Below are 64,509 nucleotides of genomic sequence, written 5' to 3' on the forward strand. Positions count from 1 at the left end.
TAAGGGAATATCGAATGGCAGTTAATGATAAGATAAAAGAGAAGATCTCGAAATTCGTGTTGCCTGAATCCTTAAAGAAGCGGATGATGGACACAGTTAAGCCAATTAGTTGGAATTTACTGAGTTGGGAAATAATCCACAAAAATATTTTAAATTGGTCAAATGGAAGTTTACGTATGCCTGTTCTAGAACAATTATCCTGGACATCTGTAGGAACAGTAGATCACAGAAAGACGGCTGAAAAACTCATACATCTCTATATAATAGACGATTTTATACGCTACAAGTTAGCATGTTTGCATTGTTTAGTTGATCACATTCCACGACTTTTTGATGAACTCGCTGAGCATTATAAAACTTATTATGTATCCAAATTTCCTTTTTCGCAGATTAAAATGGAAATGGATTTTTATTGGGCGTTTATGCTTAATGGAAAAGAAGCTGACTTGAAGCGGATCGCTGCTGCAGATTTACCTCCGGATATTTCTTTTAATCAGCATGCTTTTGCCTTATCGGCAATCTATGGCAATAAAGGAGCAGCTGAGTATTTTTTTACTCAGCAAACCGCCGACGAACGATACACTTTTTTATATAAACTAGCTGAAACTATTATATTAAACAGATCGGGAAGATCACCCAAATGGCCTTGCGATATTCCAACGGAAAAAATTTCTGAAATTTTGTGTTATTTGTTATCTCTGATGAATCCTGAACAGCAAATGCAAGCTTTAAAGAACAAACCTTGCGACATGTTCGTATGCTTTCTAGATTGGCCGTGGCAAGACGTTGCTTTGAGGATTGCAGATCTCATCTGGACTTTTCTTCCTGAAAGCGAATACTGCTACCTGCTAGAGAGGATGAATGAAAACACTGCAAGAACAGGTTATTATTTGCCAGACTTTTATCAGAAGTTTTTCCTGGACAGTCCAAGTGAATTTAAAGTTCATTTTATAAATCATGAATGTCTCCATTGTTCTTTTTTTCCTAAATTTCTCGAGGCCGAAGATATCGAAACCATCCGCATTATTCTTCGAAATATAGATGTTAAAGACAAAATGAAACTTGGCTCTTGTTATAATTTTTTTCGGCTTCTTGATTCTCTTCTTATGACTGACAAGAGCCATTTGGTAAAAATGTGTCTTGGAGGGGTCGCACCATCCAAAGAAGACAAGGACATTCTAAAAAAAACTTATATGAAATTCGTCACAAGAACTGACAGACGCCGTTTGAAACAGAGGAAATGCACATGGAACCAGCTTTTTCGAGACATTGATAAAACCAATGAGAGCACTTCGGGCAAAGGAAGCTCTAATGGTAAGACGTTGACAAAGGCTAAAAGGCACCGTAGAAGAAGAAAATAACTTCCTGGCAATGAAAGAAATTGCTTGTTATTTCATACATTGAATGATTGAAAACAAATGGAAATGGAATTTTTACTGTTTGGTATGGAATGAAACAACCGATTTGAAGCTCATGGGACTACAATAAAATCTATGTTTACCTCATCATCTCTGTGTGTGTGTGTGTGTGTTTTATTGGATGAATCCAGGAAAATATAGTTGAAGAGCAGCTAAGGGAAATGAAAAATCTTTGAAAGTAAAATTGGTGGTAAAGATTTGTTTTTAACAATTTCAATAAATAATACTTTATTATTATCTAAATAATGAATAAATTAACAAAAATTGCAATTAAAAATATTTATTAATTTTTTAAACGATTTCAAGTGATCCAAAAATAATTTTAATAAAGTAACAGAAGTCAACTTTTAAAATTTAATAATGATACAAAATAAAGTTCAGAATCAATATTTCTCATGTTTAAAAGACAACATTCCTTCCATTTTTAAAAAATAATAATAATGAGAAATTTTATTGAATCTATTACTCATGAATAAAATCTTTTAGTGAATTACATTCCTTCAAAATATATTTACTTTACATTGTTAGAGCATAAGGATAGAATTGCAAAAAGTTTTTCATTTTAATAGGATATTTAATCAACTAAAAAATTCCAAATAATAGATACCATTTATATAATTAGAGTAATAGGAAGTTCAAGAATCCAGAAAAAAATTTATTATTTAAAAATGTTCGAAATAACCGTGTTTCAGTTTGTTTAAATTAATGTGTGCTTTTTTTTTTTTTTTTTTTTAACTTTTTCTCTTTCTTTTTTCTTTCTAATATCTATATCTGTATAAATAAATCTTAAGAATGGAAGTAAATAGTTAAAAAAAATGGTTTTCGCCTTAATTATGGAGTTAAAATTTCTTATTAGAAATTTTCATGGTTAAACTTTGCTAAATAAATTATTTGGATGATAAGCATTTACATTTTTGAGAATGAATTTTGAGTATAAAAGAACAATGTTACTGGTTCGAATATGTATGAGATCAAAGTATATTTTTAAGAAAATACCGAAACCAACTCCTTTATGTTATGTTTTTGTAGCTTAAAATTTCAGTTTTTAGTTAAAGAAATTGCCTTTTTTTTTTTTCCCCTTCCTAAAGCTGGGGAAAAAAGAAAAAAAAAAAAAAAAAACATAGATATACTTTCATACGCATCGAACCACAAAAATAAGAAAACAATCATAATCTAAAAATTTTCATTCAAACTGACACTATTCATTTCCATGTGATGGACAGTTTCTAAAACCAGTTTCTTTATGCATTGAAAATTATATTAGGGGAAGTGCAAAGCTATGGTGTTCCTATAAGAATTTTTTTTAAAAAAAATTATATCTAAATATTGTAACTTTTAGCAATACAAGCTTGTGTACAGCCTCTTAGACAATTCGTTACATTTTTTTTTTTTTAATACCATGGACTTAAATTTCGGATTTTAATTTAAATCAATTGCTTTAATTGCTCTTTTTCTTTCTAGTAAATAAAGTACTCTAATCGTTAAAAAATTGATTATTCTACATCACTTATACAATTTTTGATAATGAAGCATTGTTTAATGTTTAGATAGGAGTTCATGATGATATGATTATTTTTTTTAAAACGAAGTTTTTTAAAAGTATTTAATATTCACATAATGTACCATAAAAAAAATAGTTACTCTAAAATGTAGTTCTTTTAAAATAAAACATTATTTATCGGTTTTTTTAACACTGTTTAGTATTATTAACACCGTCAATTCATATATATACTATATTAAATGTAATAAACAACTTGATATGTCTGATTTTTAAAATATTTTATGATAGTACTTATATTAAATCCATCGTGATATTTTATCTTTTAGTCACCTCTGGGACGAAAGGATCAAAGGCTTTTAAGTAAAAAAGAAAAATGAGCATCCATAAAAAAGAAAAAATTCAAATTTAGTAAATTTCCAATTTTGTTGAAAAAACTGCATTACAATTTATAAAAATGATTATAAGAATATATCATTGATTTATTTAATTAAGTTTGCTGTTCTTAGAAGATGTACAGAAATGAGTTTATTTATTCGTGAAGTATAGTAAAATCATAATTAATCATGTTAACTGTATTTCTGAGTATTATGAATTCCATTTCTTTGTGTGTAACTTTTTAGAAGTAAAATTATAAATGGATAATAAGTTATCAGTCTTTATGGTACATAATGTTCAGGTTCTGCGAAGCTCTTTAATAATCATATTAAAGGAATTAAAAGTGCGATTTATTTCCACCAACACGTTGTGCTCTTCTGAATTGATTAGATATAATGCAAAATAATTCCTGATCATCTGGCTAAAAATTGTTCAAAACATTAGTGTGCATATTTATAAATAATGAACAGATAAGGACAAATTTTTGAAAGCAATCTAGTAATAAATTTCAAAAATGTTATTGAAATACTGATTATACTAACTATGCCAGCAATACCCCGACCTAGCCAGAGGCCATGCGGGAAACTTGATGAGGCCGCCGATGAGCAACCGCACCTAGCATGAAGTAACAAATGACATTGGACATTTGCAAACAACAAAGAACCCTCTAGAGAAAACGCTTATTAATACAGAAACAATACATTTTACATTACATATTAAATTGTGAAACATTAAAAATGGATAAAATACATTAAATGTAAGTTAAATTTTTACTTCAGAGAGAACTAGTCAAGAGTGTTGACAAAATGTCTCTATTAGAAGATTTAATGGCTGAAATTTTTTTTATGAGTTCTCTTCGACATCAAGAGACATGCAATTTCTTGGCAATCTCAGTCTGTATTCTCGCCATCGTGCACAGGCTTTGATCACCTGCTCTATAGATGCTTCTTCGGTGCCACACTGACAAGTCGAACTTATGTCAGAAAAACGACTTTGATGTACAGAAAATACACCCATGTCCAGTGTATACTTGATTAAGAAAAAAATCAACCTCAATTCGGTTAACAGAGACGTTTTTAAAATATTGATAGGTTGTTCTGCCCTTGATGGAAATATTCCATTTCTCTTGCCAATCCTTAATTATTAATTTTATTATTAATTTTTTTAGTCTCGTTTCCGAGTTGGATTTTGGACTCGTGGGAAAAATATTTCTTTGATTTTTATGTTTAAAGCTTCCATGGCTAGTGTATCTGTTTTTTGATTTCCAGTATACCCCTGATGAGCTCTGATCCAGGTCATTTTAATCCCATGTTCAGCAGCTTTTTCTTTTATATTTATTTATTTGTTACACCGGAATCAAGGTCCATTAAATCCGATCTGGAATCGGAAATTATCTTTGGCCCTTTTATATTGCTTTGAGCAACGTATTTCTGGTCGCCACCGCTTCTGCCATAAAGACAGTTGCAGTTGTCATTCAATCTAAATTTTCTAGAATCTTTTTCTTGTTCATTTTCGTACCATGCAAAATACTATATGTATAACTCTTTAACTATGCAGACGATCAAAGAATTGGTTGTACTGTAAAAACAGTCTTAACTATATTTGAAATCAATGTTTAAAACTTAGCAATACTTAAATATAATAGAAATCAATTCTTTGAAATTAAAAATTCAAAATTAATTGAAAAAAGAAAATAATAATCATACAAATCAATTCATTCTAATAAGAAAAAGCGTTATAACAAATAGCACATCAATTATGTCCATCAGATCGATTTTGCAATTTTAGCGAAGTAAAGAAAATATTTTCTTATCAATGAGCGCAATACATTTTATCGCTTTGTAATGTAGAGAATTCAGTTGCCGTACATCATTTGGTGATTATCAAATAAAGGGAGAGGGGGAACTCAAGCTGATATTATAAAATATATCAAAAATAAGATTTCTTAAGAGGAAATTCACACTTCAGGTTTATACTAAGAATTTTTTTAACGAATCTACAAATGAAAAGGTCAAATATTTTAATTTAACTTCTTTCCCCTTTTACCCTTCGCAATCTGAAAAATAATGCATAATTATTCACATTATACAAGAACTTGCTTAGTACTTCAAAAAATAAATATGCATACTTGTATTAAGATGAATCCCCCCCCCGCCCCCCCAAAAAATAACTAATCGCCACACTTGTAGGTCGTTTCTAAAAACAAAAAATAATGTCAAAATGATTCACCATCTTAACCCTTTAAAGGGCCATTATTTTTCTAGTCATATTATGTTAAAATATTTTTAGACTTGAAATTAGAATAAAAAAAGGGATTCATTTAGCTTATTAGATAAATTTAATTTGATTAATTAATTTGGTTAATTAATAATTAAGTACAAATCAAGACGCATCATTTTGTGTGAGATAAAGAACTGAAGTATCTTAGTTTCTGTTTTACTAAAAAAAATTTGTCAGAACTTATGCCAAACTACATAATTTCATACAAAGATTGATAAATTTGGTGGAAAGCATACTTCCCACGGCCCTAGAAAGGATTAAATGGTGTCTGAGAGAAGAATTAAAATGAAAACGCTTTATTGGTATCATTTGCAGTTTTTAAGGAGAAAAATGTGATAAAGCTATCGAAAATTTTTACTGACTCCCGATTTAAAAGCTACAGAAAATATTGTACTCGCGGGAAAAAATTGAATTCGAGTTTTTGACGAATCTAATCTCCGTGTATACAAATATATATATATATGGATTGAAGGAGATTTGTCTGTCCGAGCAAAATAACTCAAAAATGATTGCAGCTATATTGATGAAATTTGGTATATGGTTTTTATACCAAATTTGTTGATTTCAATTAAATTTGAACGAAATCCATTTAGAGAAACTTCTAATACAAGTGAACACAATAACCGCGAAATATATATATTATAGATTTGGCATTTACATCCGTATCAAATTTTGAACCAAATCTGTCAGTAGGTCTGTACTTTCTCATGCGCACGTAAACAAGATGACTAAAAAGCGCAAAGACTTAAATAAATGAAATTTGATATGTGACCTTTTGATTACAATTGTAGCTCTGTGTCTCATTTTGGTATCATTCGATATACAAAATACATACTTTCTGATACTTGTGCATTAACACAATGTCAGCGATTAATCGCCAAAGATCGCTCTCCATATTTCTACAAACAGCGATCTTCTTCAATTATTGTTCGCCATTGGCTTGCAGTGAATGCATTGGTACTAGTTTTCTTCACTCTATAACAAAGTACATATCTCTAGCGTGTGAAAATAAAAAATTGAGTTCTAATGGCTATCATGGCCTTTCTCAAGTTCATAATCAAGATCCGAGGGGAAGGAGATGACCTCCTTAGAGAAAATTTCGAAGAAACCATTCCCACCGATTTTTCTGTATTAATCTCATATTAATGATTAAATTATTCTCGAATAACTGACATGCATTTTCCTAAAATCTTAAGCATCTCATTTGAAATATCTTAGATCTGTTTCTGAGCATTGTCGACATATTGTGTAAAATGTTTTATAGATTCTTTAAAAGAAATTTTAAGCATGAAAAAAAAATGTAATACGAAAGCAAAATTTGCAATGCCAAATGAGAAAAAAGAATCTATATGTTGAATTTTGAAACGCATAGTTTAATATCATATTTTTTGTATTTTTCTTGTTAAGAAGTTTACAGTGGCGTAATTTTATTTTTTGTACTATTTCAATAAAACTAAAAATTTCGGAAGAAGACGATTTCATTCACAGTTTTTAAGATATGAACTCATACATCCGGGGTGGCTGTGTTTGAATTCAACTCTTATGTTGAATGAGTTTTGAAGAGAAGAACATGCATAGAATAGATATGCAGTTACTATTCGTTTCAGTATACTCAAAATTGTGTATTGATATATGGCTAGTTCAAGTGGCAAAAAAACTAACACAAACAATATTTGATATAATATCATTAAACATTATCGAGATTATCTATCGTTATTAATTTCATAATGTAATCAAAAATTTCAATAACAAATAAAAAAATGTTTTTGAACATTAAAAAATTATTATTATTTTGTAAAAAAAGCGAATTACCAAATTTTAAAAACAGAAATCATCCCTTTACGCAACGTAATTTAATGTTTAGGCCCCTTATAGTAAATAAAAATTGTTCTAAATTATCTTTTTCCCACACTATTACAAATTATCCCCAGTTTTTGCGCTCTCCAAGTTCGCGTATAATCTGAATTCACCTTATTGCTAAATGTAAACACCTTTTTTTTTTTTTTTTTTATCTTTTATTTCACCCTCATTTTATGACCTGGTAGTATGGCCTCTTCTTCGGAATCGAAGGGTTTCAGGTTCGATACTCGATTTCACCGAAGAACCATCGTATAAGTGGTTCTACTGCACGCTAACTCCATTGGAAGCAACCCAATTGGTGTGGTGTGGACGTTTGAAGAAAGTGTGCCAGATCAGGTGCCATCCTCGACATCTGACCGTGGTTCAAAATTGCGAGGTTCGTCCCAAAATAGCCCTAATGTTGCTTTAAAACGGGACGTTAATGTAGCTAAACCTCACTCCCATTTTAATTTAATTAAAGGCATTTGGCCACATTTACAAAACCGCAGAGGGTTTTTGAATCCGTGAGTGAACAGTAGTTTATTACAACATGTTGAAAGTACAACATTTATCCCATACAAGAAGCTTATTTTTCTTTAATATCAAATTTGTATTCATTGGACCGACGCACCAAACAGATCTCCATCTTTCGAATGATTCAGATTGCATCTTGTTAGGCTATTAAATACAAATAGAATTTGACTTATAAATCATAATTAAATATTTATATAAGTATGTATCGCTCTTATTACTTATTGTCGAATGGCAACAGTCAAATGTAAACAGAAACAACATACAAGCGTTTCAGATTGTTTCATTGAACAGGGTGCATACAGTTATGAAAAGTGTTTGAATTTGAAACCCTCTTTTAAGCACACTAAAAGTATTTAATTTTTTAAAAAATCCTGAAGAAAATGCTTGCTTTATTGTCTCGAGAAGTGCGAAAAAAAGCTTTTTGTTTTGTTTTCTCACAAGTTGTTTAGATAATTCGGAAGCATGGTCGTCATGGTTTGTTTACCGAATGTATCAAAAAAAGAAAGCCAACAAAAGGAAAGGATTTGGAAAAGGAATTCAGGGTGAAATAGATCCGGGGGTTCTAACTTACCTCTTTCTTCAACCATGGGCATTACCATTTATTAAAATACCGAATTGGTTATATTGAAAGGGACAGTCGAAATACGCCACATTTGTTACGTTAATGGTTTAGATGGTGAAGAATTTGAGTTCTACTTGGTAAGTTTATATTTAACCTTTTATGTTTTATTAAAGAAGAATACGCATATTGGTCCAATCACTGGAAAATAAGATTGTAATAATTAAGATAATAATTGCTAAATATAGTATTTACATTTTTAAAGAAAAATCTTTTATTCTTCAGGATTCAAATTCTAACTCTAAGGTCTTTAGCTTTTTTGTAATTTTAACTGAATTTTTTCCCAAGGAAATCTCTCTCTACGTATGCCGATTGACCGAGCAACGCACAGAAATTTCGGAAGTTGCTTGGATATTAAAAGTCCATTAAGAACGGATTTTTAAAAATTTTTATTGGAAGTTCATCAAAGCATATTATCACACAAAAATGATTTTTACCTCGTTTTAAAGGTTTAAAGAAATAGCTTTTTGATAATACCAGTTATCGATTTTTTTTTGTTGTTGTTGTTTCCAATTTTAGTGAATGAATAAATGCTTTTTTTTTTCTTTAGTTTTAAAAAATTTTGAAAAATTAGTTTTGCACAATATTTGTAATCATAATTTTTGTTATAATGAAATTCAAAACAATGTCATTGTTCGTTTGAATCTTTGAGTAATTTTATGACTGTTAAAGTCATGTTAAAGAAAAAAAAAAAAAATTCTTTCTTTGCTTTCATTCAAATTTTAAAAAAATTATTGAATAAGATTCTCTATTTGATTAGTTTTGTTATATTTTGTAGCAATGCGATGCATTGTCACACAATGACTTCAAAAAAAATACTTTTAATACTAATGCTTCAAATGGCGATTTTGCATCTCATTACAGAGCTGGATTTTCTTAACTTCATGAATTAGTTTCCGTTATTCATGAAAATTAGGACTTGTTACAGTATTTTGTCTTCGTGAAGTATGTAATCACGGTTTTCTCTAATTTTTTTTTCTTAAAATATAAGCAAGATTTTTTTGCTTATAGGTTAAAAGCAGGTTTTTATTAAATTTCAGGAACGGTAAGCGTTCAAAAAAGGCCTTTCTAAACTTCAGTAGTAAAAAGCGACAAGACAATTTTTTTTAATAGTCCGGCCATTTCTGAACTCTGCTATTAGTTACATTAATGGATTAAATTCGTTATATTAATGGATTATCTGACAATTAAGTGTTGACAGTATTTATTAAAATAGTCTACTGTCATCAAGACATCACAAACACATAAAATTTGCAAAATTTGGAAACTTTTATATATTAGGATATAAATGAAAATCTGCCTGCAAAATTTCTCCTTTACAAACATAAGGCAAGTGAGATAAAGATATTTAAAAATAATATAAATGAATTATTACTAAGAACAATGAATTACTTGATGGAAGATAATATTTTTCTAATTATTTATTAAATTTTTATTAATGCATTTGTTAATATTATATACATGATAACTAGAATTAAAGGATTTTTATTCAATGTAGCGTGGAGAAATATTAGTATTTATCAGTAAAACAAGTCTCTATTTTTTTGATTAGCTTAGCTCAAGCTCTTATTTTTTGATATGCGTATCTTAGAAAGAATGTAGCAGTTGCATTACTCTTATCTTCTCTTTTGGATACTAGATGGCGATGCCTGATTAGGCCATCCCATATGTCATCCCATAGTGCATTGCGATTGTAATTAGAATGAGATGTGATGCTGAACTGTTAAGCTGCGCGCATGAATGTCTTGTCATTGTGTTTGTGCTTGTTTAGTATGTGAATGTGATTATTAAAAGAAATGTTCCTAAAAACATTCGTCCTGTTGCTTCCTGCATGGATCATAATCTACATTCCACCACATTGGAGCCCGACGGAAAAGAATTTGTGAGGAAACGAAAGTGACGTCGTCCCGACCATCACAAGAAAAGTTTCCCGCCACTACAAGAATGCATAATGATTTCTTTATTTAAAAATATATTATTAGCGAATCATTATATTATGAAATTATATAAAGGAATGATAAATTTCAAGCAAAGCTAACATAATTATTATCAAGTAAAATATATCATAACAAATTAATGAATAGTTAATATTCCATTATAAAAAATAATTAATATTTTAATGAATAATTTAAATCCTTTTTACACACATTGTAGCCTAATATTATATTTTTCAAAATTTTTTATTTCTTAAAAATTTATCTATTATAAATTTATTTACAATATATAAATTTTATTAATTTGACTTAGACTAATAGCCTATTATCAGTTTGACTAGACTAATTATCAGTTTTAATAATATTTCGACTAGACTCAGAGCCGATTTTAATCAAGCTTCTTGCGGCTCCCCTCTTTTCAGTCCAGTAGCATTAGGCAGTAGCCTACTCGGCCAAGTCAGAAATCCGCCTTTGGAATCCTTTACTCACCTTTATCTCTTAATTTCTGTTCTATTCCTTAATTATCCTTTATACAATTAAATCCAATGAAACACAGTACAATCAAATTTCCATTTTAATAAGACAATATCGTAAAATAAATCTTTATCATTGAATTATTAATTAATTATTATTAATCTTTATCATTGAATAATTAAAAATTAAATTAATTAATTAAAATGGATTAAAGTACCACAAGAAATAAACAAAATATATATATTAATATAATTTATAGTTTTAATACAGTGGAATTTGATTAGTTATAAGTTAATTAGACTGCAAAAAAACAAAACAAAAAATATTCACTAATCCAGCAATTCAAGTTAAAGCAAACTGTGCTTAAACGTGAGTATAATAATTTTTTAAAAAATCGTACGTAATTTGTAAGTGAAGATTATTTTAAATATTGAAAGTTCACTATTATAACATTTTCACTATTATTTTCGAATTTTGAAATTAATAATTGTAATAAATTACTCTTTCTTACAATAATAGTAGTAGCGATTGACGACTTTAATTTGTTCCATAACAAAAGTAGTAAAAGAAAACACAGAATATTACTTTTATTGTCAAAAAATTAGATTAAATTAAACAGTAAATTAAAAATACTACTCTTAATTTTTATTTTGAGTGTTCAAACAGTGTCTGGATTTTTTCAACAATTTCGTCATTGCATTTTAATCTTGTAACTAGGATCAGCTGCTATGTTCTCCATTGCAGTAGAAAAATCTTTTTTTTTTTTATTATTATTTTTTTGGAAAAAGACAATATGATATAGGTTTTTAAATGTCTCATCGAATTTCCACAGTCCATGGTTTTTTAATAATCTGAAATCGTTAAGTGGAAAATCGGAAAACCATCTTTTGAATAAAAATCATTTTTTTCTTTCGCATTATAACTCCGAAAAACAAACGATATTTTAGTTTTCACTTCAAAAATATTCTGCGGAGTTTAAACACAGCATGTATCGAGAAGATAGAGGACAAAGGCATATATCGTCTGATTTTATACAATTTTCGATTGAGTAGAAGATATATATAGTAAGATTTATCACGTGGTTTTGGCAACACTCCTTAACTATAATATTACAAATCCTATTTTTAGAGAGATTTGAAAAAATAGCAACGCAAAAAAAGAGAATTCTCTTCTCTTTCCATAAATAGTATTAAGCTCCCAATCGTAAAAATTTATATTATTTGACGTACATTGAAAGAGAAATTTATATTCTTAACTGATATTTTCTTTACTTCTTTTAATACTTGTGCTTCATGAAATGGAACAAATATTTCAAAACTTTGCCAATATTTTCATTTTATGGTTTCCTTTATTTGATAAATGACACTTAGAATTTATTTATAGCAGTTTCTTATTGGCTTTTCCAGTTAAAATTGGTTAAAAGATATATAAAAAGTAGCTCCAATTTTATACAAGGACAGTATTATATTATTTTCATTTAAAAATACATTTTGTTTCCTAAAATATTAAAAATAAAAAGCATTTCTGATAAAAAAAAATGCCCTATTTCGAAACTTCAATAAAAAGGAAGAATATATTTTTACTAATAATAAAGTGTATGTATGCGTTTTGGAGCTCCACTGGCTCGACCATTTGATTTAGAGCAGAATGAAATGAAAGGAATCTGAATTGAAAAATAAGCTTAATGCATTTATACATTATGTGAATTTCTGTCTTATTCATGAAAGAGAAAGTGAACCTAAAAGAAATTCAAGCATTAATAAATTGAAAGCTCATATTACACCTTTAAACGTACTATTTTCAAAGCAATTTTAAATACAAGCTGTTTTATAAATAGAAACCGAAAGACAAACGACGTTTATCCTATATATAATGTGCTGCATCTTTCCAAGATTAAAAAAAAAAAAAAAAAAAAAAACGCGTAACGTTTTTTTTGCATAAAGAATTCATAGCTGGATAGTATAAATTGTTTTGTAAAACCTTTTACAGATTATTTTGTTCAAATCAATGAAAATTTTATTTAAAGAACTTTTTTCTTACATTGCAGATACTAAAAATTAAATAAAACATTGAAAACATTATTATTAAAAACTACAAGTATGCATTGCAGTAAAAAATAGAATTACGTGCAAGTAAATTGTTTTTCGATTTTAGGAAAAATTGTGCATTGTGTAATAAAATAGCTTTGTAGGATTTCTAGATTTTTTTTCTAAAGTTTTCAATATAGCGAAAGCTTATTTATCACACCTGATTACATTCCCACAGAGGAGCATTTCAAATAAGAGTAGGAAAAATTTACATCATGTTGTTCAATTTTTGTTTCGTTGCTAGATGCAATAAAATCATGAGGGCCGAGTTACCTTCATTTCTATAACGGGATTTACACCCAATGGGAAAGAGTGGCGCTGTGTAATGATGGCCATCAGAACTCAACAGTGGTTTCAACATTCGTGCTATCATGGTGAAAAATTAATCGGTAATTTCTAGATGCCTCTGGGCAGGGAAGACAAAGAATGTTTGGTTACCAAAAATTAAGAGTTAATTTTTTCCACAACTTTTTCAAATTTATTAAAGATTGCCACATAATTTAATTAAATACTGCGAGTGGCAACTCTATAGTAATAAATCAAAAAGATTAAAAATATAAATAATTTCCATTCAATAAAAATAGCAGCATTAGATTAAAAATTAATGAAAAATAAAAATTCAGTTTACTATCAGGGATTATTGTTATGTTTCCCATTATTTATAGGTAAAATTTGAAGAAGTCAGCATGGTTTTCAGTAATGTATAAATTATTTATAAATTTTTGCTTTTCTTTATTTAGATTAGGAAGTGGCAGACCACATGAAAACGCAGAGATATTTTTAAAATCATTCTTTATTTATTATTCGTTTACTTATTATTAGTTATTTATTTTTTAATTTCATTTATTATTTTTATGATTTCGCTTTCTAACTCGGATATCAGATAAAATATTATATAAATAAAATTGCTGTTTCGAGCATCAGTACCCATTCAATACTATGAAAAGCTTTGAATATGCGGGAAAAGGTAAATGTCTTGGTGGAATCTGAGTAAATACGGAGTTGGACAGTTTTCAATTCTAACTCTAAGCACAAACGAAATGGAAAAATAAAATAAAAATGGAAGAATAAATGCAAATGATTTTCATGTCGCACCTCTAAATGTTTTAATTTTCGAAAGGATAAAGTGTGAATATATTTTAGATTCCCAGGTTTATGACTGGCGTGTTCCAGGAGACTGGTCATACTCCAGATTTAAACATTTCAAGGAAATTTTTATTTAAACTGAAGTTGTTCACAAAGCACAGAAATTGTTCTATGTATGCATAATGGTTACTGTACAGAATACTAAAACTAAATTTACAAGATTTTCAAACCTCCAGTCAGAAATTTTGTGGCATACTAATGATTTAGGCGTGATTCGATTGTCTTTAGATTTTTATATAATTAAGAGTAAATTTTTAGAAACAAAGATTAAGCTCCCCCCCAAATATATATATATGTGTGTGTGTAATGATATTTTACTCTTAATTTAATCCAAATTAATTTCCAAGATTTTATCTTAATTTAGCCCATTGTAACTTCATTCTAAAATATTCTCTTATTTCGTGATCCAATTCCACTTTCGGTTTAATTAATCCCTTTGTAAAAATAATGCGCCATCATTACTACGTATCAAATGAAAATGATATCTTCTGTACCCTTCAAAAGGTGTCAAAGGTCACACGTGTATTGAATTGGCGCCTGGCCAGAAATCCTATTGATTGAAAATTGATGGCGCATTATTTTTACAAAGGGATTAATTAGACCGAAAGTGGAATTGGATAAAAAAATAAGAGAATATTTTAGAATGAAGTTACGATGGGCTATAAACTAAGATCAAGTTTTGGAAATTAATTTGGATTAAATTAGAAGTTTAAAATATTACATTTTCCCCCCACCGCAAGCCATTAAGTACATCGGGGCCCTCGACACACCGCCATACCCTCCAGTGGCTTTCAAGTAGGAAAAAATTAAAAGTATATTGCTGAGTAAGTTTAATTTTAAAGGTATACTGAAAGTGACACCTCAGTTTTCCTTACCTCTACATTATACAAACATTAATACAGACAAGATTATTTAGAACGTAAAAAAATATAAAGTGATATCTGTGAAAATATTAGATAAATTCAAATATTCAACAACGTCAAAATAAATATATTAAAATGTATAATATAAAAAATGGTTTTCTGCAGAAATTCAGTCAATTGTCTCTCAGTCTGCAAGATAGATTGTCACTATTTGGTGAGGAATGTTTCTAAAGAATGTTTGCACACAGTATCCTTTAAACAGTAGAAAGCTCACCAAAATCATCAAATGAGATATAAAATAATGGAATAACAAATTGAACTTATAAAATAATGATTTTTATAATATATAATAATATCAACTTATATAATAACAATATATCAACGCAGTTCTGATTTTTGTATGTAACATTTGAATCTGAAAATAATATGAGATTCAAAATACTCTTATTATAAACATTAATACTCAAAATAAATGACATAAAAATGTTGTAATTTTAAAAGAAAAAAAAATTTTAACCCACTAGTTAGCTAATTAGTGGTGCATAGTTAAACCTTGTCCACTAAGTTCTAGCAGTGGGTAAAACTTACATGACCAAAAATTAGAAGGGGGAACGTAATTCTTATTCTCCCTCTACTCTCATCCAGGAATATTTGTTTCCTACGTGGAGAACAACATATCTGGGATAAAAACAGAAAGAGATAGAAATTAATTGTGAGGTTGACCCTTGACTCGCATCTCAATAAGACTGCTGTATTTGAATTTATGTTGTGATGGCGCCTATCACATCATCATAATGAAGAAACGAAAAACTAACTCTTACAAGTGGAGACAAAGGGCCAACCTAAGTTGGGGATTAGTTGGAAGAAACGTGGGAAATAGAAGGATTTTTTTTTAAATTTTAAATTATTATTCATGACTTAATTTTAATTTTTCTGGAGGATAATATGTTCTTAATTTTGATACATGGACAATATCAGTAGCTTTATTTGTTAATGCATTTGGTTTAGTTATTTCATAATTTACATCTGAAATTTTAGTTACTTTTTCATATGGACCTGAAAATACTGGAGATAATTTTCTACGATTTGGATAATTAAATTCCTCATACATTACAATGTCACTCATTACAATTGCTCATACATTACAGATTTGAATGGAGAATCTATAAATTTAGCATTTTATTTTTATCATGATATTTTATTGTATTATCTTTAAAAAACTTTCTGGCTTCTTCTACTGGCGGATAGAATTGATTTTGAGTTAAGGGAGGAGGATAAGGTAGTGCCAAATAACAAATATGCAGGAGGAAATTTTGTAACTGAATTCGGTGTTAAATTATATTCATTGATTACTTTTTCTAAAAGTTTAGACCAAGGAATTTTGGTAGAAGAATTGACCTTACACTTTAATTTAGTTACTATTGACTGGTTAACTCTTTCACATTTCCCATTAGTTTGTGGATGATGTGAAGATGTTAACAGATGCTTGACACTGTAATTTCTGAAGAAATGTTCGAATTTAAATGAGGTAAAAGCACCGTTTCTATCAGTTAATAATTTGGAAGGGACTTGAATTTGAAAAACTTGTTTTAATATATTAATATAAGTTTCAGAATTTTCATTTTTGAAAGGAAAAGCCCAAACATATCTAGTTGCATGATCAATTACTATATGAAGAAATTTTTTTTTTTGTTGAATTGTAATAATTAAATCCATCAATAGTATCGACAGAAAGACATTCATAAGGACGATCTGTGGGGGGCACAGCCTGTAAAAGGCCAAACCTTTTCGGCCTTTTCTTTTTATTTAATTGACAGATATCACAATATTTAACAAAAAGTGCAATAGCTTGAGTAATATGGGGCTAATAATATTGAGGAGTAATTAAATGTATAATTTTTTGAGTGCCTGGATGCCCAAATTGTTCATGAGCTGTTTGCAAAACTTTTCTCCTAAGAGAAAAAGGTACAACTATTTTAAACAAATTTTTCTTTTTAACTACAAGTACATCATTAATATTTTTATATTTAGTATTATCTAAATTTTGATAGCGTTTTATCTCATCCAATTCCAATAAATGCACAGAATGTTGGACATACTGAGCAGTAGGATGCCTCGATAACATATCAGCTTCAACATTAGCTGTTCCCTTTAAATATTTAACTTCATAATCAAACATGCTTAATTTTAAAGACCAACAAAATAATCTTTCCCCTTAAATTTTTTACATTTTTAAGCCAAACAAGAGCAGCATGATCAGTATGAATTATGAATTTTTTCCCATATAAATAGTAATAAAATTTATCATCTACTATTGCTAAACATTCCAACTCAATTATACAATAATTTTTTTCATAAGGGCGCAAAGTTCTTGAATGATAAGATACAGGATGTAATTTACCAGAACAGTCGGGCTGTTTTAGAACAGCTCCAACGGCTATCTGAGATGCATCACAAAAAACATGAAGAGGTAAATTAGGGTTATAAAGTTGTAACACTGGTTTAGTTATCAATTTATTTTTTAAAATTTCAGAAGCTTTTTGACAGTTTTCTGTCCATTGCCATGATGTATCTTTTTTAAGAAGTTTATTTAAGGGTTCTCTAATTTTAGCATAAGAATCAATAAACTTATTATAAACATTTACAGAGCCAAGAAAACCTTGAAGTTGTTTAACATTTTTTGGAGGTTGTAATTTTTTAATACTTTCGATATTATGATTATCAGGAGAAATGCATCCTTCTTTGACTTCATACCCCAAGAAATTAATTTTATCTTGAGCAAACACACATTTAGAAAATTTTAATTTAATGTTTTCTTTTTCACACATTTGAAAAATCTGTTTTAAATGATCATAGAGTTCCTCTAATGAGTTAGAGAAAACTACTATGTCATCAAAGTAGTGGCATGCAAAATTTGAAAATTTGTTTATTTAAAATTCTACGAATAGTTAAACTGAATATTGCAGGTGCATTTTTAAATCTAAAAGGTAAGACTTGAAATTCATATAAACCTTCAGTAGTTACAAATGCTAATTTATGTTTATCTTGTTCATGCAAGGGTATGTGCCAATATCCAGATGCAAGATCTAAAGTTGAGAAAACTTTAGCTGTACTTAATTTATCTAATAAAGTATCTATTCTAGGTATCTCTGCTTCAGATTTGCAAAGAGAATTAATTTTACGATAATCAATACAAAGACGACTTTTTCTATTTTCATCTCTTTCATATGCTAAAGTTACAGGGGAGGAATAATTACTAGTAGATTCTTTTATTAAACCTGCATCTAACAATTTTTTAATTTGCTTATTCATTTCAATTTCATCAGTAGTAGAGGTTCTATAAGCCCTTTGTGAAACTGGTAAATCAGATGTTAAACTTATTCTAGGAGGTTCCATTCTTATTCTACCATCATCATATTTATTTTTTGCAAACACATGATAATATTCTGACACCAGAGACAACACAAGTCCAGATAGTTTGTTTACAGTCAGAGGTGGAAACATTTCCTCTGAGGTATTCACTACCTTGACCTTATTGTCACCGGTTGTATGACAGATGCGTACAACCATTTGCGTACAGCTCATAAAAAAGGCAATAAATCACGCGTAGCTCTTTGAAAAAAGGGGGTAGGGAGTAATTAGTCTAGGTTTGCTAAAACATATGTTATCTGTTGTCAAGAGTATTTGGCGAGAAAATGTATTGGTATTTTAACTAAATTTTGATGCTTAAACACAGGGGAAAAAACTTTTGTCTCTATGTGTATATGCTGGCTCTGTACACACCTTGCCGTCTGCCTATCATATTTGGCAAATATATATTTTGGAGGGTAGGAAAGTGATTTTTTTGAATTTTTAATTAGAATTTTAATTTATCAAAAAATAAGAGAATTATTTGATAACTTTCTAAAAATTTACAGTAAAAAATAGTTTTTACTTCTAAATCATATAAATTCTCTGCATTATTCATTCAAAATCAAAGTATGCTAAATATAGTTCTCATGAAATGAAAATCAATAAACTTAAAAAAAATCCGAAATAGAAATTCCATTCTAAAAAAAAATACACCTGAACTTAACTATTACCATCACAAACTATTCCCATTGTTTTAAAATAAGTGGATCATTTAAATGTGCATTTCAGCTAATTAATAGCACATAAATCAATAAGAGAATTTAACAGTGATAAATTTACTACTATTTGAAATTAAATCTGTTCAAAGCTTTTGAATTTCTGGAACTCAAATAAATAATTCAAATACACATGAAATAAATAATTTAAGAAGCCTGATATAATAAAAATACATCTTATCTTATATTTAAAAATCTAGTATTCTCTTTTATGTGAAAACTTTATCTTTTCGTACGTAAATATAAACGGAAGATCTTGACTTTAAAACATACATGCTATCTAAGATCTGTATTCTTTTTACAGAATAAAATTAAGCAAAGACTGATAAACCAATAAAATTAATGACTTTTTTTAAAAATTTTAAGATAATTTACGTAAGACATAATATTTTTTGTATTAATATTTTTAAATGCACTGAATTGCATATTTTTTTCTTCCAAATATACGTGTGTTAAATTTAGTATCTCTACGTCCAATGGTCGATATTTTAAATAGAATGAAAGACATTCACTTTCATTCTTGGAAGAAAATCTTATTTTGTTAATTAAAACTTTTAGATTAAAGTCTGAATATTCCACACTTTAATTTTTGAATAATTTTAAACGAAAAATTTGGAGATATCTGTGAAATTTAAAATATATGCTTCCGTGTTAAAAGCCAATTTTTTCCACACACACCCCCCATCCTTTGTGTGTGTGTGCGTATGTTATTAGGTAATTTTTTATTTAAGTTCCTAAAACAGTCCTTATTTTATTTTATGAATTAAAAATAAAACTCAGGATATTTTAATGGAACATTACAAATGGAAATGGAATAATAATACGTAAGAAAGCATTTTTCACAATTTTTAAACTTCCGCATTTACTATTTATTTGATTTTTATAATATTGCAGTGTATTGAATACTATGATCTAAGAAATCATTTAAATTATTTTTTTGTACATAGTAGCATTAAAGAATTAATGCTCTGTGAAATATTCCTTTAAATCCAATACAAACTCACCAAACTTTTAGCCTATATTGAGAAAAAAAATTATAACTGTTACATAAGTATTATAATGCAGTTTTTTTTATTTAGCAATATACTAATAGGAAATTATTCATTTTATTTTAATTACAAGATTGCAAATTTCTATAATGGAAATACTATAATGGAATACTGAAGATTTAATCAAAGTTTCATGTATTATGAATGAAAGTAAATTACAGAAATAGAAGTGAATGTTCACTTATATAGTTATGAAGAAATAAAACATCTCTTTAAAAACTTCTTTAATGTTACAGCAAGAGTTTCTTCTGCAATGCAGTAAAAGAAGTCTGACTTTATTTTTTTAAATAAAAAAACTAATGTTCTATATTCATTTGCTCTTAAAATCTTATATGGATCTCGACTGGACTTCTGAAAACTATGGACTGATTGTGAGATAACCAGACTTTTTCCATAGCAAAATATCTGCAAATTGTGCATTGTTTTCACGAAAAAAATCGCTTAAGAACGTCCGAACAATGGTAAAATCGAAAGATGCCCTTGAAGCCATTTCTATTAAATATAATTAAATTCCCAAGAGATTTGAATCTACTATACAGGAGCTGTTATGTCAACAGTCCAAAAAATTATTTAAATAATTCTAATCTGGGGGGGGAGGGGACAAGATTTTTAAATAGGTAAAGTTGGCAATTGTCAAAGAACCCCTCAGTTCTTGATAATTTTTAATAGTTGTAGAAAGGTAAATAGTTTTATACTTTCATTTAATGACAGTGGGCCGTGCAGTCAAATTTATTCAAGTTATAATCAAAATTATAAATTAATTTTGAGACTTTACTCTAGTAATATTTCTAATTACCATTTACTCGTTATGCTATTTAAAAATTCTAAAAAATTTGAAGCTTTACAGTTTAAAGAAATATATTCCCTCCTTTTACAATGTTGTTTAGAGTGTTATAGAAAGTTTTCTTTTGTTTTCGATATTTTGCTTAAAATTAATTTTACGTCTTGACAGTGCACTTTTTTTATTTGTACAATATTGAAATGGACTTTTTAGAAAGGGACTTGCGACTCCAGTTTTCAAAATTTACTACTTAAAATTGGTGAATAAAAATTAAATTAAAATCAATAAAAAATTTGGAGGGAAAAAGGGGCTTTGAGATTTGCATTATCTCAGGGCCCCTGGTAGGTTTAAAACGGCCATGAATTCTTTTGAAATTAGAAATAATTACATTGTTTGAAATATGGAAAAAAACGCATAGCTAATAAGTAAACATTTCAATAAAGGGGTAGATGTATATTGTTGAAGAGTATTTTACCAGAACTTCATTCAACACTATTTTTAATGACTTTTTGTACATATAAGAACGATCTTTAATGAAATTAAAGTTTCTGAAGAACATATACTACATATATTAATGTAAAACTCCTTTTTCTTAATTTTGTTTTATATTTAACAATAGATTTCGATTATAGTTTAATGAATAGTGCAACTAGAAGAAAATTAAATTTGAATTCAGCTAATATTTCCTACAAATTTTCGCAGGTACAAATGATCAGTTAGCAAAATATTAATATACTTCTGATTTAGTAAGCTGCTTATTTTACGCACATTATACTTAAAATATTTCATACATAAAGTGCAAAGTCGTATAATGAACAAATAATTTATCTTTATCAGAGTACAGATTTTTGAAAAAAAATGTAACAACATTTAAATTAAATCTACGATGATAAACAGAAAAGTTTAAATTTGAATGGCGTTCTACTCTGGAAACTGATTTTTTTAAAACAAATACAAATCCCTCCTTACAAATCCTTCCAATTCCACTAACCTCATTTAATTGTACTTTAAATCTAAGAAATAATTTTTAATTGCCTATATTTAAATAACGAACTTATTGAATTAAATAAACGAATCAAGAAGAAATAAATCAAAAATTAATGAAACGCAAACTCTTTCGTTTAATGCAAAACGTTATATTTATGTAAAGTATGCATTTATATCTGAAATCTAGCAAAAATGATTATTATTTCGAAGTGGGTACACTATTTATATGAGCAGAACTATCTTTCCCCAATGTTTTTATCTTACATTTTTAAATATATACATTGAAAAGCAATCCATCTTTCATAAAAAGCAAGTAGAAATTACTCCTATAGTATTAAAACGCATGAAATTATATTAAATGAACGTATCGTTAAGTATTCGAAATTGTGTCAAACACCAGGCTAACTCTCGCCAAATATGACACTTTTAGATAACGTTTAAGATGTTGTAACCTCTTCTAGAACTGAACCTTCTCAGTAACACAACCGCATTGTAAACGAGACAACTGATTGACAGTTTTATGATTCGTACGCAAATGGTTGTACGCATCTGTCCCACTACCATTGTCACCAGTGTTATTATTTTCAACAATATGTAAAGACATATAATTATTATTATTATGCTAGTTGGTAATAATTTTTCCATTTTGAAATATTTTGTTTTTATCACAATCTATAATTAATTTATATGAACTACAATCTGGAAGTCCTAAAATAATATATGGTAAAGGATTGTCCATAATATATATGATTTTCTTATTTATTTGGCCAATTTTTAATTATACATCACAAATTTGTGTTAATTGGAATGTTCCATAAGCTTGTTTGACTCTAATAGGGTTTACATTTTTTCTGGTCAAGTTGAGTTTTTTACAATATCTGCAGATATAATTGAAAGAGTGGATCCTGTATCAATAACAATATTTACATTACTATGATGCTTATAAACATTGTCCAAGTTAGCTAGATTTGGTAAAGTTGAGATGTGTCCGGAGACTAATAATTGTCATTGTGATGGGCCAGGGACCTCATTAGGAGAATTTTGTCTTGTTCCAGGATTTTGAGAACAGCCAAGGGGGACTTCTGTGCACGAGGAAGTCAAATTATCTGTTATTGGAACATTAGTCATAAATTGGGGTTGATGAAAAGGACATACTTGAGACCAATGATAAGCATTTGGAATACCTTTTTAAGTACAAATTATACATGGCGAAGAGGGTAATCTTTGTTGAAAATGCAAATTATGACTATAATTATTGGGACGTGGCCTTATTGAATTCTGATAATTTTGCCCAAAATTAGTGGGAGCTCGAGGAGTAAAAGAATTTTGAAATCTATAATTAAAATTATGCCTAAGTGTAAAAGGTGCTGGTTGCCTTACTCCGATTCTAGTTTCATTATACCTGCCTGGATTTGGTTCTGAAGATTCTTCCATTTTTAATAGTTTGGTTGTTATTGTAAGCCATTCTGTAGGGGTACAAGGAGCTTTTATGTTTACCAATTGTTTTAGTTGAGTTGGCAGTCCATCAGTAAGACCTTCTAAAATCAGTTGTGGAGTAAGGCCCAACTGTGTGCCACAATTTAATTTTTGATGAAAATAATTAACTAATTCAACTACTTAATTTTATAATCAAATTTCAGTTGTGAAAAGTCAGAAAAGTTAACAATATTGGGTTGAGTAAACTGTTCAGTTAATACACAACATAAATCATCAAAATTTAAACAACTATTTATATGAGTTAAAGCTGACCCTTTTAGAAATTTAGCTATATTTTTAATTTTCCACAAATCAGTTTTGTTATTTTCTAGACAAATTTTATTGAAATATCCAACCATAAATCCATTTTCAGGATCAAAAGGAATTATGGAGGGTTCTATTTGATCATTTTCTTCTTTATTAATTTTATTTTCTGAATTTTGAGGGTCAGGCACATTTGTTTGATCTTGGTCAGTCATTTTTCCAGATCTTAACAACATTAAAGTATTTTCACATAAAAAAACATTATTAATTTATGCATAAAATTTTAAAAATAGACTCGATAAAAGACTAAAAATTCAATATTTTAAATAACACTATAAAATAATTTGAAATAATAATAAAATCAAAATATGAAAATTAAAAGAAAATCAGACAATAAAAATCTTCATCTTCACCCGTTGACCCATGAAGCACGAATCGCCTTTTTAAGAAATCCCAAAAGGTAATTTTGAACACTGATTAACTGGAACTTCCCCATGATGACAAGGAGCATTGGTATTGAGCCGAAGTGTCGGATGATGTCACAGGTTAATGCGGCAGGAGTAACGTTGATGCGGTAACAAAAACGGCAGTAGAATTTCACTGCGTGGTCGGATCTGAAGACACTATGCCACGGGAGGTAACCCAGCAAGAGCCAGCACGGAACCATCTTCAGATTACCGGCGAATCAAGGAGCCGTACCGTAACATCAAATTGCCTCTCATTCCGGGGATTTAATTCTTTTCATTCATTTGAACATTTTTTTCACAGGAAACTATCCTTGTCGACTAAATAATATGTAACATATTTTTGGTTTAAGTAGAATGCAGATTCGAAGCAGTGAAGAGACTTGGTATTTTTAATTCCGTTTTATTCTCTCTCAGGAGGCAAACATGATTATTTACAAAATGGCACGGTGCAGCACAAAAAAAAGAAGGCAAAAAGGGACGAACAAATGATCACTAGTCTTATATAACATAGGATTTCTGGTCAGGCGCCAATTCAATACACGTATGACCTTTGATACCTTTTGAAGGGTACAGAAGATGTCGCTTTCATTTGATACGTAGCATTATTATTTATTACGGCGCATTATTTTTACAGAGGGATTAATTAGACCTGAAAGTGGAATTGGATCAAGAAATAAGAGAATATTTTAGAATGAAGTTACGATGGGCTATAAATTAAGATCAAGTTTTGGAAATTAATTTGGATTAAATTAAGAGTTTAAAATATTATTACATATACATATATATTTAACATCATCACAATGCACAGTGGTATAAATCTAGTAACTAAATCATTGAAAAGTATCATTGCAGAAGATATTAAAAAATATTTTTAAAAATCGCTAAAAAAAATCATGAAAATATAACTGGCTATTTATTTTATTAATTTTTTTAATGATAATATGTTATGATATGATAATATGTTCCGAAAAATTAATTGATTGAAAAATCTTAACATTTCAATTATTTATCAGAAACTCGAACTGAAAATATGAAAAATTCTTTTTTAGTGAATACCTACTACTACTACTATACAAAAAGTAATTAGGTGTTAAATCAGGTTACATAATAACTATATAACTGCTTCTACTGAGTGATTTCAACGCATAGAAGTGTACGTGTTCAAAAGCGACAGAACTTTTCCTTATACATAACATATTCTCAGTTGTACATACTGTTAACAAAAGTGTATTATGAAAATATACTTTATTTTGAAATTTATTCATCATGGTCATAAATGCTATTGTCGTAATACATACATGTTTTAATTCGAGAAGAATAAATTTGCGTTGTTTAAAATGTTTTCAACAAGTGTTTAATTTTTTGAATATATTGGTTTTTTGAAATATGAATGGTTTTTGATTAAAACATTTGAAAAGTGAAAATTTTTTCTTTAACAATTTTTTTTCCTTTTAATTGCAAAATCTTTTATCGCATATCTAACTGCACATTAACATTTATTTCCAAAAAGTAGTCGTTTTTGGCGACCATCTTATTTGCTAGATTATTGATTTTTTTAAAGTTTTAAAAGCTTAAAAAGGAACGTATTTTTAAAAATTTAAATAATTTTGTGATACGATTAAAAAGATCTGAATTTAATTGCATCAATCTGTAATAAATAACTGTGGGTGTAAATTGAAAACTGTATATACTACAAAATAAAGGAGAAAGTGAAAATCCTATTGCGGAGTTATTATTAAAAGAAATCTTTTTTTTTTTTTTTTTTTTTTTTTAAATCTTAATTTCAACATTGGCAAAAGTAGGGAGTTGAAAGTTTTGATTAGTGAGTTTGAATTTAAACATAACATTAAAAACAATGTTACAGATAATGTATTTAATTAAATTTAAAGAAAAAAAATTACAGAAATGAAACCGATATCATTAAAAAGATAATATTTTGAATTTTAGGATAATGTACAAAGCATTTATTGCAAGATAACGAGTTTTGGAAGATGTGATGATCATTTTCAACTGTTAACTCATAGCGACTATTCATCTGGCAACGATTAAGCTTATTTTCATGCTCAATTACACTTTTCATTATTATTTCTTTTACATCTTGTTTTCTCTTATTGAATAAGAGTTTTGGACGACGAACCTAATCCAGAGCATTTCTAATAATCTTTTGCATCTCTATTAATTAATGAAGTATTAAATTAAGCGCAGCTATAAAAATATCCAGTAAAGCAATTGAAGAAATTAAATTTTACTGGCCTACGTTGCTTGGAAACAATTCTTTGACAGTCATTCTTTAAATTAAGCAATCTGAAACATGCATATAACGATTTATTTACAGTTAATGATTGCCATCTAATAAAAAGTAATGACAGCAATTTCTACACTACGTACATTATCGTTATAATATATATAATAATATAGTAAACCGTTTTTCAAAGTATAGTTTAATGTAATACAATTTCCTTGAAGAATTTTTGCATATTAATAGCTGTAAAATATAATTATTTTTAACAAGTAAATGTAAATATACGTATTGTGAAACGTATATTTTCAAAAAAAATATTTCTTCGCCCCCCCTTTTTTTTTCTGTTCTGGACACTGTAAATTTCCATGAAAATTTGGACTATAAATTCCCAAATGATAGAATACGAAGAATCGAAACGTTGAATACAAATGACACATATTTTTTTTTTCCAGAATCAGTGATAATGGAAATCATTCCTTAACATTTTTTATGGAAAAACAGACAATTAAGAAACTTTTAGAATAAAAATGTATTGTATCTTCTTAATATATATCTTTTAGATATAATATATGCAATATCATTCCAATTTTTTTCTGTTTATTAGATTTCTTATTGAAATTATATATTCCCTCCCCAAATCTACACACACTGTAATAGCAATACATTAAAATTGAAAACTTAAATCAGGGGGGGGGGAGGAGTTTCAATAACATATTTTATAGCAATAAACATTTGATCAAAAAATTTTTAATTTAGTTTTTTCTGGTCCCCAAAAAATTTGTATTTTATACATTTAACTTAATATATATGCTACTTTTCTTCTTCCATCATTATTTATAGATAAGATTCGCTGCTGATCTATCTGCATATCAATTTTTGAGTGTTGCTCTTACAAATGAGATTTTTTTCAAATCCATATCTCATGGAGTGTCCCAAGGAAATATTTTTCGTCACAGTAGTTTATTATTCTTTAATATGGCTTTATAAAATTTAATTGCCCCAGAATCGGATCTTCTATCGTCTTGCAATGTTTTGAAAACAGATCCCAAATAGATGGCATAACTGTTCCTCTCAAATGTTCTCAAGATATAATTTGACAGAGTCAGTAGTGTATTGTTACAAGAATCATTGACGTAAGAAAAACATTTTTTCGCTCCTTCGTAATATTTCTTCTAAAAATAAGGCATAAGTTTTAAATATGGCATGATATTTTGTCTCCATTAGACCCCCTAAGACTGACACCTAGGGTATCTATGCATTCCTTACTCCCCAATATTGATACATCACAGTCTTTTGATGTATGCTAGGACATGCATAAGAAATATGATTTAATGTTTACGGCTTTGAACCTCTGGCTTGTAGTATTTACCATTAATATGAAGACCCCATGAACAATAGAAACGTGTAGAGAAGCAGTTTTATATATCTTCTGGATAAAGATTTATTCCTTGAGGTCCTCATCCATTTTATATGGGGACTCTTGTCATTACCGGTCAGTTCACTATCATTTCTTGAACTGTAAAGTTTGTATGTCTAATGCTAACTAAATCCTGTTGAGATTATCGAAATTCGTCAGATTCTTCCTAGCATAGCTTCATCTAAAAATTATATCCTATTTAAAGATCTTAATTCTTCAAGATGCTTAAAGTGCTGTAAAGAAATCAAGACTTCATGCTTGATTCACCATAGTTAACAATGTACTGCAAAAAAGCATTCCAGTGGTCCATAAATAGAGGATTCTTCAATAAATTGTTTTTCCTTTATTACGCATCTTTATTCATAGTCTTCTGTAATTGACCTCAAAATTAGGTAGGGTAAAACTTAGGAAGGAGACAATTGTTGCTTTCAGCTTTAGAAGAATAATTATGAGAAATTCAAAATCTAAATGCACAGAATTCGTCTATTGTGTAAAAGTTGACTCCAAGATATACCATTGTATGATTAACCTCAAGAGTTTTTATAGGTGAGTCATTTATTAATAATAAGAAAGTAGTAGATTGTAAGAAATAGTGCAGGAACAAAATATTGCTTCAGTTTTAGAAGCTTACTTTGCTAAAACTATTTTCATTTCAATCCTAAATCTTTATAATAATTTACGAATCTATACAGACTATTATTTGATTTCTAGTATAAATGTACTTGTCTAGTATAAATGTTCTAGTATAAATGTTTCTAGTATAATGTAGTAAAATACACATAAGCATTCGCAATTAATAACTATCCAAAATAAATGCATTAAAAATAATATTCATCGGATTAAATGTTTACACATAAAAGTGGGGGGAAAAAAAGGTTCATAAACAATTTTTATGTTGCATCTTATAACTATGTAATACTGTAATAATCAAAGTTTTCCAATCCATTAAAAATAATTTAAAAAATGCTACCTTAAAAATTTGATGGATTATATATATATATATATATATATAGAGAGAGAGAGAGAGACTAATATATATATTGTATAACAGATAGCATAATTTTGTAATTTTATAATGAATCAACAACTATATTTTTCTTGTTCACTAAAGTCAATATACTAATGTCACAAATTAAATATATATACCTATGTGTGCACACTTAGTTTACATAAAATTAAAATATAAGATCTATTCAATACCAAATTTTGTAAAGGAAAATGGAATGAAAACTGTAAAAGTAGGTGATAAACAAATGCATTTCAATTATTCTTAAGAAATTTGTTCGTCATTAATTAATAATGTTTTGATATATATAGACAAATCATTAAATAGCCCTAGAATCTAATGGATATTAGCTCTTTTCTTGTTTATTTTGCCAATCTTAGTAAACCAACATGAAAGATTTTTTAAAAAATTAAAATAAAAACAATTATAACTTTTTTATGGCACTAATAAGAAAATATGTAAACATTTGCAACATTTTCCCACTACTGAACAGAATACATTTAAAATAATTAATGATTTTGTATTGTTTAATTTGATTAATCTTATGAAATTTATTTCAAAGGTCATATAAAATAGTATGTTAAATGACTTAAATTTTTGCTTACTCTTATATTTTATTTAGAACCAAATGCATTAAATCCTTTGCTTGATACATAAAATGATTGAAACTGTTACAAGTAATATCAATTTCTTTTAATTAATTCTATTTCATTATAATTCAGATATTTATTCATGCAAGAGCATATATTGATTGAAAGAGTAATGAAGTATGATTATTTGTAAACTTCACCAAAATTAAAATGTCATACCTTAAAATAATTCATTATATTGAAATTAAAGTTATCTACATTTTTTAAAAAATATCTTTAAAAATTTTATTTACAATAAATATTTGTACAAAATTTTCAATGTGTTATTGGAAAGGATAGCAAGTTTTATGCAGTACATCCACCAGAATTGCAACTACCACCATTGCATTGTAAAGATAATTTCTCAATCTAAAAAAAAAGAGAAGGAATTAAAATTGCAAGAAAATGTAATGTATAAATAATAAAAATAAATACTGATTTTTTTTTCTCATATAAAATGAAATCTTATACCACAATTTTTCTACTTTCTAATTGGTGTTCAAATTATATTTCATTGTAATCATCTGTTATAGTACGGCTTATTCAAAATTTATCGATAGTTAAAAATATTAAAATGCTTATTTTACATTAGTGACCAAATAAGTCTATATATATTTTAATTTATCAATTCAGATATTTAATTTTTTTATAGACAGGAAGTTACAGCACAGTAGAAATTTTTACTTGAATAGTTTAAGTAATGCAGTTATCATCAGTATTTATTTATAAATGTTGCAAGAAATATTCTCCATATTTCAAGAGTTCTATGCGCTATTTTTAACAAAACATAAAGAAAAAAGTTTTTAAATTGCAAGACTGTTTGCATATATTTTCATGGCTCTTTAGGTTCTATTAAATTATAAGTAATTCACATCAACTGATTGATTAAATCATGATGAAACTATAAGAAAATACTATAAAAATCATACATTTTCATGTTTTATAAAATATATATTTAGTTTATATTCACTAAAAAAGAAGAATTTTTTTTAATTGCATAATCTTGATTGTATTATGCTTCTCCTCTTGTATTTTTTAAATGAAATCTGTATATATAAATAAATCAAATACCTTGTCTTTGACTTTACTGCTTTTCTTTATGCCAAGCCTAAAGAAAATCAGGATTAAAATCATTATACAAAATACATTTTACCAAACTAAAAATTAATAATAGATTTCAAAATTAAAATTCACTTAATATTTTGAAAAAACAAATATTTATAATGTTTTATTTCTAAATAAACAGTATTAGATTTATTTCTTAAGAGTTTTAATAAGTTATGGCAAAAATACTTTCAAATAATTTGATTTCCTTAGGCATTTCTATACATTATGTTCCTAAATTCATGAAATATCAAATTTCACAACACAGTTTAAATTAACTAAATCTGAACATCTATTTCATAAATACAAATTTTCACAGAATGTCTTTGGTTGTACGCTTAATAATGCAAAAAACAGATAAATCATGCATAAAACATCTTTTTTTCTATAATCTACAAACATATGAATAAAAACTAAACATACTCTGGTACTCCTGTATTTAAACCTTCCAACATAACACATGCTTTACAAATTTCTTGGCTAGATATGTATCCACACTTTTTACACAAGCCTTTAAAAAAAGAGAAATATATGACCATGCATCAGTAAGAAATACACAACTTTCTCGATATTTGACTTTTGTTTAAATGTAAAATATATATGTTATATTATTATTTTATAGAGATTAAACAGTTTATGTTTTTAGGAATCAAATACCATTTTTCAAAAGAAGTGGGAGGGGAATACCAGGCAGATAGATTACTTAAACATAGAATAACACAACTAACCAAATACCTAGAAACATTATAATGCACAGTTCAAGTAGCAACTACTTAACAAATAAGTCGGAGAAGTCACAGGGAAGAAATAGAACACAGTACTACAAGAATTTTTCATTAGAAATATTCGCTAGTAGAAAAAAAATTCATCAATGATAAACAAAAAATGGTGATTAAATTGCGTCTTTTATTTTAGATATTAGGAAAAAAATTTAAGGAATAATTGAAACCTCACATGACCTAGTAAAATGAGCGAATTAAAAAACAACTAGAAATATTTTATACTAAACAGTATTTTTTAAAAAAATTATTTATTTATTTATTTTGCAAAGATAACAGGGTTTCAAAAAAATCTAAACATCAACTATAGATACTTAAGTAAAAAATAATCTCAAAAATATATTAAAAAACTTATTACTATTTAAAAGCCACTACAATCGATAACCTATCCTACTAAAAAATGATGTGTCTGCAAAACAAAAAGATCATTATTTCTTAAGCACTGAACTTTAGTATGAAAGGAGGGAGGTATATTTAAAAATAAGAACTTTGGTTCCTCTCCATTCTATATATAATCAGCCAAATCAGAAATCAGTAACATATAATAATGCCATGTTTATTACTTTTAACAACATCAATAATTTTAAGAAAAATCTTAAAGGAATTCAACAATGTTCTCTTGTATAGTTTTTCCTCCCTTTCTTTTTTTGTGCTAGCAATGGGAGAAACCTAATTGCACATGCCAATTAACACAAACATTTTATAATAATGTTTCATCATTTAAAATTGATGAACAGTAGATATATGATTAATAGTTTTCCAAGAAATACATGGATTAGAGTTCAAAGATAAGAAATTAAATAAATGTAGTAACAAAAGAAAGAAAATATTTCTACTTAAAATTCAAATAATAATTTAGGTTTCCCATTTGAAGTAAATTTCACCTTCAATATTTTATCTTGTAATTATTATCTTCAAGATCATAATTATATAACAGTGAAAAAAAATCCAAAATAATAATTTTGTCAAATTTACCTTGTGGAGGTAGCTTGATTTCCTTCTTTAACCTCATGCATTCACCTGAATGTATAATATCTAAAAATTAAATAAGTAAGTTAGAAAATGGTAATAATTATTTTTTTAAAAAAATTCATAATAATAAAGTATTTAACAATTAAATAATTAAAACAATCCTTAGTAATCAGTCTCAAAAATAAAAATAAAGAAAATATTTCAAAAAAAAGCCAGGATTTTTATTTGATAATTTAAATGAAAATAAATGCATGATTCCATCACTAATAAAACTTCTTAATATTCATCTTATATTATATACTTCTTAATATTCATTTATTTAAGTATAATAACTCATTACACAGTATTTTATAGAAGAGAAATCTGGGTTTACAAAACTAGGGGTTTAAAAAGAAATGTTTCTCATTTCAGAAAGCTCCGATATGTGTTCTATTGGTCCAAATGATATAAAATTTGAACTACAGATAATTTAAATGATACACTTGACATTTATTAAACAGAAAATTTTAATATAAAAAGTCTGCAGATAAGTGATGTTGTAATACACATAAAAACATTTAATATACTTCATGTTCTTTTATGTTCAATAATATAGTTCAATTGCAAAACCATATTTTGCACAGCTGACCGGAATATGCCTGTAGGAAAATCAAGAATATGGTGCCTTCAAATCTGGTGTAGATGCTGGCCTTTGATAGTAAATATTGTTCATCAGGAAAATTACAGAGGGTAATATTTGGTGAATACGGAGGTTATGCTATTAGAAAATGACAGATGATCGGCAATACATTTGTGAATACTGCCTTAGCATTTGCTTGCATGACAATAAATGCGAAGAAGTGTGCCGTCCTGCAAGAAATAAATGTCCCAAAGGCATCTACAATGTTGAAGTCTATTTATATCAAGATATATTGTTCAGTAATGGAAAAGCAGTTGTTTCTTCAAAAAAAATATATATATATATAACCCAATGAATGATAAAGACGGCCAGAAAAGATACCTTAAGTAGACATAGTGATCCTACCATATTGTCACATTTTCAAAATGCAAGAGTTGTTCTTGGATAGTGTAAGGACTCCTGGCTGTCCAAATTCAACAATTATGGGTGTTCACTTGCCCAGTGAGGCAAACGTGAGCTTTGTTACTCCATATAATATCCCATGGCCAAGTCACATCAACCACTATTCGAGTAAGGAACTTAAGTGTAAAAGATTTATGAACCTCTGAGTCTCCATCCTGCAACAGATGCACAGGTTGAATTTTGTAAGTGGGGAGGGATGTAAAATCCAAAATATTTTTTTAGTATAATACAGCACATACAATACAAAGGGAAACAAATGGAATACTTGCACAATCATGTGATGATGCCTATTGGCTGCAAAGACCATAGTAGCTATATTTTCGACACTAAAAGACAGGATTTGTTTTCATCTATTTGGAAGAATGCAAAGTTGCCCTGCCAATTCAAACTGCTATGTCATTTCTCCATGTGTCTTGCGACGAACACATGGAGACATTGGTCCTCTTTTTATTGCCTACGTACTATGGAATTCTTTATTAGTTGCAATGGAATTCTGTTGATTTTAGTAGAACAATTTTACTAGTAGTGCTTTTTTTTTTTTTTTTTTTTGCAATGTAGACAGGATGTGCAGGGAAGTAGCTACTGCTTGTGCAAAGTCTCTCTTCTTTTCATCCAAATAATGTTTCTCATTTCCAATAAATGTAAATAAATATTATTTGTATATATAAAGTTTAACTACTTAAATACCATGATATCTAATGCCATGATAATTAATATTTCTATTATCTAATACCATCTAATTTTTTCTTTCTTTAATAAATATCGAGTGCATCATTAGAATTATCTATAGTTCATGTTTTACATCATTTAGATCAATTCTAGACCTCTCTGAAGTAAGAAACAAACTTATTTCTTGTTAATCCTGAATTTTCATATAAATCATATTTATAATAAATGGTATAACTGTTAAAACAACAAAATCTATTTTAGAATCACACACACACACAAAAAAAACAGTTTTATAATAAATTTTTGAATTCAAATTCTTTTTAATTAAATAGGTCTTCTGCAAATACTCTTATCACAGATTGTACAACAAATTTGTCAAAGAAATTTATAAAAATTACAATTATGACTTAAATAAAACAATTCAATTAAAATTGTAGTAATTTTCTACATTTCATATAATTCTTATGTGACAATGACTTAAGAAGCAAATATTATATAAGAATACCAAATAAAAATTATTATATTAAAACAGTACTACCTAATATGACAGGTGGAGATATTGTTTCTAAATCCTTTAAGTATGCTCGTACATGCCCACTAAAAATAAATAAATTCAATTAAAATTACATGTGCTAAAATTTTAAGATGAAAGTTTCATTTAAACTTAATTATTTTGGAAATTTTTATACCAAGTTAAACTCAATTTTAATAAAAAGATATTTTAAAAAATCTATTTTAAATGTTTATACATTTTTTGTGTGATAAAAACGTATATATTTGAATGAACAAACATTATGTTTCAAGATATTAATGTGACAAGTAGATAGTAGTGTTAATAATCATAATAGCAAAATTCCACAATTTTTATAAAAGTTAAATTCAATACATAACCAATTGTGCCTGCAATTCAATAAAAATTATGAAAACTGAAAAATACAACTTTAAAAAATAAGATTCTGCAAGATATAATGGTGTCATACAAAATATGTTATAAAAAATATATTAATTCATGAACTTTTATAAAAAGTTTTCATAAATTTCTGTTATCAAATTCATTGAATGATAATAATCCAATTAAAAATACTGTATAAAGTTTTACTTAATAAACATAAAATTAGTTTTACTTAAAACACAGAAATTTAATTTGAAAGGTTGTAAATAAAATAAACCCCTCTAAAACACTAGAAACTTAATTTTAACAATACATGCTCTAAATAAAAAAAATTCCTTACCGATAGGCATTTGGTGAATATATGCATTCAGTTGAGAAATAGTCTAATTCTTTAAAATAAGCATACATAACGATTTCTTTTTCATATGTATATTTAAAAGGCTTAGATCTAGGGATCAAACCTTCAGTATCCTAAAAAAAACATTGTATAATGTTAAGAAACCACACTAAATTAAAAGATAAGTATATTTATAACAAACAAGAATTGCAATTAAAGCAAAAGAATGATTTGCCACAAATAATAATTATAAATAACAAAAAAAGTAATTTTTTCTAAATAAAGATTATAATATCCAGTAATTCTATTACTATACTTACAGTAGTAATACCAGTACATCTTTGAAGTCTTGCTATATCACCTCTGAGAACTAGAATATAATGTCAATCTCATTACACACAATCATCAAAATTTTCAAATTTTAGTAGTTTTTAATATTTATCTAAAAGTGTTTTGACAGAAGTAATACAAATGTTGACTCCCTCCCCCCTCTTCACTCAAAATGTTAAAAATTGAACATTTTAAAGTTTATTAACTGTTCAAACTAACTAAAGAGAGTTTGTGATTCATAGTACAATTATGAAACTAAAAATATAACAAGATTCAACATTTACGAAACTTTTAGGTAATATTTTGATTTGCATTTTATTAGTATTGAATTGATCATGTGTTACACACAAAAAAACATTTTTTAGGAAATTTTAATTTAAATTTTATTTACTCAAAACTTGAACAAAATTCGGGCAATTTTTCTAAAATAACCTAATAAATTTTGTGGCATGAGAATAAATTGTTCATCATCTTAAAATTTATTCAATTAATTTATTTTTCAATGATACCAAATTTTTGCCCATAATTTTTTCAATTTTTAATTATTTTTTTAAAAAAATATTTTAAACATATTTTACAGCAATGCATTTTATTGTTGAAGTGACACTCAAAGCATTTTTACTGTTGCTATTAGTATTTTATCCTGCTTTTTTTCCATTGTAGATGATGATGTAGTATAAAAATTTATTTTTACAAAATAAATAAGTTTCGATTTAAAATATATTTCAAGTATATTTTTCAAAATTTGTTGCAATGATGAAATTTTTTTAAGTGTAATTATTTTTAATCACTGCTGTTCTTTAATGCAATATAATTAATGTTAATAAATATATTTAAATACAAAAATAATTTAATTAAAATAACTTTTAATTAAATAATCTTGGTTTCATCAAGAAATTTTTTGTATTAGCTAAACATTTTCATTTTAAAAATTCAAGCTCCCATTTTAGGTGAGATGAGAGAAAATTAGGGACGTGCAGTCTAAATATACAGAATGATGCAAGACTTTTAAACAGAGGATGAACTTTTCATTTCACAAATGCTTTCTTGTGGCAGACAAAAAGGTAAAGAAGCATAAAATATTTAATTGAAAATTTCAGCAACCATTAATCCCAACAAACCAACTAGCCAGCAAAGGCAGATAGTTATTATAGAGAAAAATTAAGTATTAATTCAAATACATAAATTTTCTAGTATATAAGAATAAAGGTTAAAACTAACACAATTTACATTTGTATTTGTGAGCAATTTATATAAATGATAATAAAGAAGGCTTAAAATTAATGAATGAAATTATTTAAAATTTTTGCTGGCAAGTTTTCCAGATATTCCAAATGTACAGGACACTAAAAATAATGAACCCCAAATTCTAAACTTTCTTCTCATAGTAATTACACAGATTATTGGATTGGCTGATTGAAACTCTGCCAATATTCATCACAAGTAATTAAAAATTATATCATTGTAAAAGTGAGGAAAGAGAAGTAAAAATTCTAAGTAAGCCTATATCTCATTTCAGACAGAACTTTTAGAGCATGTGTGTATGTGTAGCTGGCTTTCAATGGAAAACTATACTTATATTTAGATTAGTTAAAGAGCTTCATTCATAATTACATTTAAGTTCATAATAATCATATTAACAATGAGATTCAATACATTCTTATTCCACCCTATTATTCTTTGGTTTCCTCATGCAAGAGAGAAATAAATTTCTATATATTTCTCTTTGAGCATTAAAAGAATAAAGAAATTTTCAATCTGATTTTTTTTTTTTTTTTTTTTTTTTTGCTATTCATATTTTATAATGATTTTAAAAAAAAAACAACAGAAAATTAGAGTAAATTAACTGTTTGAGTGTAGGGACTTTATTTTCTTAGAATAATTTAATTTCAAGATATAGATTAATTTGATAGGAATCATAATATATATATATATATATATATATATATATATATATATATATATATATATATATATATATATATATATATATATATCCTTTTTTTTTATACAACATAAGTTAAATCAATGCTACAATTTGTTTACTTTTTACTAGTATTTTTATCATAATTGGTGGTTGCCTTAAAGTTTGAAAAGAACATCATATAGATGTCTTTTTATATTAATTGTATAGAATAAACTGCATTAAAAATAAACTAACTCCATTCTTTATTTTATTTTATGATTAATATTGGAAAGCTAGCTTTAAAAAAATACCTAATTTAATGTTTTAAATGTATTGAGACAGATTCTTTTCTCATTTGTTCTTTTCTTCAACATATGTAGTTAATTTTGCATAGTGATCTGATCTAAGTCAAATTTAGGAATTATAAGCTGCAAAAGCCAAATCTCTATTTATTAGATTTTTAAGTTTTTAAAATTGTTTCTACTTAGTTTTGATCAATAAAATACAGATCAATTTCTCATGTTTTGGGGAAATGCAATTGACATTTTTACCTATAATATTTCTGAGCTCTTCACATTCACTGGCATTTTAAAATGCATTTCTTTACGAGTGCAGAAAGGATAAAAATTACATCTAAAAATTTACTAATTAATATTACTCATAACTGTAAGAAAAAATTTAATAAATTCATCTGCCAATAAGAATTTTGATAGCCATTTAGAGTAATGAAATTTAAATTCTTGTAAATTGTCTTTCTATAAGGATAACATTTCGCTGGAAAATCCTTTATTTTGTCTTTTTGACAAGACAGACAAAAAAAAAAAAAAAAAAAACCGTTTTATTAAGTAAAGCATGTTTTCAGGAATATAAATTCTTTTGAGAATGCTTGAAATAAGAAGTCACAAAACATTGTTAAAAGCTCCTATAATATTCTAAAAGTTGATCCTTATTACAAGTACTTTCAATTTTTTTCTTTGAATCAATCTAATTTGAGTACTTTACATAGATTCCAGACCATACAGAACTAAAACCTTAACATCCTTGAGATAATCAATAAAACGATTGTTACCTATATTATCAATTTATTCTATATATAAATACCCCTTAAAGACAATTTCTCAGAGAATGTTTGAATTTATGCATCTTATACTCTTAAAGACAGGCCACATCTGGATTCATAGTTCTTTAAAATAAACAGAACTAAAGTTTCCACCATTGTTTCAGAAAAATTACCAGAGAAGGTAAGACAAAGATTGAAAAGTCTGTGTAAAAATGAGAGAATGGAATGATTATAAGGTTTTATCTGAAACTGTATCAAGATAGAAATCATTGTTTCTTTTTAATTTTGAATAAATTTCAGAAATTGAAAAGCAAAAGTCAGCAAAATAAGAAACATTAAGAGTAAAAATAAACAATTCTTTCAATAATTTATCTGTCCATTTGCAAAGTAAATAGCATTTTGTTATAAAAATATTAAATGTCCCATTCATGAAATAGATAACTATATTAACAAAAACTTTTATCCCCGAAACTTTTGCTTTTTTTTAAATAAAAATAATTCTGCTATTTCTGTTACATTTATAATTAACAGTAATGCTTTCCAGGATTTAAATCTAACTTCAACAAGCTTAATATTAAATCTGCTTTCCTGTTTTCAGATTTAAATTTTAATAATTTAATTTCACAATATAAATTTCCTCTTTGATATTATTATCTTGCTGCAATAATATGTTTTCCCATCCACAAGATTTCTGTAAACCAAAAAGAATACTCCCTTCCCCCCCCCCCCCAAAAAAAAACCTTTAATAAAATGAGAACAATCTAAGAAGTCCTTATAGTGAAGGTATTGATAATATTTTCTAAAAGGGATATATTTTAATATTTTTGAAAAATTTATTGTTAAAAAATAATGTCTGCATTACATTATTATAATTTTTAAAAAATATCCTAGAAGAAGCACTTCAAAAAAGAAAAATGTAAATAGATATTATATTTAATATATAAATATATAACAAATATATAGTATAGAATTTTTTAAAATGTATAAATATTAGATTTATGAGAAATTCATTGCATTATTTATTTATTTATTTATTTTTGAATAATTTGATCCATTTTATGAAAGAAATTGTCCTTAAATGCTTGTAAAAATTTAAAGAAATTAGAAAATTTTTAATACATGTATTGCTAAATTCTTAAGATGTAAATAAAATTAAACAATAGAAACTCATCAAATTATTTCTTACTTCAATTCAACATCCATAACCATGCATATATATTGAAAATGATCTACTCACCATTCATTATCACAGTTTCAGCAATGTCATCCGCATTATGACCTATTAATAAAATTATATATATATGTAATGGTATTTCAAAATTTAATTAATTTCCTAATTTTTAACTTAATTTAGCTCATATTAACTTCATTCAAAAATTTCTCTTATTTCCTGACCCCATTTCACTTTTTCTATTTAATTAATTCAACATGAATTTTAAAATTGCTGAATCAGCGAAAAACTGACACGTTCCCACACTCCGAGTGAAGGGATAAAATATTGCTGATATAAACAAATTCCACTAAAAGATCCCTGTGTTTCCCTTACTTGTGATTGGCATGTGTTAAAAATCCCTATTAAAATCGCACAGTATATACTCACAGGGATAAAATTTTCATGAGCTTTTCCTCATTTTGTGTTGTATTGTTCTGTGTTATGCTAGTCTTCTGCTTGTGCAAAAAAATCATGGTTCCCAGGATGGAAATAAAACAAAGTTAAAAAATTGAAAGAAAGAAATATTAACATGCTTGAGCAAAAAAAGAAAAAGAGAGAGAGAGAAGAAACAAAAGATTTTATCATTGTTATGTTTTGACTTTGAATAAATTAATAATTCTTACACTCATTAATTGCAAGCAATTCATGAATTTCCTTAAAAAGTTAATTACTTTCTTCTCAATAGTTGCTGTAATGCAATGTATTAAAACACTTTTGAACAAACTCTTCACTAAATATATATATATAAATTATATTTTCGAAAAATTATACAAAACTTCCACTTTGAATTAAAACAAAGAACCTAAGAACTAGGAAACTGCAAAACAACAAAAATATATTAACAGCCATTTTTAATAGAGAGACAAATTTGTAATTAATAGAAAATTCCTCTAATCCACAATCATCAACCAAATTGCAATTATTAAAGTTGGTACAAAATTTGTATTTAGTGCTACTAATAAAATGACTTTGAATTTCAAAAATATTAGCAATATCTTTCTTTAACAAAATGAGATCAACATACCAGTGACCAATTTATCTACACCAAGCAATGCAGCACCCCTATCGAGAGCTTGTCTTCTAAAGACACCACAAAATGTGCCTACAAAATTAGAAATATGGGAATAATGTCAAGCAGCAAAATAATGTAAAATATTAGTTACTTATAAAAGCACATAGTTTTTTTTTTTTCACTTAAAGCAACCATAGATTCATTAAAAAAAGTATTTTTAAATATATTATCCACAACAGAAAAGTTAAGATAGCAAACCAACTAAAAATGAAATTTTATTATTTTTGCAGAACTTCTAATGAAATAGGTCTTTTGTTCAACAATCATATAAGCATCTTCCATTAATAATAACCATATTCATAATAATTCATAACCAATGTGACAGAAATTGGCATCATACATTTAGTCACTGTATCAGTATGCTGCATGCAATTAGCATAGTAACAAGTATATATACTGACACAATTTAATTTCATCCCCCCCCCAAAAGCAAATTTTTTATAAGGAGCACAGTTAAGAAATAATAATAATAATAACATGCTGACAAAAATTAAACAACTATATATTAATATACAGATTCTTGATTAATATATAGATTGTATTGGTATTGAAATTTGTAAAAATATTAAACAAAAATTTCTTTACTAAAGAAATTTTAGTAAAAATAATATTTCTTTAATAAATATTTTCTTAATTATTCCACTTAAATCAAAAAGGTACTCAATAATATTTTATAATTAGAAGAATTAAAAGCATATAGAAGTTTATATTTTGAAAATAGACAAAAGCCTATTTTTAGAAATTTCAAATATTTGTGACTTGTATTACACGAGCTATAATATAATTTATAGAAATATAAATTATTCTATAAACAAAGCAAAATAATTGGATATGTGTTATCTACCATTAATTAATATTTATATTCCTAAAAGTAGAATTTCTTAAATGCACAATGAAAACTTTATACTTGTGTGTCAGAATTATGAAATTAAATAGCTAAAGCAGACTGCTTGATATGAATTAAAATATTCAGGATAAGAAAAATTCTTGTTTTATAAAAAATTTTAAAGCATTAAAAATAAAACATAGAAATCTGATTCGAATATAACAAACTAGATTCCCAAACAGCATGATAGATAACTTGAAAGTTGATAAAGTATTCAATTATTAAGTAATTGATAAAAGATCTTAATATAAACTCTCCTGAAATCATTTAAATATACAGAATATTTTATAATGAGAAAGAATGAAATTCAAAAAGGTACACAGAATTGGTTATAAGTAAGATCAGAAACTCATGCTATTACAAACAAATATTTATAAAAGATTGCAGTATTAGGTGAAATATTAAAACTGCAATTCAAACATATAGGTGGTATATACAGAAAAATTAAAAGATTTATTTTATTTTTTTTTGCAATCTTACACCTTTTATTCAAATGATTACTTCCATTTGAAAAGATAAAAACATATCACCTGCAATTAACAATTAATTCACATATCAAATGTAGCATGATATATCAAAAGGCCAGAAAATTTTTATAACAATTGTTAAAACATAAACTTTAATTCTAGACTTTGACTAATGTTTAATTTATGCAATTCAAACAAAAGGATATGAGAGAACATAATCCCAAATTTAGATTACTACGGATATCAGTAAAATATGTAAAATGTCTTGTTGCAAAAAAAAAAAAAAAAAAAAATGTGTATATCAAATTCAAAATAACTTACAATTGTTTTTTAAACCAACTTCTTTCACAATTTTATCCATAGTCCAATTATATAGATCCTAGAAAAAAAAATATTATTATTTACAACAAAAGTAATAATTTATTATTAGTTTACAATACAAATATCATAAAAGTAAATAAAGAAGAAAAAATACAGATTTTAATATACAAAATGATGGCTTTATCCAAATCCATACCTTTCAGCCTATAGATGAAATATCCATTTATAAAAATTAAATTGAATTACTTCTTCTATTTATTAATAGCTATGAGAATATTGATAATTTGTCACACATCCTTCAAGATTAAATGAGATAAATTCAAATTTTTTATCACTTTCTAAATTAATTCTCTAATGCAAATTAGAAATAAAAAAGAAAGCATATAATTTTACTGCATTTAAATTGTTCAATAGTAAGAATGAAAAGAAAAAAAATCTCACACGTTTAAATACATGATTGTTTTGGTAGTGGCTTTGATTCCAAGAAGTAAGAATATTTGATTAATTACAAATTAATAAGGAATTATTTTTAATGAAATTAATTCCACAAAATGAACAAAAAAAATCTTAGCAACTCATGAAAAACAGTATTAGAAAGTAATTTAATACTATTTAGTAAGTATAATAAAACTTTAAACTTAATATAGCATTCAAGAAAACTCATTCAAACACAATAAAGTAGACTAATTTGCTTTAAATATGCCAATAATACAGAAAATATACTGAAAATAGTTCCTTGATATTTCTTAGCAATAGGAATGAATGTGTGTTTACATGTCATTTGACCGAGAGCTATCGAACTTGGCATAATATATGTACGTTTGAGAATGAAAGAAGCATCGTGAAGAGTTTTTAAAAAATTATGCAAGAATTTGACATTTTCCATGATAACATCAGAAAATATTAAAGTACAAAAATAATTTTTACATTATTTTAAAAAATATTTCATAAATTAAACATTTTAGAATAATACATTTCATAGCTGAAATAAAATTCAAATCAATTTCATTCTACCTACTAATATTTCATCAAGTCTTTTGTTTTTCTCATGTTGATGATCAAGATATAAAAATTTGGCTTGTTTTCCATATAGAATAGGTTTTAGCATAAAACATCTTTTAAATAGTTTTTTAATATTTTGTTTGACTTACAATTAATTAATTAAATAAATAATATTAAATTAAAAATCAGGTATTGTTATGGCACACATACAATAAATATGCCATACATTTTCAATTGAAGATAAAAGCACTTTGAAAAGTATCAAATAATATATGAATTTTAATTTTTAAATGACTGTTGTACTAGTAAGCAATATTTCAAAATCTATTCATTATATATACATAAAAACATTCCAAAAGTATAGCAAAAGCGATACGTCACTTTATATATCATGCACATAAAATGAATATTAGCATGACTGATAAAATAGTTTGATTATTTCAAATAGGAAATCGGGAAAAAGCTGTCAATACCACTTGAATTTTTCAGTAATGCTGGTAAGCAACCCAGCAACAATGATGGTGTGAAGTTCAACATATTAGATAAAGATAGAGTGAACCAAGACAATGAATTGAGCTGCATACTTTATTAAAATGCCAAATACCAACATTTGAAGATATGAACCAAAAGTTTCTATGTACATGACAACCTATATGGAATCAAAGTATCTAATTTTCTGATATGTTTGTACTGCTTTCACATTGTTATTAAAAATACAGTTATTGGAATTATGAGTAAAAGTAAATTTTTAAAAATAAATTTGAAATAAAAACACACATACCTCATATGACAAAATTTTCAGAGGAATACCATAATCTTTTTCATTTCTTTTTACAGACTAAACAAAGAAAAAAAAATGAATTAAAATCAGGCATACTTGTCCAATTTGAAAAATTTTTTCTAAGGAATACTTCAGGCACTATTTTTTAAAAGTCACTATGCAAGTGTTTAGAATTTTACAAAAATTAAATATAAATTAATATATAAAAATTACATATTTAAAAAAAAAAAATGAGAATTTGAAAAATAAAAACAATTCTTAACAAGCAATAAAAACAAAACAATTATATTCTTTAAAGAAAAAAAAATATATATGAAAAATGGTTATAAATATGCATGGATGGTAATCTATAATTTGGTCAAAATATTTGATTTTTAATCATATGGCCACATAATTTTACATATAAAAATGTAGACAGAAAATTAGGCAAATAGAAAGTACAATGTACAGAATGGTGCAAGGCTTTTAAAATAATCTAAATTTTATCACCATCAAAATTTGAAATTTAAAAGTATTTAAGAAATAAGAGAAAGCGTGGTGAACCAGCTGGTCACCAAGAAAAAAAAAAGTAGCATACAAAATTATTACTCAAATTAAATTTTAAAAATGAGTTTACATGTTTTGGTTTTGAAATATATCTGTTGTAAAAGAGATACATAAAGGCATAGTATTAATTAATTAATAAAAGAAATGTTTAATAAATAAAATATTACTTCCAAAGAATCGTCTCTGTATCCAGTAATACCTTCATCAATTGATAAAAGTACAAGTTTCAAACCATAATCATAACGATCATTTAAAGTCTTCATAACATATGCTAAAACTGTTGAATCTAAATGTGGAAGAAATAATAATAACAAAACATGATCAGAAATTAAATCATGTATACTAACTATGATAAAACAAAAGAAAACTATCTAAATTTGTAAATATTTAGTTAAAACTTTCATATACGCAAGTAAATAAGAAAATAACATATTAACTCATGCAGATAAAAAATATTGAATAGCAAGATATACTTTACTATAAATTTTAAAAGTCATGTAAAGAATGTTTCTATGATAAAAGAACTCAAACAATCATCATCAAAAAACATCACTCAAAATGATTTTTAATTTGTGAGATACAAAGTTTAATGAAAAAAAAAATCACTCTGATAAAGCATTAAATAAATGATGTATTAAGGTTTTCAGTCAAAATGCCAAGTTTTGTTTAAATGCACTTTGAAACGGAGAGAAAGAAAAAAAAAAGAAAAAAACAATTCTTTACTAAAAAAAGATTTAGACTAAATCAGAGACATAATAATTGAATTTAAAAAAAATTAATCTAATTAATTAATTAAAATTAATTTTCCATTGGTTGTTGCCTTTTTCATCCATAATTACAGAAATATTAGATTAAGTCATCATATGTATTTTTTCATATTACATTATGTTTGTTTATTGGGCAATAGAATCAATGGATAAAAATCATTGAATTTATATTAAAATCTTATGTAGAAAATTGATTAAAAATTTTACACTAAGACCTAAGAGCAGATTAATCAAATTACAAAAAGTCATCGTTTGTGAGGTTTGCAAGATTTGAATCTCGATTAATTTATGAATAGCTAGCATTAATTGTTCCATGAAAATATTAATACCATCAACATTGTAAAAGACTAATGTCATTATTTTTAAATCTAAATATAAATAAGAGTTATAATAAGAGTTAAAAAAAAAGATTAATTAAGAAAAAAGATAATTTAAGAAAAAAAAATTAAAGATTCATTAAAAAATTATTATATGTTTTAATCTATAATTTTTTCTAAAATATGTAATAAAATTACTTTCTTATAAGCAAGGCAATAATTATCTTCATGTAATGATACATAGTAGAATGACACTAATATATTTGGCACCTGTTCCTCTAATAGAAAAATACAATAAAGGGCATACACACACAAAAATATAACACTTTTCAAAAACATTCTACCAGATAAAAGAATTGATATTCACTATAAAATGGTTAAGAATAAATATAGTACTATAAATTACCTTTTCCACCAGATGCTGCTATTGCTACATATTCTCCTCTTTTAAATAAATTCCCTCGCGTGATTGTTTCATGAACTTCCGTCTCAAATACATCAAAGAAACAGGTTTTACAGACAGCATGTCCCTAAAGAAATTGATTTTACAGAATATAAATCAAAATAATATATATATATATATATTACAAATTTTCAAAGCTAGCTATCAATGAAAATACTTATTTCAAAACAATAACTTGTATATTAATTAAAATGCACCTATATTAAGAATCCGATTATTTTACTAAAAATTCTTTCTTAATATTAAGTATCTACTTACCTTCTACTGACCATAAAAAATTTATCAAATATTGCTCATGCCAAGAATTTTTGTAAATCTGAAACAAAATCTAAAATTTAAATTTCAAACTTACTGTTTTCGGACGTTTCACAGTAGCGGGATTTTTTCTGCATTTAGAACACGTTATAGGCATATTTAATTACAAGAAAATAGATTGAAATAAAACAATTTTACTTTTTTTAATACAATAAAATTCTGTTAACTTAAAATTCTCATTTGTGAGCTAAAAGCACGTTACATAAATGTAAATAAATATATTTCTGTTACAGTCATAGTTAAATTCTGAAATCTGTTGCATAATCATGTCAATTAGTTAAACTAAATTAGTAGTTACTTAGTATCATATTGCAAGTATGAAAATAGCTATATTTACCAATTTTTAAATATTTCCACTAATAAATTAAGAAGATGATTTTCTCTTAGCAATTCAATATTAGAAATTATAATTTATAAAATTTTGCGAGCTGTGATAGGAAGCACAACAACACATCAATGACGTATGTTTTGTTTATTTAACACAGGGCTGCCGGCATCTGATACAATTTGTTTAATGTGCAGAAAGTATATTATTATTAAAAAAAATTTTAAGTATGATCTCATAAAATACTGATCTTCTTACGACATGGACGGATCTAGCAATCTTAATGCAGATTTGTCTGAATGTTTTGAATTACAGTTATCTGAAGTTGAGTTGTTAAATAGCATGTATCCGAATGCCAGTGAATTTAGCATCACACTTCCATCTGTTTTGGCTGATATGAAACTATATATTGGTGGAAGACACCATATATTACCTCTTGAACTCGATTTTACTTTAAACTTGGATGTACCTGAACGTAATGTGAGTATATCCTTATTATTTGTCAAACTGAATATAGATTTTTATAAAAAGTTATAAGTTATCTCTCTTCTAATATATTTTATGGATCATGATTGAGCCATTTGAAAACAATGAAACTAGAAAGTTTAACATTGAATGTGTTTTATAAATCTACATACTATATGTGTTTAGGCATATTCCATTATAATTTTTACTGATTTACGAAAAAATTGTATCATGAATTTAAAATATAGAAATTTTTTGAAAATATAATTTTGTAACATGTTTTTATCCAGTTCAGTTTCATATATAGATTTTCTTTATATCTTTTTAATGTGTTGAAAATACTCCATGGTTAAAATAAGTAATTACTCATAAAATAAGTAATTACTCATTTGCTGATTATAATTTGAATTAAGTGATATTTTATTTACTCACGAATAATTATTTTAATGTTAATTATCTATTGCATATTTTAATGATCGATTTCATGTTACTTATTAAAATAATTCAATTGCTTATAAAGTACTTTATTTTATAAACATATTTTAACGTAAAATTAAATAACTAAATGTTTTTTTGTTTTTGTTTTTTACAGGCAAAACTTGAACTTAATGTAGCCTTACCCCATGAATATCCTATGTTGAAACCACACGTAACTGCTCGATCTATTGGACTCAATCGTCATCAGCAGAAAGAACTCAATGATGCGCTTTATGAATACATCAAAACTTTAGAGGCTGGTGAATTGTGTGTTTTGTCAGTAATCACATGGCTTTCTGAAAATGCTCCAAACTATTTTTCACTACAATCTGTTAATAAAGCTACAGAAGACATACATCCTAATGATGGCTCTAAAAATGTGCTTTGTAGGTTATGGATTTACAGCCACCACATATTTAGTAAGTTTAAGAGAAGAGACATCCTAGATAGTGCTCAAGATTTGAAATTGACTGGTTTTTCACTCCCAGGAAAGCCAGGATTCATCTGTGTTGAGGGAACTAAAAAAGACTGTAGTGAATTTCATCAACAATTGAAAAAAATGAGCTGGAAAAAATTATCTCTAGTAAAAGAGGAAATTGCTGAATCAAGTGCATCTAGTCCACAAACATTTAGAAAGTTCCAAGATTTTCAAGAAATTAGTTTTCAAGTCAGAAGAGGACCTGCTAAAGAATATCATATGGATATGGGACAGTTTTTGAAATACCTTGAAGATCATAACTGTGCATATGCTTTCCATGATTTATTTGGAATAGAAGGGCACACAGCTAGTGATAAATAGTGATTATTTATTTTATATTTTGTTTTGATAAGAGCATGCACAATAGTTCTTTTTTTATTAACTAAACAGCAACCAAAATGTTTTCCGAACTTGCTAAATACAGCAACTTTATACCATGAGCTGCTTACTATGACCATCTTAAAGCTGCTGTATTTGGCACACATTTTGCTTTTGATATACTGATGGAAAAGCGCTTCACATTTTTAACTTTATGAATGTAATTGAAGATGGGAATTTTATTTTACTTGCCTTTGATAAGTATTATTTCTTTTGTAATAAATCATGTTTTTACTTTTACTCTAAACACAACTGATGAATAATTTTTTTTAAGTCAGGGGTGTGCTTTTTCCGTGGATATCTCCACCTTTTTTAGATTTCTTATCTTTTTCCATGGAAATTTTTTTGATTCAAATTTTTACTCAAAAATTTCTTCCACACAAAACAGCTTATTGGACCAAAGTGACTGATGCTCAGAAGTAACTATGAAACATCGATTAAGTCATGCCACCTGTAAAAAAACAAAACACCTGAAATATGTCGCAACAATGCATTGGCCATTAAAAAATGTTTGCTAAAATACGCTACTGAGGTACTTTTAAGATAAAATAATGGCTAACCTTTCGTATTTGATATCCTGTATATATATATGTATGTATATATATTTAAATTTGTCATAACCATGTATTTATTAAATGTCTTTGAAAAAACATGTGCTAATGATTTCTAATATTTTAATATTATATATTAAACTGACTGAAATATTTTAAAATAAATATAAAAGCCAATTGGACTGCAATTTTTATATGTGCATTGACTATTTAATTCATACTTTTTTGCATGTCTTCGTGCATTGTTTTGTATCACATTTTTGGATTACTTTTTTACCTTTTCATCAATCACGTCCTTGTTACATACATTTTTAATCGGTGTTTGTAAGCTTTTCTATTGGAAATAAATTCTCTATACTCCAAATTGGATTTATTAATTAAAAATTAATTTCCATTTATAAAGTCATAATTCTGCAGCCATGTTAATTTTTGAATATCACAGTATTGAATATTGCTGCTAGTTCCCATCCAGTTTTGTCTTTGATTGAAAAATTACGACATTGTGCATATGGGAATTAACCAATTGCACTTAGAAAAGTAATTTAATATACAATTATTTACAGAATATAAAAGTTCATTACAGCTCTTAAAACATATTTAATTTTTCCATTTTTAAAAAAAATAATTTTACAGGCTTTTTAGCTCTTTTCAAAATGTATTATTTTACTGTTGATATCCAGAAACATCAAAATGATGGATACTCAGAAGAGATTTCCTTGAGTAATAGGAACCTTTTATTTTTGATTTAAAATGTCACTCTATCATTATCTGGGGGATGAACTCTATGAAAAATTCTAATAATTATTTAACAGAATTACTATAGCAATAAGATATTTAACCAATGACGTACTTAAGTAATCTTCTCTTCACTTTACTAATCAAAAATTTTATGCAAAACTTTAAATTCTATATATGATCAGAATACTATAAAAGTTTTTAAGAATTTATTATTAAAGTATGATAATGAATTTAGAATGTTCGAATTTCTATTTTCATTAAGTCCATTACAAAAGTATAGATTGCTTACTATTAAATTTTATACATGGGCTACCAAAAACAAAAAATTAAGAACCTTGGCTTTTTTAACTTTCAAAGCCTTAATTTTTTTTAATTATTATTTTCTCCATATAAAATCAAATTATTTTAATCACTGCTTTTATGCCATTATATTATGTACAAGATATTTATTGTAATATCAATTTATATATGTTTTCAGTTTTTAGAGTTTCTATAGTAGTTTATTATAAATGATAGCTTTTTCTATATTTTAAGTATTCTAAAAATCAGATTTGTTATATGTCAATATCTATCAAATTATAGTGTTATAGATTTCACTAAATATGTCAATTAAATTGTACTATTAATTACATTTATCAATTGCATAAATAACATTTATTGTTTAATAATTGCACTGTATTGATAAATAACTACAATAGATTTACTGGTTGTTATAATATATTTATAGGAACTTGGTTTTATTTTGTCTGAAATTTTAAATGGCCTTATTCTGCATTATACTAATACTAAATATAAGTGCTTTGCTTCATTCAATTTAATTATACCGACACTTTCATCTGAAAAAGCAGTGCGAGTGATCTCCCCAAATCTTTTTCGCTTACTTTCTAATAAATTTGTCATGCCAGAGAACGCCGTTCATAACATTGACGTACGGTTGTTACTAAATATTATCTTTTGGCTTGAATTTAACATTTTTGCTGCATCTATCGTATAATCCTTGGCTAGTTTTTTTGGCGATCGATGATATAATGCCGCATTGCAAGAAGTATGATTGGACAGGCACACACATAAATTGCAGGAGAGTTTAGAACAATTATTCTAGATTTTACACTTTTATATTTCTCTTTTATGTTGCTACCGTTGTCGTATGCCTGACACTACAATCCATAATATCTAAATCAAGCTCACTTAATATTTCCCAATAGAGCTTTTTCTAGTCCTTCTCCAGTCACACTAGTTACTTCAAGAAAACCTATAAATGATTCATTTATACTTAATCTTGTCTCTTCAAAATTTACATGCCTAATAAAGACTGAAGTTTATTTTTTATTAGAAATAACAGGATTAGAATCCATTTGAATACTGTAATACGTAGCTGCATTTGCATTGTCTTTCATTTTGCTGAGAACTTCATTAACTAAGGTAGGAACAATTTGTCCTTATAATGTACGAGCTAAATCATTGACAATTCTGTTTTTGGAATTTATTATGTTTATATGATCCATAAGCACAGAGTCGTATTTACTTAGCAATTCGATTACACTTAAAAAATTTCCATTATTAGGCGTTCCTATTATTTTGCGAGTTCCACGATTATTACACGCTAAAAATGGAATTATATCTACAATTGTTTAAAATACTAATTTAAGTCGTGCCATTTCCTTACATTTATTAATTTGGATTTGTTTTATCTATAGCCGAACATAAATTTGGTCGTTATAGTAATTCTTTCCAAGCAACAAACGAATTAAAATGACAACTAGAACGCTCATGATCTTGGACTACATTTGACAGCTTTCTACAGTTATTATAGCCACCTATAAATCGTGTAGTTTGGTCATTTTCTCTTCTTTTGGAAAACGGTACACAACAAAAACAAAATACGGCGTCTTTGAATAAATTAACCAGCTGCGAAGTTGAGTTTCGCCATTTGGCGTTTTTTTTATAGTACGTAGTGGAAAATGATCTACCTTCAGTACTCCTTTGTGTTGCACAGGTCCGATTTTAACACAAAATATTCTAACTTTATCAGTTATACTTGGCCATAAACCAGGATCATTTATATTCTCTTGATCATATTTATTATCATTTTCGTCATTATTTTCTGATTCGATCATATTTCTATAAATACACTGTTCTTCTGCAAATTTAAGCGTTTCAACATTTTCATTGCAACACTGTACTTTGAGAGGAACTTTCTTCCCCAGTTGAAGTTTGAATTGTAACTTCTGAAGTCTAAGCAATTTCATTGCCAGAATTACTTCGTAACCAAGATCTACTTGCGACTTCTTGAAATTTAGATTTTCTGATAATTCTTTTTTTTGTCATCCAGAGGGATATTTCCTTATCATGGGCATTTTTATATCTAACTGTTTATGGTCTAAGTGGTTTATAGAATGAATTATCAAATTACAATATGCTATTATCTAGTAGGCGAGGTAAGCGACTGTAGATCTACTTGCCTTATATTAAAAATATTTTGCACACTTGCGCTAGACTATAATATATACTGTAAACTTCGTATATTTTCAAATCCGCCGATTGCTACATTTAAACTTCGTTTTACTTTTTGTTTGAAACACCTTAATATAAACAAACATACACAGATGCACGTATAAAAATATTACGTTAGATATAGAAAAAGTAGATAGCTGATGATTTACAAGTCCATTTGAACCCAGCCTCGACTTCTAGAGGCCGGGCACGCCGCTCTGTCTTCACATGCATGAAGAGGATTTCCTTATTAATAAATGAGTCCCTCCCCCTTTTTATGGATATCACTGCGATCTTTGCCTAATGAAGGTGTCAGTCGACGCTCATCCAACCATGTGGAAAGATACTTGTAGACTTGGTATGTGTAAAATTGTTCAGAACACGATTTTAATTCTTGATCACGGTGCCCCCTCCCATCCCTCCAGATGACTGGCCCTGCACCACAGACTTATTTATCACAGTACAAGGTGTAGCCTATGTTGAGAGTAGATTCCTTCTGCATCGTGTTATTTGGAAGCGATTGCAGTGTGTTACAACTCACCCCGTTCCATAGAAATAGCATTTAACAAAAGCAAACAAATTTTTTGAAAAACTAATTTATCTTAAAATTTATGAAACGTTTTTTTTTTTGCATTATCTAGCTAAAACCGAACATACGCTCACAGTGTCCTGTTATACCCTTCTGTTGAATACTAACTAATGCAATAGAGTTCGACCATAAGAATCGCATTTAACAAAAATTCCGATTTAAAACCTACACAAAGTAGATGTTACAAAATGACCCCAGATTCCCTCCTGCGCATGCAATGCCTAGCGCATCTAAGTACTGGATACAGTTTCACTGATCTGATGATAGCGGTTATGTTTTAGAGCAACTGCTCATGAAACAAGTTGTAGCTAAGGGATAATTAAAACGAGTGCCTTTCACTTAATATATATAGGGTGTGGGACGCCATTTAATTATCACCAGCTAATTGAAGAAATGCATTGCACCATTTGAGAAAAACTTTGATCTCCGTCATATTCACAACAATATCTATAAAATAAGCGATGTTTGTTAAACTTATCCTTTTTAATGAAACACTTTCGGATTATGAACGATAATGCCCAAGCAGGAAGTATTACGCAGGGCAAAACTCGCGATAGTACTGAACGAAGTTAAAAGCGATATCTTTTCTTGTGTTTTTTCCCCCTCAAGTAATCCTGAAAGCAGAATAGGTACATGAAGTATCGGATGAATGTTCGAAATTATGGATTTCCAGTGCCAGCATAGGCCAATTTAAAAGGCTTTCTGCAGGCGAAAAAAAAAAAAAAAAATCTATCGGTTTACTGAATATCTAGATATTCTTTGCAAGTATATGGAATGCAAGTTAGTCTTATTGACACAAGAATCTTATTTCCTTATTATAACCCTGTATATTATATTAGGTTCACTAAACAAATTCTATATTGACATATGGATAAATCAACCTGATTAAGCACAAATCAAATTCATTATTGCAGTAAAATAGTCGAAATAAATTCGTATTGCAGAAAAAATTTTAAAGCTACAGCTCTCAAAAATGACAGGAGGCCAAAGTATTAACTTTAAATCGTTTTATTTCTGTACAAAAAGTTAAGAACTGTGAAAAACGGTTAAGAAAATTGTGAACAAGTAAAATACTTCGCCAGCAAAGATTAAGAACTGTAGTAATAAGGAATATCCGACATCAATCGCAGGTAGCTGAAAGGAAAAAAGAAATAAGCATTTATGCAAGATCAAATTTTATAGCATGGTTTAAAATTAACAATCATTTTGAAATCGTAGCGATAATCTTTTAATTTTTTTTCGCAATGCTAAATTTTAAATATTCAGAATGCACAGAGACACATATCGGATCTAATGTTTTATCTATAAAAGCACTTATTTCACAATTAATAGTGATCTCGTTATCCCGAGTACACCCTTTCTTTTTTTAAAAAATTAAGTTTTATCAGTAAGTTCACTACTATAATAGAAACGCGCTTCTTCCAAATTTTGTATGGTACTTTAAGATCTCATCTGCATACAGAAAGAATATTCGAGTTCAAATTTGTCAGTAGGTACAGACTGAATTTATGAATTTTTAAGATCAGGTATGCATCAGTAGACCTAATCTGAATTCCTAGGCCTTCAACTAAAAATTAGACAGGAAAAAAAAAAAAAAAAAACAACGATTTAATTTTACATCTCTACCCATTTTGATAAAGCATGCCTTTTGCAAGTAAAAATTTGTCAAAGTTATATATTTTTAGTGAAGTATAAGGTCATTCTGAAAATTTAATATTCATCTTCTCGATCATTTAAAATGGCCGGTTTAAGCATGATCGAGTCAAAAAGCTTTGAGAGTTAGTTTCCAAAAGATAATTCCGAAAGACTCACCAGTGTGAATTTGACGAGAAATACGAATAGTGTACGCAAAACTTCAGTGATGAATACAGTTCTTCAGGTGACTTAACAGCAGCATTAAGCTGAATAAGAAATATGGATCGATTTAGGTAAACATAAAACATTCCCCGTGTTTGGTAAAAGCATTTAGTATACAACAGAGCACTCTTTAATATGTAGCCTTCCATTATATTTAATAAAGTTAGCATAAAAATTTTTTAATTGGTTCAGTAAGTACCATGAAGTTTATACACACATTACTACCACACATTTATGTTCCAGTTTTAACAGTTTCCTGGTCACAGAGTTTTCAGATCATTTGTCTAAAAAAGGGGTTTTTCCCACGATTAACGCCTTTTCTCCGTTTAATATGCCTCAACGATATCTGGTGTGTCGGAAAGTGTGAACGGAATTAATGTGCACTCTGTATTAATAAACAGAAATACAATACAAATGATTCAGAAAAATACCATGGGATTAGAGAATGCAATTTACCGGAGATATCCAAAGACGGATTCGTTTCTCCGTGAAAGGCCAACGAGTTAACGTTATACCTTCGAATGAACATGCGTGCTTTTAGATTGAATGAGGACGTCAGTATTCGTTACTTTTACAAATACCCAAATTTAATAGTCTTTATTTTTTTTCTATCTCCGAGGAAGAGCTGCTAATCAATTCTACTTTCAAAAGAAGGTTGAATTTTTTTACCATTATATTTGGAATTCTATAATAAATCATTTTAATGTTGAAATAACTCGATGCTAATATTTAGGATTTTCATAAGTATTGGTTTCTTTCCATTTTCTTCAAGTTTCGGAAGTTATCACCTAGTGTTTTTGCACATATTTCCCAAGTATCACATCAGTCTCTCGCCAAAAAATCTGGAAGGCTAGTATTAATAGCCATCGCCAATACTGTCAAAGACGCAAAACTCGGGTTTTTTCTTTTAAATTTTGAAACTTGAAATTTGTAGTACAACTCACTTAATCATATTACCAAGTTACAGATGTCTATAGATTAAAGTCGCATTCATGCAGTTATTAATTTATAATTTCAGATATCGGCCATAATTCAGCAATTCTTTACGCCTTAACCTTTCTAAATGAAAAGCTTTAACATATACACCGATGCCCCCCCCCCACACTCTTTAATACGCATAGAAATTAGAAGCAATGCCAACTATAAAACACAGGTTTTAAAGTCAAAGTCAATTTCATATAATAGAAAAGTAATCGTCGAATAAAACGGCTCATCCAATAAATGTAGCTTAAAGAAGTATCAAGTTAAAATTCTATATGCAACTTATATTTTACAAATTTTCTACAATTAAAGACACTTGACGTATGAAACGATTAAGACTCGTAAGCGTTTTACTTATCAACATCCTAAAGAAAAGGAAATAAGCGTGGTTAAAACTTCGGGTGCAAGTGTTGACAGATAACGCAATTTTTCGAATTTCATTGCGAAATAGTGTATTTACATAGAAATTCTAGGTATATTTCGAGTAGTTAATGAGTAAATCTATGAATGTATACGAAAAACACACTGCAAAACTTACTCTAGTTTCTTTTCCGTCAGCTTGAAAAGGCACTTATTTATACAAGTTTTCATTTCTAAAATCTCTTCGTTGCACGATTCACTCACATCTGCACCTGCTGCATCGGCCCTCATAAAGCAAGACACCAATTTCTTTTCTTCCTCTTTACACATACCTTTCACGAGACAGTAATAAATATCGTGGTTTCTTTGGTCAGCGTCGTCGGTCAAGAAAAGGTCAGCAAATCTTTCTCGCAGCTTATTCAGAACATTCTGTTGGACCTGAGCGGCGGCACTTTCGTCCAGCTTAGTAGTGGAGGGGCCAGATAATTCCTCTCGTGCAGCTGCGAACTCCTTTTTCTGAGATTCAGATGCCATTACTGAATGAGTATTTGCTAAACTGGACTGACGACCTTTTCAAGTGAATTTCAGTTACTTATATATATTTACTCAAAAATTTAAGACAGTCATTATATTAAGATTCAGAGAAAGAATTGCCATTGCATGATATCTTATTTTATTCACACTGTGCTATATGAAGTTTATATGGAGATATGACATATTCAATAAGCATTAGTATTTAAAAAAAACTGTTTTTAGTCTGGTATAAAAAAATCATATCTTAAATTCATCACCTCTAAATTTACAGGAGAATGTTATTAAGTCATATTGTTTACATCTTTTTATAGTTGCTATGAGACCACAATGACCTGGTGAAATAGTCTCAACCCTGGAATCAGAGAGTTAGGGTTCGAAAGCCGCTTCTGTTCTGCAAGTTGACTTGGGCATATTAAAACCATGGATGTCAAATGTCTTCTTGCTAAGGTGGTGAGGAAGTTTGCAGAAAGATACTGACTCGATATACCCTCACCAAGTCAATTCCAAAGCAGCCCTTATATGTCTTCAAAACAGGAAATTAATCTAACAAAATTATTTCTGCGTAGGTGAAATCACGATTATAGTCTTCTAAAGTATATAATGCGTTGGACTATACTCATGTGATAAAAATGGATCCAAAGATATATTGGTAAGAGTAAATGTTGTTCATAGATTCGAATACAAGAATTCATGGTTTAAGAACCTAACTGTATTCTTCTCAACAATTGGTTTATAATTATTTTAACGGTAAATAAACTCGATAAAAGACTTATTTAAAAAAAACCTAGGTATTTTTTATTTGTTTTGTTTTTATTCTACACTTTTCAAAATTCTCATCGGTATTAAAATGCGTATATAAATTCCGAAACTTACAAAAAAATATAATCGAAGACACAGATGACACAAAAGTATAATTTTGTAAAATGATTTCAGTACATGAAAGTTCTCCAAATCTTGAATACAGCCTTCATATCTTTGAGCTGATTAATTATCCATTCCAATATTATCATGGCGTTCCCTCGCATGGATAGATACAAAAAGGGGGATATTGTGTGCCTTCATTACAAAATTCAGTCGGTAGATCCAGTAATACCAAAAGTTATTCATGCTCGTACTGTGCTCATACATGGCGCAGTGAAGATTTTTTTGAGTTTATATTAAATATTTGAAACTACAGAAAATAATCTCTAGTTTGCTCTTGAATAACCTGAATGAATATAAAAGTTAAAATCCTTTTCTTGCAAAAAATAAAAGAATTATTTTCATTAAAATATGTTGCAATAGTTTTCCAGTATGTTTTCATGTTAATATACAAAAACAATAGATTTAAATACATTTAACAAATTATATTACAGAGATTTCTACGTTTTTCTTTATTATAGAGTTCAAAATACCAAATACATTTTTTTGCAAAAACAAAATTTCGTTTTTTTTTTCTTTTTTTTGAGGAAAAAAATATTAAACGTTTCAAATTTTTCATATTATAAATATCTATTTAAAACCAGGAGATTTTATTTCAGTACAACATTTGATTATTGAAAATTCCTTTTTTTTAACTATAGATTGCTATTTTAAGAGATAATTAATCTTTTAAGCACTAATGTTGATTTATATAGTTAATTAAATTAATTAAAAGATATATTTAATTGATCAGATCTTCATAGGAATAAGATCTAGAGCCTATGAAACTGTCAAAATGACAAGAAACAATTTCAGATGCAACGTTGGTACGTAGAAGGAAAATTTATTTTAAAATATTAAACCTGCTAAACAAAGCCGACTTTTACTCTAGATGATAAAAAAGATTTCCTTTTATTTAAATTCTAAATTCTTTCCCATAAATCTTGTATATTCATGGTCAATCCTGTATATGTACTGGTATATTCATGATACCGAATATTAAAAAAGATTTCCTTTTATTTAAATTCTTAATTCATTCCCATAAATCCTGTATATTCATGGGCAATCCTGTATATATACTGGCATATTCATGATACCGAATATTAAAAAAATATAGAGAAAGTCTATCCATCCATATTCCATCATAAATGCAAATGATATGTGTATATGTGTGCTCCTTATGAAAACAAATGCATTGAAGCTCACTTTCACATAATGAAAGCTATATTCTTACCAACCTAAATGTTTTTTTTTTATTTCAAGAAAAATTTTAATGCATTTTTGGTTTTCAAAAGAAAAAGAATGGTAAATGATTTTAATAGATTTTCTTATCAGGTTCCACGTTACATTTTGTAGAGCAATCAAAACATTAATTTCCTGCTACATATCAAAACTAACAGAGTTTATCAGAACACTTGAGCGAACTATTTTTAGCCTTCCACCTGACTCCTCCGTCTATTTCACTATGTTTTTGAATCTCACATTTCATGGGTTCTTTTTAATTCATTTTTGAAATCTACTTTTGTGATAAGTTGCATTTGTTCGGAATTTTGAAAGAGAGCCAAAATCAAATAGTGAAATCTGAATTTTTTCTTCTTTTTTTTATATCTGTATTCCGATTCAAAATTACTGATGCTCTAAAAAAATATTTGGCAAAATAGTTTTCATTTGTTAAGTCTTTTATTCTTATGCTTCAGAATTTTGTTATATTATGGGTTATCAATTCTAAATTCGAAGTTGGTGCCAAAAATATCTGGAATTCGTGAATTTGTGATATTTTCGATTCAAAATTTACATTCTGGAAAACTTTTTTTTTCTGAAAAAAAAAATGAATCCGGTTCTTCTCTAATTCTATATTCGAATTGAAGAATTTATAGTAAATTTATCATTGATTATTTTGCATTGGTTTAACTTTAATTCCTTTTCTCGCCAACTTGGACAAAATAAATCACAGAAGTGTTTGAGAACTAAAGAAAATGTGTTAAAATGTGTCATTTGAAATAAATTTTGTCTTTTTTCAATAAACAGATATAAACAAAGCACCTTATTGAATTTTCGGAGAACATCTTATCAATATCTCTTCAAACAATTCTGTATTTAAAAAAAATACAGAATTGTATTTTAAAAAAAATACAGAATTGTTTGAAATTCGAGTGAACAGAATTGTTAAAGAATAGATTTGTTACAGAATTGTTTGAAGTTTGGGACTGTTTCAAGAATATTCTGATATTGGAGACTTCTGGAATGATATATGGTAAATTAGACTGTTGTTTTGTATACAAAAATCACCATTCCTTTCTGGAAGGAAATATTTTTAAAAGTAAAAAATAAAACGTAAGCTAATCAAGGCCCAGAGATAATATTTTGGGCTTTTCTTAATTACGGCTCTTCTAAACTGATAACTCGATGCTGCCCTGAACCCAGAATTTTTGTTATACGCTTTTGTTACTTTTTTTACAAGTACTATCACTAATTTTCTTTAACTAACATAAATATCATTAGAATATCTTCTTTTCCAACTAAGCCGTTTAAATATTTCCAATAAATAAATTTTTCAAATGGTAAAGTAGAATTTGAAACTGATACATTTGCACTTTTCCATTAAGGTAGCACATGTTGACCTCTAGGGAACTTTTTCTCCTTGCAAACAGAACAAATACTCGGCATTAATAATATATCTGCAATTCTTTCAGATTCAGATTCGTAAATGAAATTACAGTGACAAGTATTCATACTTAAGTAATGCAAGTATTCATACTTAAGCAATACAAATATTCGTAATCAAATATAGTTCCAAGTATTCATATTTTAAGGTATTTTTACTTCAAAGCACAAATCTTTATCTAGTTTTTTTTTCTTTTCTTCTGGTGCTGATATTATGCTTTCGTCCATTTAGAGTCAGTTTGATGATAACCATAAAAAAGGAGATGCTTTTTAATTTCTCATATACGTAGTACAGAGAAAGTAAAGTAATTATCAAAAAATTCGAACTTGAGATTTTGACAAATCTTTACGGTTCTTTCTGAATTCGAAAAACACATTTTTGGAAAATATCCGTCTGTCTATGACGAAGATAATTTTAAACTGATTTGAGCTAGATCGTTGAAATTTGGTATATTGTCTTCATACGGAATTTGCAGATATATATCAGAGAATTCCATTCAGAGGAAGTCTGTCTGTCCGACTTTTCGAATTACAATTTAACACGATAACTACAATACGAAAGAGCTATATAGGTAAAATTCGATATACAAAATTGACATTTATTATCTAGACACTTTTTGAATTTTGAGCTAAATCCAGCAAGTAATTGACTGTCTGCCTTTCTGTACTTTCAGAAAAATGTAAACGTGATAACTTAAAAATGCAATGACTTAAATATATCAAATTTGGTATGGGATTTTTGTGACAAAAATTGTAGTTTTTCGACAAATTTTTATTCCTATCGGTTAAGAAAAGCGTTTCTTTAACACAAATTCGATTTTTCGGATATTATTAACCATATGCCAGAGATTAATCGCCAAATAATGCGCCAAAGATTATACAATAGATTAAGTAAAAATGCCGTATTCAAGCCAAAGTTTAACATTTCGTAACTATTGTACGCCAATGCCATGCAAGATGTTCTCTGGGATAACACCTTTATTAGAGAGTATGAGAGAGAGTTTTGAAGAGACAACTTCCGCCGTTTTAAAAATGGCATCTTGATACATATTACATACACCTCAACAACTGGTGTTTTTTTTGCGGGGGGGGGGGGGGGGAGAAGGAGATATAAGGTGAAAAATTCAGTTAAATTTTAAATGACGTGCGACATTGTAATGTCAAGCTAACTGGCCCAGGTGAAATAAATTCTTTTTCGTGTATAATACAGATTTCAGACAATTAAAAAATTTTCTTACATACTTTTGAGTTGCGAATCATCTTGAAATGATTTGTTGGTTTTCTCATTTAAATACTAATTTTGCTGATTTGTCCATTTAATGGAAAAGAAATTATCCAAAGCAAATTTTATGTATTAGATCTGTTAATAATCATATGTATAATCGTGCGCATTGAACATAAAAAAGTGAGTCTAAGTAATATATAAACAAGCAATTATCTAATGTTATAAACATTATTAAGCAATTTGCAATTAACAAATAGGGTGATTTGCTAGTTTCTTTATTCATTCATGATGACGAACCAGAAAAATAATCAGCGGGTTTTTCCATTTCCTCAACAAGCTACTTTAATAAAGACTGTTTTGAAATATATCGATTTATGACTACAAATTACCATTACCTTAGCTACAATATGAAAACAGAAACGCTTTGTTTAAATAACAGACTGCGTAAATTAATACTATTATATTTAACTAGTCTGATTTCTGAAAGGATATATTTTACATTTTAAATAAAAGTTATCAATACTTAAGAAGAGTTTTTATTTTAATTAATCTTTGCTTACTGACTAAAAGTAATTCAAATTAATTACAAGCATTTGAAAACTAGTTTTGATTTTAATTAATATCAATTAAATTTCACCATTACTCTCTGTTTGTTGCTACAGAAATTTGAATGAGTTTGTTACGATAAAAAAGGGGGTTTTCAGATATTCATGTGTGACAATGAGGGTAAAAAATATAAAGTACTTTGGTAAAAAAAAAAAAAAAAATTGTTTCGTTATTATTTCTAAAAGCAGAATCAAATTTCAGTCAAATGGTTTTAATAAAAATTTGATTTTAAAAATATGACTTTTCAAATTAGTCGTCATCTTATTAATCAATTATTTGCAAGAGAGAAATTTTATTTAACAGATGTCCGTACAATTTAAATCTTTAAAAAATTAAATGATTATATAAATAAATTAAACATTTTTCGAATAAACCCATGAAATATTTTTATGCATTATTAGCCGATTGGCGACCTGTTGATTCGTCTTTAATATTGGTTGTATTTGATTTCATTTAAATCTCTGATATATGATATCCATAATTGCTTCTATAAGTTTCAGATTTAAACAGGTTTAAGTAACGTTACACCTTAGAAACTTTACACATTTTCTGCTATTTGTTCCCATGTAAACTTTTGATAAAGTCAAATCACAAGCTAAAATCGCAATCGTCCGCGTAGTTTACAATCTAATGGCAAGTTATTTAAGGGGTATATTGTAACTTCACTTTCTTGTTTTTCAGGCTCTGTTGATGCTAAAATTAAATCGCTACGATGCAGCTGAAGTATATTATGTTAGAAAATACAATAGTGTGCAAGCTAGATTGAGATACGTAAAAAAAGTGATAAAGAATACTGAGTACAATCATTCAGCCTAGAGGGTTCATTTATATGTACATTTAATATTTTATTGAGCATTATTTAGATTCCTTAAAAAACAAACGAAATAGAATAAAAAATGAAGAATTATTAACGGCAGTGTTGAAAAATATGGAAATATTGACAAAATCTTGATTCTTTAGCCTTAAACAATAGAAAAAAATGCATTTCATTATTTAATGAAAAATGAAAAAAAAAGTATTATTCCATTTCAAAAAGGAAAAGCATTATAGCAAACGAGGAATTAAAAATATGTATAATAAATTACCAGAATTAGGACAAAAAAGTGTGCCACATTAAATTTATATCATTAAAAATGCTAATTTTATAATGGTTTAAAAATCATTTTTTATTCAACAATATTTTTGAAAGTAGTTCTGTAAAAAACACAAAATATTAGTTTAATTTTTTATTAATGAAAATTCTAATCAAAATTTTACAAATTGCAAGATGCACATTATTAGCCTAAAACACATTTTACACCAAATTTGGTATTTCTAGATCAAATGGTCTGTCTGTAGAGTGCCAACAGACGCACATTCTTCTTTATTATTAGTTTATTATTAAACATTGCAATTCAATTTTTCTATTGATATTATATATTAGAAAATGCGGATAAAATTTAACTTACTTACGTAAAATAAATTTCTCAAAAAATACACCAATCATTAGTCATGAATCTAAATACTTTGCAAAATCACCTAGTTCCCTTTAAAGATTGAAGTGCCAGATCTCGTGCCGTTCTTGTTGTCTGACAGTAGTTCAAAATTATATAGACCGTTTAATAATAGTGTTCGTATAACTTCAAAGCGAGGGATTGTAAAGACTCGGCTCAATCGCCCAGAAACCCTGGTGACCACTGGGACGTCTCTTTTTCCCACACTCGATAATTAGCATTTCTGGCCAGCTGTATCACCAAGGTATAAAACTCCCACGGTGTTAAATGCCTCCAGATTGCCAGATGGAGAACCACCTTTTAAGTACGGTCATCTGGCCAATTAGTGTGAGTTTCACAGGGAAATAAATCGTGTCTTCGAATGGGGAGAGTGTCAAACCCCCCAGATGTCAATCTTCATTTTTCCCATTGTGGAGGGTGGATCATCAATGGACATTCCCACGGTTGACCAGAGACCATTCAGGTTTGTTTGTTCTGAACGGTGATTGGGTATAAGGGAGCCGAAGTGTACCAATGTGGACATGAGAGGTGGAGTCTGAGAGAAAAATAAAATGCGAGATTTTTCAGAAGAAAAAGGAGAAGAGAGGAAGAAAGGTTAGA

The 64,509-nt window shown here is 27.5% G+C and overlaps 4 protein-coding genes across 5 annotated transcripts in view; 2 read left to right on the forward strand and 2 right to left on the reverse strand.

The window, feature by feature from the left end:
- The window catches only part of LOC129967023 (uncharacterized), an 18,755-nt gene extending 17,247 nt beyond the window's left edge, over window positions 1-1,508 (forward strand). Inside the window, exon 2 of the mRNA XM_056081655.1 lies at window positions 1-1,508. This exon is cut by the window's left edge and continues 428 nt beyond it. Coding sequence (XP_055937630.1) covers window positions 1-1,361 — 1,361 coding nt within the window. The 3' untranslated portion in view covers window positions 1,362-1,508.
- Window positions 1,509-29,742: 28,234 nt separating this feature from the next.
- Window positions 29,743-47,006, reverse strand: LOC129965876 (cytoplasmic tRNA 2-thiolation protein 1-like). The gene is made up of 14 exons (XM_056080126.1): window positions 46,833-47,006; window positions 46,424-46,547; window positions 45,101-45,219; window positions 44,388-44,444; window positions 42,605-42,662; window positions 40,883-40,960; window positions 39,883-39,924; window positions 35,670-35,719; window positions 35,353-35,483; window positions 34,659-34,717; window positions 32,374-32,433; window positions 31,043-31,130; window positions 30,587-30,623; window positions 29,743-29,884 (listed from the first exon to the last, which is right to left on the reverse strand). The coding sequence occupies exons 1-14, from the start codon at window positions 46,890-46,892 to the stop codon at window positions 29,822-29,824; spliced, it is 1,026 nt and encodes a 341-aa protein (XP_055936101.1). The 5' UTR covers window positions 46,893-47,006; the 3' UTR covers window positions 29,743-29,821.
- Window positions 47,007-47,283: 277 nt separating this feature from the next.
- LOC129966039 (RWD domain-containing protein 2A-like) lies at window positions 47,284-49,674 on the forward strand. The gene is made up of 2 exons (XM_056080387.1): window positions 47,284-47,600; window positions 48,178-49,674. Exons 1-2 carry the CDS (start codon window positions 47,382-47,384, stop codon window positions 48,859-48,861), a joined length of 903 nt encoding a protein of 300 aa, XP_055936362.1. The 5' UTR covers window positions 47,284-47,381; the 3' UTR covers window positions 48,862-49,674.
- Window positions 49,675-54,279: 4,605 nt separating this feature from the next.
- On the reverse strand, window positions 54,280-57,074 carry LOC129966808 (uncharacterized). Of its 2 annotated transcripts, XM_056081383.1 has the most exons (3): window positions 56,666-57,074; window positions 55,102-55,190; window positions 54,280-54,423 (listed from the first exon to the last, which is right to left on the reverse strand). In XM_056081383.1, exons 1-2 carry the CDS (start codon window positions 57,019-57,021, stop codon window positions 55,145-55,147), a joined length of 402 nt encoding a protein of 133 aa, XP_055937358.1. In that variant the 5' UTR covers window positions 57,022-57,074; the 3' UTR covers window positions 54,280-54,423; window positions 55,102-55,144. The 2 variants fall into 2 exon arrangements, with proteins under 2 accessions (XP_055937358.1, XP_055937357.1); XM_056081382.1 differs by lacking the exon at window positions 55,102-55,190.
- Window positions 57,075-64,509: the final 7,435 nt, after the last annotated feature.

Source organism: Argiope bruennichi, chromosome 4 (assembly GCF_947563725.1).
Source record: "Argiope bruennichi chromosome 4, qqArgBrue1.1, whole genome shotgun sequence".
NCBI lineage: Eukaryota > Metazoa > Arthropoda > Arachnida > Araneae > Araneidae > Argiope > Argiope bruennichi.

Excerpts from the sequence above, each read along its gene's own strand:
- LOC129966808 (XM_056081382.1), bottom strand. The coding sequence starts at position 57,021 with ATGGCATCTGAATCTCAGAAAAAGGAGTTCGCAGCTGCACGAGAGGAA. Across the intron at positions 54,424-56,665 it reads CTGACGGAAAAGAAACTAGA|CTACCTGCGATTGATGTCGG; the intron begins GTAAGTTTTGCA and ends TTTTCCTTTCAG.
- LOC129966039 (XM_056080387.1), top strand. The coding sequence starts at position 47,382 with ATGGACGGATCTAGCAATCTTAATGCAGATTTGTCTGAATGTTTTGAA. Across the intron at positions 47,601-48,177 it reads TGGATGTACCTGAACGTAAT|GCAAAACTTGAACTTAATGT; the intron begins GTGAGTATATCC and ends TGTTTTTTACAG.
- LOC129965876 (XM_056080126.1), bottom strand. The coding sequence starts at position 46,892 with ATGCCTATAACGTGTTCTAAATGCAGAAAAAATCCCGCTACTGTGAAA. Across the intron at positions 40,961-42,604 it reads AGTTGGTTTAAAAAACAATT|GCACATTTTGTGGTGTCTTT; the intron begins GTAAGTTATTTT and ends CTAATTTTGTAG. Across the intron at positions 39,925-40,882 it reads TGTAGATAAATTGGTCACTG|GTCATAATGCGGATGACATT; the intron begins GTATGTTGATCT and ends TTTTATTAATAG.